Genomic DNA, 72,089 nt, shown 5'->3' with positions numbered 1-72,089 from the left:
AATGGAAGGGAGGAGGAAAAGGAAAAGGGGAGCAAGGCAAAGCATAATTAGGAGCTCACACTGATGCAGAACTGAATTTCCAAGGAGAGGCTGCTGCTGCTGAACACAAAGCAGTGATCAAAAAAGAGAAAAGAACATTTTCCAGAATGCTGGAGCCTGCAGATGAGAAGAACTCACCACGTACCAATGATAAACTATGCAGACCCCTACTGGTATTTTATGCACAAAGGTGATGAAGGACACACTTGAGTCTCTGTCAGGCTAGCCAACTGAGCAAGAAATCAACATAGAAAATTGGAAAATGTGCAAGAAACAAGAATGGCAATGTCCGCATGCACTGAAAGTATCTAATCCTAGAGATACCTCTAACTTACAGAAGCATGTGCATACAATGAAATAAAAAATGTCAGACGTTCCTAACAGGGGAATGATATACTATTAAAACATTAATAATTAAATAACTTATTGAATAACAATTACATAAAAGTAAGGCTGGGTCTAAAATTCCAGATTATATCAAGGATAGGAGGAGGTAACTCTCATATTTTTCATCTCAACCAGGAGTAATTGAAAGATTTTTTTTTTTCCCTTTTCAATGTTGACGTTACAGTGTAGAGAAAAATAAAATTTTTAAAAATGTAAAAAAAAAATGTGATCACTAAGAAAACACAAATGAGCAATATAAAGCACAAGAGAAAGAGAGAGACAGAAACAGTCCATTTGGTAAAAGACTAAAACAGAAGTAAATAGCAATGGGGAAACATGCTAGAAGGGGTACATGGTTTTAATGCCTTGTTAAGTCTCTCAAATTAGAGGGAAAATAAAATCCAGAATCAAATTATGTGGAGCATTGAAGCCATAGATTTAAAGTAGTAGGACATGGCTAAGTCAAAAATAAAATTAATGGACAATAATTTGGGGGGTGAATGTAATTAAACTAAATAGCAATGGCACCCCACACCAGTACTCTTACCTGGAGGGTCCCATGGGTGGGGGAGCCTGGTGCGCTGCAGTCTATGAGGTAGCTAAGAGTCGGACACGACTGAGCGACTTCCCTTTCACTTTTCACTTTCATGCATTGGAGAAAGAAATGGCAACCCACTCCAGTGTTCTTGCCTGGAGAATCCCAGGGACGGGGAGCCTGGTGGGCTGCCGTCTATGCGGTCACGCAGAGTCGGACACTACTTAAGCGACTTAGCAGCAGCAGCAGCGTGCACATATGGAGCTTCCCAGGTGACTCAGGGGTAAAGCATCAGCCTGCCAGTGCAAGAGATGCAGGTTTGATCCCTGGGTGGGAAAGATCGCCTGAAGTGGAAAATGGGAACCCACTCCAGGATTCTTGCCTGAAGAATCCCATGGAGAGGAGCCTGGTGGGCTGTAGTTCGTAGAGTTGCAAAGAGTTGGGCATGACTGAGCGTGTGCACACACACACACACACACACACACACTCTTGCACATATAGATACATATTAGGAAAGATACAAGCCAGGTATTATTAGTAGTTATCGCAGGGTATAGATTAATGTGAGCTTTGCTTCTGCAACGTTTCTTCTTTATATTTATTGATATTTGCTGATTTTTTCCACAGTGACTTGTTCTCTTTTATCATTCATAACAGTTATGGTTCCCTCTACTTAAAAATGAATTTAAAGAATAAGAATAAGCCAGTCTCAACATTGCCGCATTTGTAAGGCGTTACTTTCTTTAATATATGTTAAGTTTTCAAATCAATCAGAAAAAAAAAGATAAATGGTTGTTTTAAATTTGGGGTAAATGGATAGTTTTAAAGCAGAGATGCAAATGTTCAATGATTTGGCATATTACAATTTTAGTTTTTAAACACATGCATGTCATGGTGGTATAGTCACTAGGTCATGTACGACCTCTTGTGACCCCATGGACTGCAGCCCGCCAGGCTCCTCTGTCCATGGGGATTCTCCAGGTAAGAATACTGGAGTGGGTTGCCATGTCCTTCTCCAGCGGAACTTCCTATCCCAGGAATTGAACCTGGGTCTCCTACATTACAGATGGATTCTTTACCGACTGAGCTATGAGGGAACATGCATAAATATGCATTGCTAAAAGCCTTGAAAGGAATGTTTTAAGACATTCACAATGGTTCTGGTAATTAGCCTCTGTATATCTATCTGTGTTCTCTAGAAATGAGCATGTATTATCTGTATAATCATAAAATTCTGTGAAAGAAAATAATCTCTCAAAGGACAAGAAAAAAAAAATAAGAGCAATGTGTCCTGCAACTGAAAGTAAGTTTGTGGAATTTGAACAAACTTGCTTAAAGCTAGAGAAAGATTAGATCTGGGATTGCTCCCATTCCTTTAGGATGTTCATCCGCCTTTCCCATCCCAGCCAAAGCCTCCATGAATGCCAGCTGGGCAGGAGCCTGGCTCTGTCTACCAGTTGAACAATTAGCAGTAGAAGTGAGATTAGAGGCCTGATGTGCTCTGAAACTTAAACAGAATAGATCAGATCGTATTATTTGGAAGAATCTCTAGGAAGGCACACTCAATTTCTGATGCCTTCCTGAGAGGTACTCTTCTTGGAGCTTTAAAATGATCATGCATTTTGCATCTCTTTTTAAAATCTTTTAATAATGTCTTTATTCAGAGACACCCTGGAGAAGAAAGTGGCAACCCACTCCAGTATTCTTGCCTGGAGAATTCCGTAGACGGAGGAGCCTGGCAGACTACAGTCCATGGGGTCGCAAAGGGTTGGACTCGACTAAGCAACTAACACATTCAGAGACAAGATTGTCATTGGCATCTCTCCCTAGGGCTGACTGAAGTTCTCAGGTGTCCACACACCAATGAGAATGCAGTAGCAATCGAAAGGAAAATCGTTCCTATCAAATCATGGCACTGGGTCTATCTTTTAGGAGTGGCAGACCCTGCGTGACCCTTCTCTGTGTGTACATGCCTTTCACCATGGGAAGTGTCAGGCCCTATATCCAAACCCACTGCCAGGAATTCCAAGTTCAGATGAAGACATTTTTCTGTTTTTATAAATAGCTAATTGAAAGCCTCAAATCTAGAGCTGTATATTTGTCTCTCCCCCAAAAGATTCACCAGCACAGATGGCAAATAAGCCAAAGATAGATGTATGTGAGTCCTAAAGAAAGAAATGAGATTTCTCGAGCTACTTCCATTTCTGCAGCAGGCATTACTAGAACCAGTTCTGTATGCCCTGCAAGCTCCTACAGAGCCTGCAGGTAGAGGAGGACATGAGCGAAAGGCATGCACAGATTCTTTAAAATGGACACTGCTTTTTTCTAGGTCTCTGTAAAATCTTAATACACAACATGGATAATTAGGTAATCAAATTCAGACACTCTATCCTAGGCAGTTCTCAGTTTAGAGCTCAGATGTCCAGATGTGCCTCCGACCAGAACAGGAGACCAGTCGTCTGTTGGCAGCCAGACGGGACAGCCGGAAGGGACAGAAAGACAACATCCCAGGTTTCAGAGACGGTCAGGAAACATTTCCACAAAAGTGATAGCTGAGTAAAAACAGAAGCAGGCGTAACTTAGTGTTTAAGGAGCATTTTGTAATTCATAATGTTTCACAGATATATTTCAGCTCCACCAGTGCTTGTGAAGAAGGCTGAACTGGAAGTCTCCAATCCACAGATATGAAAATTTACTCAGAGAGGTTAAGTGACTTGCCCAGAGTCACACAGTTAGTAAATGTTGGAACTTCAACTTCTTTCTGTTACCTAGGAGTCATCATTCCCTTGCTAATTTTTTGTCTCTCTCCAGCTGGAAGATACTGAAATTGCTCATTAGGATTTCATCACTTTAGCTGGAGACTGCTGCTGCTGCTACTGCAGCTGCTGCTGCTGCTGCTTAAATACCTCTACAGACGCCTGTATGATTGCAGAGGGACATGATATCAAATAACAGATGAATAAGACCTTTTGGGGGCTTTAGCTTAGATATCCTACCACGATTATAAAGATTTCTTTTCAGATTTGTGTTTTGTCTTTACAGTTCTTAGTTTCTTTGCAATCTCAATTTATAAAGCCATGCTTGTTTTAAATATGAATACAAATTCATAATTAATTCAAGAAGATGTACAATATTTTATCCCAAGACTGCATACTCTGGCAGACCAAATATGCTCATAGGATTGAAGGTACCCACACATGAGAAGCTCAGGCATTGTTTTCTTGTTAAAATTCAGCTATCACTTTATGGGGACATTCACTCAGATAGAAGGAGGTTGAGATTAATACATCAGTTTCAGTAGTTATTTCTAAAGCAGACTTGGATGGGTTAAATCAGGTAGGTGTACAGACAGTTTTCTCTGGAAGACTGGAGAGAAGATGGGAGGTGGGATGGAGGATGCTAAACAGATTGGGTAACTGGACTCACGATTTTCTCTAAAGCCAACCCTGAGTACATGTCCCTGGTAAGCATGACTCAAGAGAAAAATGTGTTCAAACACCTTGATGCATGTAGAAACAACTTTACCAACAAGTTATAGAAAAATGAAAAAAATGAAATCATATCCTCAAGCATTTAAAAGAAATTATAGTATTAAAATACATAAAACCTGTGCTGTCTTCTCTGTAGTAACAGGTGTAAGAGACAGGCATATATTAATTCATAATTTATACTATAACTGTTCCCTTGACTGAAACTATTGTTGCTAGCGTATTTGAAATAATCATGACAACCAAAACAAATAAAAATCAGACTACTTAGACTTTTATCATATAAAGTATATATTTTTTAAAAATTACAGTCTCAGTATCACTTTGTTGTTATTTAGTTGCTCAGTTGTGTCCAACTCTCTGAGAACCCATGGACTGTAGCACTCCAGGCTTCCCTGTCTTTCACCATCTCCCAGAGCTTGCTCAAATTCATGTCCACTGAGCTGGTGATGCCATCCAACAATCTCATCCTCTGTCATCCCCTTCTTCTCTTGCCTTCAATCTTTCCCAGCATCAGGGTCTTGTCCAATGAGTTGGATCTTTGCATCAGGTGGCCAACGTATTGGAGCTTCAATCTCAGCATCAGTCCTTCCAATGAATATTCAGGATTGATTTCCTTTAGGATTGACTGGTTTGATCTCTGTGCAGTCCAAGGGACTCTCAAGAGTCTTCTCCAACACCACAGTTCAAAAGCACCAATTCTCAGCCTTCTTTATGGTCCAGCTCTCACATCCATACATGACTACTGGAAATACCAGAACTTTGACTAGACAGACCTTTGTTGGCAAAGCAATGTCCCTGCTTTTTAATATCCTGTCTAGGTTTGTCATAGCTTTTATTCCAAGGATTAAGCATCTTTTAATTTCATGGCTGCAGTCACCATTTGCAGTGATTTTGGAGTCCAAGAAAATAAAGTCTATCACTGTTTCTACTGTTTCCCTATCTATTTGCCATGAAGTAATGGGACCAGATGCCATGATCTTAGTTTTTTGAATGTTGAATTTTAAGTCAGCTTTTTCACTCTCTTCTTTCACTTTCATCAAGAGGCTCTTTAGCTCCTCTTCACTTTCTCCCATAAGGGTGGTATCATCTGCGTATCTGAGGTTATTGATATTTCTCCTGGCAATCTTGATTGCAGCTTGTGCTTTATCCAGCCCAGCATTTCACATGATGTACTCTGCTTAGAAGTTAAATAAGCAGTATACAGTATCACTTAGAAGCTACTGTAGTTAGCTCTGGGGTTTTCTTTTTTGTTGTTGATACCATAGGATTAGAACAATAAAACATTATTTTGTCATCATGCATGTATTTTATATTTGGGTTTTAAAAGTACTAAAAATCTCATCCTTTGGAAGGAGAACATATCCTTTTCTGACAACAGTGATCTGGGGCAAAAAAATAGCGCCACCATATTGTAACAAAATACTGCCCCTTTTACTCTTCACAAGTCATCTCCTCTCTCTCATAACTCCCCCTGACTTGGGAATCTTCAGAGCGATGATAACCCCTCAAACGCAGTGTTCTGATGACCCTCCCTAAGGCTTGTCTGGTTTGTGAAGAGTGAGACGGGACACAGACTCCACAGAGTCAGAACACAGCTGGCATCCTCCCGTGCCCTCATTTCTTACTCTCTTGGTGCCCATGACAAAAATGGCACCTGTGCCATAGATGCCAACTCAAGATCCTGTTGGGTTGTTGATTCCTGCCCAAGGTGTCCACCGTGAACCCTGAAACTGCCTTTTCTCAAGAACATTGATGCCTGACGGCAGAGGCCACTGATGGCCACCCTCAGCTACATGAATGAAGTAAAAGCAGTAACAATAATAATAACAGAGATAACTAGCATTTATAAAGCATGGGCTGTACGGGGCACTGTTATGCCCGCTTTATACTATCAACTGTTTAGTCTTTGTAATAACCCAATATTGTGGTCCACGTGTTTCTTGTTTCTCTGCCATCACTGGTTCCAATACTGCTGATAACTTTCTCCTTCATTTTGGAGGGAAATTTTGTAGCAATTGCTCGCTTGGGTTTTGTTATTTTCATTTCAGTCCCTCTGTTCTAAGGGAAGAGTTGGAAGATAATTTTCTCCCTCTTAGACTCAGAATTTTCTCTCCATTTCCCATGAATCAAAGTTGTTTGCCTGGAATTTAAGAGTGGAATATCCCCTCTGGGGTTTTTCACAGATCCTGAACCCCAGTACTCCTGCTACATAGTAATAAGGAAGGAAAATTGTAGTACTAGCTGGAGAAGGTATTGGTGCTTATTCAAGAACAAGGAACCTCCTATAATTCCCCATCTTGAGACTCATCAGACTTTTATAGTAATTACTTGCTTAGTGTATATTTTACTGTTGGACTGTAAGTACTGCCACATGAATGAAAGAATAGTAATAACATAATAACAGAGATAACTAGCATTTATACAGCATGGGTTGTACTGGATACTGTTATGCCTACTTTATATTAACAATTTGTTTTGTCTTTGTAATAACCCAATGTTGCCAATTGCAAATGAGGAAACTGAGGCACAGAGTGATTCAATTAGTAAGTGCTACAGCCAGAGCCAGAGTCTCAGTTTAATCAAATGAAAATAAGTTGTTAGCTGAAACCTTAACCTTCCCAGGGTAAAAGTCACATTATTTCTTGATTTCTTATCATTCTAAAGAACAACATTGTTAAAATGTCCACACATAGAGGTCAGTTAATTTTAAAATTGCTTAAAAAAATAGGAATTCTTTCATTCAAACCCTAGCTGATTGGGACTTTTTGTTCATTATTGTTTGATTGCATTAAATATGATATATTTAATTTTCATAAATGTATATATATGTAAATTTCTGAATCCTTCTTTGGGTAGATGCAATCCAAATCCATTGCAATTGCCCTCATGCTACTAACATCTTCCTATTATGGTCACGAAGGCAACTATTACAGATTGTCGTATACAGCATGCTTACAGAGAATGGTGTATATTTATGCTATAGAATCACTTCCACATTTTCCCAAATCAATTCAACATTCATTTGTTGAGAGTTCACTGGGCCCAAGAATTACTGTCAGGCACCTCCTTGTGCGAGGTGCATTTGTAATGCCAGGATCCATGCAGGCTGGCTGGCTGCAATTTAAGCTGAATCCTCCCAGAGTCTGCAGGCTGTGTTGCTATTGTCAGGATGCAAAAGGCAAGCTCATTCTCAAATTATTTCTTGGACCATTTGTCTCGAGTAGATAAAGGTTCAAATGTTCTTACATCTCAGTTGGAAAGCCTCTTTTTCTTTGATTTCCTCAGATGTGGAATAGTTTACTACCAGTTCCCATCTCCTGTTCCCCTGCTGGGGTTCTAAACTCGGTCAGATAATATTTGCAAAGCACTTTGTGCTCAGAAGAAAGGCCACACTTAGAATGGTAAGTATTATCCACCTGACTGCACCCAGGGCAAATGTTGTCACCGGCCAAACTTTCTTCTGCCTTCATATGCCATGTACCAAAGGCATACGTAATAATGAGAAACTCACTTTTCAAGCTCAGGCACAAATGAATAAAGCAACTGTTGTGCCCAATGGAGCCTTGGAAGGCATGTGAAATAAAGCAGAAAGCAGAGGTTAGTTTTGCAAATTGTTAGAAAAAATCATCAGAGCACAATATTCATGACAGGCAGTAAATCGCATTGGCCTTATCCAGGCTTACAGAGTATGCTTGTAACTCTCCTCCTTTCTCTGCTCTGTTGAACTGGAGATTAAAAGAATCAATAAGATAACTGTTCAACCTCTCTTTGGATTTTAATGAATGACAATCACAAGACCATCATATCGCTACATCATCAACCACTTTTGAGAGTTCAACACATTTTTATCATGAACGATATTTTTATTATCATTCATCGCATAGGTTCCTGAGATACAGACGTGAATAAAACAATGAGTGACTTCATTTATTAAATAAGTAGACATCAACTGAGCAATTTAATGACTTCAATTATTTTCACAGCCAAGCAATATTATCTGTAGCATGAGAAATGGATTTTCAATTGGCCATTAGCACAACTTTAAAACTATGTGCCGTGCTTTCTGTGCTGTCTGGCACATAGAATGTGTTCAACAAACTCTAACTTCTTTGGTTTCTTCTAAAAAACTGGAATCTTTGTCATGAGCCCCCTGAGCAGACTTTCTTCTTCTTTTTTTTTTTTAATCATTCTACTTCCAGCATTCAGCACAGTTTCTGGCAAGAGGTAGATGATCCATAATATTTTCAGACTGAGTGAGCCCGTCACAGAGTGGTAAATGGACATTCAAATGATTTCTTAGCGCAGCTTACAGTGAGAGACTAATCAATAAGGTAAAGCACAGGAAAGCAAAATATAGGAATTTCTTTTAGTTCTGAGCCATCTTGTTATTATTTTTCAGTTATTATTTTATGGCTGTGGTTGCTAATGGACATTTCATCTCTTTTTAATGTTGATGAAATAAATCTAAATTTTCTTTAAAATGAGTACCAACAAAGGCATATTGTAACAGCTTTATTGAAATATAGTTCATATTCCATACCATTTACACATTTATAGTGCACAATTCAATGTCTTTTAGTGTATTTAAAGCATTCTATAGTCATCACCACAGGCAATTGTGAAACAGTGTCATCACTCCCAAAAAGACGTCACAGGCCTCTTAGCCATCACTGCAGGCCTTCCTGCCCACCTCCCCTAGCTCTGTGCACCCATGATTCTGCTTTCTGTATCTGTAGATTTGACTCTTCTAGACATTTCACATACAGGGAATTATTCTGTGCCTGACTCCTGCTATTAATACTCAGCGTAATATTTCCAAAGCCCATCCTTATGGTAGCATGTACTAGTACCTCATTTCTTTTTATTGCTGAATAATATTCCATTGCATGAATATGCCACATCAAAAAAAAATCCATTCACCAACTGATGGGCAGTTGGATTGTTTCCACTTTATGGTTATTAGAATAGACCATGCTGCTGTGAACATTAGTGTATGAGTGTTGTGTGGACATACTTTATTTTCTCGCCCAGGAGTGGAAGGGCATACTTATAAATACAAGGAAAAGGAAACAAGTGAAACAAATGCCACATCCATTCATTTACTAGAGGAAATGGGAGAATTTTAGGCGGAGGAGAAGGTGCATTGACTAGGAGTCTGTCAGGAGCCCAGGCACTACCTCTAGAGCTCTCAGTTCCGTCACTAATGTGGCACGTGACCTGAAGGAGGGACGCCACCTCTGCTCTCTTGTGCATAAGTGGTTGGGCCCCTACCCTTATCTCAAAGGTCAGCTTGCATTGCAGGTATTCAAAAAATCTAATGTAACAGTAGCCCGGAGTCAGATTTAGTTGAAATTTAAGGCAAAATCCAAAAGTATTTGGTCAAAAAAAATGAAAAAAAAAAAAAACCTGAATATGAAGAACATAACAGATAAAAATACTCCCTCCTTGCCTTTAGGAATAAATAAAAGTTTTATCAGAAAGAAGGAAAAAAGTATATTCTGATCATCTTACTAAGGGCTACCCAAGTGGTTTAGTGCTAAAGAATTCACCTGCAATGCGGGAGACACAGGTTCAATCCTTGGGTCAGGAAGATCCTCCGGAATAGGAAATGGCAACCCGCTCCAGCGTTCTTGCCTGGGAAATCCCACAGACGTGGGAACCTGGCAGGCTACAGTCCATGGGGTCACAGAGAGCTGGGCATGACTGAGTGACAGCAGGTACGCATGCATCTTTATAAAGCAGTGACAAATGACTAAAGAGAATTAAGTAAATATTGATGCATAAAAATAAAACAGTCCTGCTTGATAAACAGCACTATAAGAAATGCAGATAAAAATTGTATTTGCAAACCTACCTTTTTTTAATCTAACAAAACTCTTTATTTAATTACAAAGAAAAAAGAACATGTTATGAAAACAATTGACTATATAATAACTATCTCTAAGAAGGGGCTATTCAAGAAGTGTCTTACTATTTTATGAGGAAATGTCAAAAATTTAAAAACATCCACGCGTAATATTTCCTTTGTTCACATTATCTAGTGATAATATCCAAGATCCCAGCAAAAGATGGCAAACAAATGGACTATCTTACCTTTCCTCTTACTCTTTCTTACTTAGCCTTTCTTACTCTTTCTTCTTAATTAAAAGCTGTCTTCACCCAGGGGTTTCCCCTCACCCTTTCTATTCTTCAATTTCACTTAATATTTTTTAACTTATTAAAATGTGGATAAGCAGAAATATAATAGAACCTGTATTTATTAGATGAGAATGTGGAAAAGTGGTTAGACAGATTTCTGTTTAAAAAAATTATGTTTAGTCAATGGCATAAATTAACATCCTCATGCCTACAGCATATGCCTTTTTCTTCCCATGTGCTCAGAAATAGGCCATCTTTGGAAGGTATGGAGGTGCTTTTCTTTCCCATATAGGTTCCAGGCATCGCCTAAGTGACTTGCCTATCACTCTAGTAAGAAGAGAATGAGATGGTCTCACTGCCATATTTATCCAAGCCTTAATGCTTCCCTGTTTTTAACACTCATACACACACACACACACACACACACACACACCCACTCTAGGTAAAGAGAAGTGGCAGACGGGGGCCATGAAAGAAGAGGGTTGAAGAGGGTAAAGGTAATTCCACCCCACTGACTGTGTGCTGTGCTCACCCCAGCTCGGCTCAGTCTTGATTTTCTCAGTTCATGAGTCTCACCTTCTTTGCTTTCACTTTTCCCTCTCGTATCACCCAGCGGCCTCCGTGGGTCATTGCCTCAAGCTGTCTGGTCACTTGAGACAGTCGAGTTAAGGTAGATGGGAAGTGGGGCTGGGAAAGCTGATCCAAATCCAGAGTGCTTTAAGCATCATTTTTGGGACTACTTTTTTTCATTTTTTAACGCCAAAACATATGGCATTAGTTTTCTGAGAAACCAGGCATTTGGAAAGAATGATTTTGATATGAGGTTTTTAGCCTATCCAGAATAAATTTCAATCTTTTTCAGGCTTTCTTTCTATTCAAAACACATATTTTTTAAAAAACTGAAAAAAGTGAAAAATATTTATGTTAATCAACAATGGGATGGATAGATAATGGTATATTTTTATAATTGATAGCTATCACAATGAAAATGTGACATTGAGTCAAAGAATTCAGACACAAAATAACATATAGTGATGATTGTACTTAAATAAAATTCAAAAAAAAAAAACTTGTAATGCATACTTAGATGGTGAAGCTATAATGAAAAACCAGGAAAGTGATTGCCATAAAACCCAGGATGATGGTTTCCTTTGCAGAGGAAAAAGTGGACAGTGATTGGAAAGTGGTATGAAGGTGCTTTCTAGGGTTTTAAAATCTTCTCTATTTTGACTTAGGAGGTAGTAACATAGGTATTTGTTGTGATAATTCCTTGAAGGTATAAGGAAGTTATAATTCCTTGGGAGTATAAGATACGAAAGAAAATAAAACATACATTCACTACTGTTTGGAATAAGGTGTGTGTGTGTGCAGCGTGTACTCACATGCTCTCACTCAGTTGTGTCGGACTCCTTGTGGCGCCATGGACTGTAGCCTGCCAGGCTCCTCTGTCCATGGGATTTTCCAGGTGAGAATACTGGAGTGGCTTGCCATTTCCTCCTCCAGGGGATCTTCACGACCCAAGAATCGAACTGCCTCTCCTGCATTGGCCAGTTAGATTCTTTTCCACTGAGCCACTTGGGAAGTTCATTTGGAGTAGAGGAAACTCAATTAAATATTCAGTCAATCTAGGCCATACCCCTCTGGCTCAGTCCTCTGAGTTGCGGCCAATGATTGCACTGGTGGTTCAAAGAAAGTTACAAAGGGTGGGAGGTCTACCAGTGTTCCAGCCTTGGAAGTTCATCTAGGTCAGAGCTAGGAAGACGGTTTTCAGAGTTTCCAAAATAGATGCTATTCAGGCTATTAAACTAGACTGGAGTACAAAGCATTCTTTGGCTGTATGTATTTTTCTTATGAATGTCATGTTTCCCAATAAAAAATCTTAACCCGTTTTGTAAACAAGTACAGGCATCATCAGGCACAGGGATGCAAGCTCCTAGTTACTTTTGCCTACATAGCACTATTCTAAAATCACTATGATTTACCATGTGGAACCTTCTAAAGTGCGTTCCTTTTGACATTCACCCCTCGGGTTTATCCAATAATCCTGAGAAAATATATTTAAAGGTTTTCTTTACTGCAGATCCTTGGGAAATGATAGAAGGCATATTTGTGAGTCTCTGTTTTGCTATATGAATTCATTTGTTTTATTTTTTAGATTCCACATTAAGTGATATCATATAGTATTTCTCTTTCTAAGAGACTTTTAGCTAAGACTGCCCTAAAGTCTACCGTGTAAGGCAGTGTGATACCATAAGAAAGAGACTTAAAGAAGAGATGCTCTCTCACAGTAAAGGACACATAGAAAAGATCTCCTGATTTTATACATTAAAAAAAAAAAAAGGAAGTTCCAGGCCAGTTAAGGAGCTTGATTAACATAGAAAGCTAGTAAATGACAGAGCTGAACCTCTGCTGAAATTTATTTCTAGTGCCCAAACAGAAAGCTTAACCAAGAAATGGTTCTCAGTGTCTGTTGATGAGATGTTCTTCTCATTGCAGTTATGCTAATTTATTAAATTATAGATTTTAAAGAGCAGAATAGCTTTAAAAAACATCTTGTCTAAAGATGTCAGTTTAAAACTAAGGAGATTAAAACCCAGATATGTGACTGAGATAAAGTCATATACTTGCTAATGGCTGGTCTAGAATTTCAATTTTTTTAACTTCTCAGCTATTAGTACTTTGCCTGTAAAATACACATGTAGAGAAGACACCAAGCAGAGTGTTACCACCAATCAGAACCAGACCTTTGAAGCAAACTGCTATTCCTGAGTTTTTATTCAAGTGATAAACACATTAAGTGCCTGTTTGGGGCAATGCTTTATGCCAAGGAGAATATGGTTCTTGGCCTGAAGAAGTCTTCATTCTTTTATTTATCAAGAATTTACTGAATATATGTGCTGTGAAAAGCACTGTGAGGGACAGAATGATAAAACAAACACAACCTTCGACCTTGAGGGCTGAAAGCATTTAGAAGCCACCATAAGACATATATAGAAAGAATTAAAATCAGTGAGGATTCGGTAAAGCAAAGAGAGTGGAGGAAAGTATTGTAGGTATTTAGAATAAAGAGAAGTTACATCACCATGTGGACACAGTGAGGTACTTTTTAAAAAACTGAAGTATATTTGCTGAACAAGATTATATAAATTGTTGCTGTTATTTAGTTGCTAAGCCTTGTCTGGTTCATCTGAGACCCCCTGGACTGTAACCCTCCAGGCTCCTCTGTCCATGGGATTTCCCAGGCAAGAATACTGGAGTGGGTTGTCATTTCCTTCTCCAGGGAATCTTCCCGATCCAGGGATCGAACCTGTGTCTCCTGCATTGCAGGCAGATTCTCTACCACTGAGCCACCAGGGTAGCCCATTTTATATGTTCAGTTCAGTTCAGTTGCTCAATTGTGTCCGACTCTTTGCGACCCCGTGAACTGCAGCATGCCAGGCCTCCCTGTCCATTACCAACTCCCAGAGTTCACGCAGACTCACGTCCATCAAGTCGGTGATGCCATCCAGCCATCTCATCCTCTGTCATCCCCTTCTCCTCCTGCCACCAATCCCTCCCAGCATCAGAGTCTTTTCCAATGAGTCAGCTCTTTGCATGAGATAGCCAAAGTATTGGAAATAGAAAGCTTTAGCATCAGTCCTTCCAAAGAACACCCAGGACTGATCTCCTTTAGAATGGACTGGTTGGATCTCCTTGCAGTCCAAGGGACTCTCAAGAGTCTTCTCCAACACCACAGTTCAAAAGCATCAATTCTTCGGTGCTCAGCTTTCTTCACAGTCCAACTTTCACATCCATACATGAGCACTGGAAAAACCATAGCCTTGACTAGACGGACCTTCATTGGCAAAGTAATGTCTCTGCTTTCGAATATACTATCTAGGTTGGTCATAACTTTCCTTCCAAGGAGTAAGCGTCTTTTAATTTCATGGCTGCAGTCACCACCTGCAGTGATTTTGGAGCCCAAAAAATAAAGTCAGCCATGGTTTCCACTGTCTCCCCATCTCTTTCCCATGAAGTGATGGGACCAGATGCCATGATCTTCATTTTCTGAATGTTGAGCTTTAAGCCAACTTTTTCACTCTCCTCTTTCACTTTCTGTTACAGGTATACAAATAATGATTCACAATTTTGAAAACGACAGAGGAGCCTGATAGGTTGCAGTCCATGGGGTCACGAAAAGTGGGACATGACTGAGAAACTTCACTTTCACTTTTCACTTTCATGCTTTGGAGAAGGAAATGGCAACCCACTCCAGTGTTCTTTCCTGGAGAATCCCAGGGATGGGGCAGCCTGGTGGGCTGCTGTCTATGGGGTCGCACAGAGTCGGACACGACTGAAGTGACTTAGCAGCAGTATACTCCATTTATTATTATTAGAAAATGTTGGCTGTATTCCCTGTGTGTGGTACAATATATCCTTATTTTATACCTAATCCTTATTTTATCCTAATCCTCATTCTATCCTTATTTTATACCTAATAGTTGGTACCCTTGAAAGAGAAGTTGAGATTGCCTTTGAAAATTGGTAGATTTTCAAAATAAGGTAATAGAGAACAAAAGAGATTTCTAGCTAATGGAATAGAATGAGGAAAGGCCTGAGATAGGAAAACTTCAGTTATATCATTGGGTCAAAGTGATAGTGCAGCTTATGTGGAACATAGGTGGAAGCAATAAGAGATAAGCGGGAAGGAAGGTTGGAAACGACTGAATACCTGTACAAAGAGTTTGGAGTTTATTTTGAGACCGAGGTTCTCACATGGCAAGGTGCATCAGAATCCCCAGTAGGGCTGTAAAAACAGATTCCTGGGCCCTAGCTCCTGAGTGTCGGTTCGGTAGGTCTGGGGTAGGTCTGAGGACCTGCATCTCTAGCAAGGTCTCAGGTAGTGTTGAGCGACTGGTCCAGGGACTGAATCCCGGGAGGACAATGGGAAGCTGGAACTAGACCCAGCGTGAGCAGATGAGGCTAAACAAGGGGATGGGGACAAACATGCAAAGGATGAAACCAACAGAAGACACTTCGTGGGGGTGAGATGAACACAAGCTAACCGAGAAAATTGATGTACAGTGTGGGATACTGCTTACAGCTCACTTTCTCTCTGGCAATTTCCTCCATCCCTTCCCTACTTCTCTCTGTGTCTCTATTTCTCTCATATTTATTGGTTAAATCATTGACACCTTTGTAAGCCCTCTAGCTGAACTACCTTATGAAAGGTCATTGCGTGTCTTTGGGCTTCAATTTTCTTGACTTTAAAATGTGGGAGTTGGATTAAACCCATGCTTTCCATTCCTTTTATTTTTTAAAAGAAACAGAATAAGTTGGACTGTTTGCTTAAATTGGCTTAGGCCCCCTCTGTATCTGTTTAAGATGTAAAGGGCTTCCAGGAGCAGAGTTTGGAAACCACCGTCTTTTTCAGGCCCCACATAAATATAATATCTGAATTATACTTATGAACTGATAGAATTCTTACCTAAAAAAAGAGACTCTGGGTGCTCAGACAAAAGCTTCAGAAAAAAACTGGCCTAGTGTATTAATTATAAAATAAACAGATTTCAGCATTTCCTAAAATAGATATTGCTTTGGTGTTATTTATACCTATGGAGAGTTAGAAAGAAAGGGAGGAATATTTAGGTCAGAGCCACACTGATAGTTAATTTCCAAATGGTTAAGTAACTGATCATCAGTTCATCTCTACTTAATCAGAAAATTAGTCTAAACTAGGTTTTATATTTTTTAAATGGAGATTTAGGTTAACTTTTAGATTTAATTTGAAAACAACTTTCTGCACCTTGACTTTAGAAATGAGAGACTTTTTTAAAGCCTTTATTTATTTTTTAACTGAAGGATAATTGCTTCACAATATTGTGTTGAGAGCCTCTTAATACTTACTTGTATGTTTTAATTAGCAATTAAATATTTGACTCTTTTTAACCAGTGTCTTGATCTTTGCTTTTTTTTCTGCCATCATAGCTTGATATAATTTAGCTTGTTGTCTTCAGAAAGAAATACTGAAAAATTAGTGTAATATTTGTTACTTTATTTTTGATCGATAGAAAGCACTGCTGTCCTGGGCACACTGACAAGAGTTATCGTATTAAATGCCCAGGAAAGCAATTACCAAACACAATTTAATTGCCTCTAACACCAAAGCTGAATTTGGGTGCCAGTTGTCTCATTTAGAACTGTAGCTCTTTTCATGATAGAAAAGTACTTTAGCAATAACAAGTTTCAACAGAAGCAGTGCATGCGTGGGAGGAAATTGATAACAGGGAGAGGCATAACATTTTATTGTGGGTGGTTTTTTCCCTTTCCCCCTACATGATGTCAGTTCTGTACGAACTTAATGGCAGCACATTACCTTTCCTTTGCGGGTTTTCATATCTTTTAAAACCCACCTGCTTGCTAATGTCAGTTCTCCTTTTTTTAAAAAAGCACACTTGTGAAGACTTTGTGATGCTTACTTGAAAACGTTCAAGTCCGCTAAGTTCATATGGGAGCAACTGAAACTTGATCCTAGACTTTAGCCAAAGAGATCATCTCAAACTGGGTACCTCTTGCATGATGAGAGAATTCTTAGAAATACAGGATTATTATCCTTTTCAAAAGAGCCCAGTGATGACAACAACTAGTAGCCGCAAAGGGGATTTGAAGGAGCAGTTCTTTACTTAAACTATTCATGTTGTAAAGAAGAAGCTGGGTGTTGAGTAACTTTCAGGGGTCACTTACAGTCACACAACTAATTAATGACAGAAGTAGAACATTAACCTTCTAACCAGTATTCTCTGTCATCATATGCCCAAATGCAGCTGAAAGATGCGGCACACTGCTGTACCCTTTTAACATGTACTCATGCTGATCAAACACAGATCACCAAGAAAAGATGGGGAAGGACTCTGTTGCGTGTGGCACAGTGTTTCATAAATATGACATTTACCCAGTTTTGTTTCTTTGTCTAAGTGTCACCCATCTTCCAGGATCTGTCTGACTTAATTGCTCTCTAATGCCTTCAGGTAGTTGCTTTTTACTTTTTGTTCAGAGTTGATAGTTACTGTCTGTGCGTGGACTAGGCTGGTAGGAGCCACCTGGCTGTTACCAGAAGCGAAAGCCTCTCGGGCCCTGAGGTTTTGCATTGTGTACATTCTTGTTACCTTTCATCCGAAACAAGATATAGAGAACTTCCGACTCCACAGAGCTTTTCTTTCTGTCAATTCAGTTCAGTTCAGTTGCTCCGCTGTGTCTGACTCTTTGTGATCCCATGGACCACAGCACGCCAGGCCTCCCTGTCCATCACCAACTCCCGGAGTTTACTCAAACTCATGTGCATTGAGTCGGTGATGCTATCTAACCATCTCTTCCTCTGTCGTCCCCTTCTCCTCCTGCCCTCAATCTTTCCCAGCATCAGGGTCTTTTCAAATGAGTCAGCTCTTCACATCAGGTGGTCAAAGTACTGGAGTTTCAGCTTCAGCATCCTTCCTTCCAAAGAACACCCAGGACTGATCTCCTTTAGGATGAACTGGTTGGATCTCTTTGCAATCCAAGGGACTCTCAAGAGTCTTCTCCAACACCACAGTTCAAAAGCATCAATTCTTCGGCACTCAGCTTTCTTTACAGTCCAACTCTCACATCCATACATGACCACTGGAAAAACCATAGCCTTGACTAGACAGACCTTTGTTGGCAATGTAATGTCTCTGTTTTTAAATATGCTGTCTAGGTTGGTCATAACTTTCCTTCCAAGGAGTAAGCGTCTTTTAAGTTCATGGCTGCAATCACCATCCACAGTGATTTTGGAGCCCAAAAAATAAAGTCTGACACTGTTTCCACTGTTTCCCCATCTATTTCCCATAATGTGATGGGACCAGATGCCATGATCTTTGTTTTCTGAATATTGAGCTTTAAGCCAACTTTTTCACTCTCCTCTTCCACTTTCATCAAGAGGCTCTTTAGTTCTTCACTTTCTGCCATAAGGATGGTGTCATCTGCATATCTGAGGTTATTGACATTTCTCCCAGCAATCTTGATTCCAGCTTGTGCTTCTTCCAGCCCAGCGTTCATGATGTACTCTGCATAGAAGTTAAATAAGCAGGGTGACAATATACAGCCTTGACGTACTCCTTTTCCTATTTGGAACCAGTCTGTTGTTCCATGTCCAGTTCTAACTGTTGCTTCCTGACCTGCATACAGGTTTCTCAAGAGGCAGGTCAGGTGGTCTGGTATTCCCATTTCTTTCAGAATTTTCCACAGTTTATTGTGATCTACACAATCAAAGGCTTTGGCGTAGTCAATAAAGCAGAGATAGATGTTTTTCTGGAACTCTCTGGCTTTTTTGATCCTTTCTGTGCAAGTTCAGCTTTCCTCTCCAGCACTATCTCATTGCTAGAGCCATTGGATAGTTATGTCTGAGTATGAATCTCTTACACATGGAGACACAGCACCTGTAGTCATTTCTGTGCAGCTTTGTTCAGTAAGACACTGAGATGTATCCAGGCTGCTGTGTGCGTCGGTAGTTCTTTCCCTTCTGTTCTGATTGCTTTTCTGTTAGATGGGTGTGCCACAATCTGTGCGTCCATCTCCTTGTTAAGGAGCACTTGGGTTGTTTTCAGTTTTTGGCTTTTATGACTAAAACTGCTATGATTATTCTTATACAAGTCAGTCTTTATCTAGGCATAGTTATCATTTCTTTTATGTAAGTACATAGGATAGGAGTTGCTGTTTTTCAAAGTACCATTTATTAAACACTCCATCAGCACTTGATGAGCGGTCCAGAGGCTCCATAGCCTTGCCAGCACCTCGTGTTATCGGAGTTTAATTTTAGCTATTCTAATGAGTGTGAAGTGAGACTCTATTGATTCTAAACTACATCTTACTGATGGCTAATGATGATGGCAATTTTTTCATGTGCTTATTGTCGACTTGTATATCTTCTTGGAAAAGATATCTATTCAAAACTTTTACCAATATTCATTGCATTTTTAAAATTAGTTATTTGTAGTCATTTAAAAATATATTTTGTGTATGTGTCCTTGGTCAGATGTGTTTTATAAGCACTTTTCCCTCAGTCTGTGGTGTCCATTTATTTTCTTAATGGAGTTTTCAAGTAATAAAATATTTTCAATTTTAATAAAAAGTTCAGTTTATCAGTTTTTTTCTTTCATGGTAATGCTTTTTAAATTCTATTTAAAATTTGCATATCTAAGATTCATTTCTAATCATACCATTGAAGATTGGTAGGCTTTAAAATATTTTTTTCCTTCCTTGAAGCTTTGAAACTTTGCATGTTGTCTTTTTAACCAGTGAAAATGTTTTTTGAGTTAAAATAGAATAGGTTTTTTGCAGATTTTTAGGGTTTGGGGTGAGACAACTGAAAAATTAAATGATGTTTATGCAGTGACTTGCATGAAAAGATATTTAATAGATGTTTGCAAAAGTAAATCAACTTATACTCCCAGTAGCAAACCTCATCCAGTGGATTTAAAATTTCTAATTTATCGCTGCACAACTATGTGTTGATATACTTAGACTAATCCAGGAGCACTGATGTGTGCAGCTCTTGTGCCAAGGGCTGCAGGGCTTAGCCCCGAATCTTACAGACACACTAACTCTGCCAAAACATATCCAGAGGTACCTCACCTTTGCTCTTGCTTAAAAGATAACAACACTTTTGCATCAATGACAATAGTGTCAAAATAAAATAGCAGTCCCTAACTTTATGTTCTTGCTGAATAATTAGCCTCTTAATAAAGTAGCCAAACAACATCCAATTAAAAGTACCTTATGGGATAAGCGGTGAAAAAAAAAAGGACCTTATAGTATAGTTAGGGAGTTTGGGATGGACATGTACACACTGCTGTATTTAAAATAAATAACCAACAAGGACCTACCGTATAGCACATGGAACTCTGCTCAATGTTATGTGGCAGCTTGGATGGGAGGGAAATTTGGGAGGGAATGGATACATATATATCTATGGCTGAGTCCCTTTGCTGTTCCCCTGAACCTACCCCAACACTGTCAGTTGGCTGTATGCCAACACAAAATGAAAAGTTTAAAGTTTGAAAAAAAAGTACCTCATGTAGATTGAATAATAGATGAAATTCTAAATGTGCCAAATTGGGATATGCCCAGTGGGTGATGCAAATTCGCATTTGCCAAGATGGCACTGTAGTTCACAAGGTTGATTTTAAGTACGATTCTTGCAGACCGACTTTGTCCCCATGAGCTCTGCTTTCTTCAGTGCCTAAACGACTCACACACACACACACACACACACACACACACACACACACACACACACACACACACGTTCTCCACCAGGGCCATTTGGAAATGTTCCTGAGGTGCGATGGGCCACAGCAGAGTCACTCTGGTTTGGGGTGGTGTCTACCTCTGCAAAGTCTCAATCACATAGTTTCCCGGCCTCGCTGTGCCAACTGGATTTGAAAGAAGCATTTTGCTCTTAAAGTATTTGATTCATCGTAATTCCCAGTCTTTTTCTACTTGTGTTTTCAGCAAAATCTTCTTCTCCTATTCTGTCTACCTTAGTGTTGTAACACTCTCAGTAATGGTTAAAGATGTAGTCTCGGTATTTCTTGCAAATTATCTCTAGATTCCCATGCAGTAATGCTAGGTATAGATTCTTATACCCATTTTACAATTAAGAAGTTCAGATTCAATATTCTATAATAACCTAAATGGGAAAAGAATTTGAAAAAAGGATGGATATATGTATTTGTATAACTGAATCACCTTGCTGTACACCTGAAACTATTAATAATACAACATTGTTAATCAGCTATGTGTATGTGTACTCATTTGCTAAATCATGTCTGACTCTTTGTGACCCCATGGACTGTAGCCTGCCAGGCTCTTCTGTCCAGGGGATTTTCCAGGCAAGAATACTGGAGTGGGTTGCATTTCCTCCTCCAGAGTAAAATAAAATTTTTAAAAAGAAATTACCAAAGCTACCCAGCTGTTAAGTGGCTGTTTGGGAACACACACTTCAGTTTGTCTGTCTGCAAAGCATGTGTCTTTCCCACTGCACACCATGCTATTTCCCTGGTTCAAGGGCAACATAACATTTACTACAGTGGAAGGAAATTCCAGAGTTTAAACTATTGTCAAGATAAGTCACTTATGTAGTCTTATATTAGTCAACTTGACAAGTTGTAAACAGCTTCATAGATACTTCCTGTTGTCTCTCTATGGTAAACTTTGACATACATTTATAATTTGTCTTTCTGGACAATACCATGTCTCTTCTCCAAGGGGAGACTTAGATACATCACTAAGTCCTTTCCAGTGAAACAATGAAGAAAGTCACTTTTAGTTTGATTTATGCAGGGTTGGATTGAACATATTGGGCAAAGGGATGGATTTTCTTTGTTTAGGCTATCTTTGGTTGAGCACGTAGGGACAGAAACTTAAAAACACACAGACACACACACACACACATAAAAACCCAGAAATGGCTAGAAGAAACAAGAATGTCTTCTAGTTTGGTTTATTTTCTCAAGTTGATTATTTGTGACTAGCAGTCTACAGATGAAGAATTTTAATGATCAGAACCTAGAAGTATGTGTTGTGTATTTTGAGCCCATTTCATTAAAATATAAGCTTGCTGGAGGTATGAAGAAGAAGTTTTTGTTGTTTAAAATAGCATACAGTATTGATCATCTCTTCAAAGGTGCTCAAAATTACCATTTAACTCGGGGAATTTTATATCCTGATACCAGAAGATATGGTGATGCTTTTCTCTTTGATTTTAATTTTTTACAGATAAAACACAATAACACACACTGTCTGTGTGTCCTTTCATTCTGCGCCATGGCAGGAAATTAGCTAACGTTCTTGGAATGTGCAGTCTTTCGCTTCTCAAGGTTTTTGTTTTCCATCCTTTTACAGAAAGGATTGTTCTTAACATCCTACCAGGGGCACATCAATAGAGTCACCAACACAACTGGTGGATATTTTCTGCTATGTTGACGGAACAGTGTGCCAAAAAAATTCTCTGGCTTCTTCATGTAATACTGTAGGTGTCGATATCTACATGTTTTAAACATGAACAGATATTTCATTATCATCAGGCTTGTTATGAATACCAGCAACTGGTAACTCAAGTTCTGCCCCAGAAAACTATATTTTGGGATGACTTTCTCACACAAAGTGTTTTTCTTTGCTTAATATTTAAATCAAAATTCTTGTTCCTGGCTTTAGTACCTCTGTAATATATATTTACATTATTGTTTATCATTTAAGTATTTAAAGAATCCACTTGCAATGCAGGAGACCCTGGTTCTATCCCTAGGTTTGGAAGATCTCCTGGAGAAGGGATAGGCTACCCACTCCAGTTTTCTTGGGCTTGCCTAGTGGCTCAGATGGTAAAGAATCTGCCTGCAATGTGGGAGACCTGGGTTCAATCCCTGGGTTGGGAAGATCCCCTGGAGAAGGGAAAGGCTACCCACTCCAGCATTCTTGCCTGGAGAATTCCATGGACAGAGGAGCTTGCCAGGTTACAGTCCATGGTGTCACAAAGAATTAGACATGACTGAGGGACTTTCACTTTTCACATCATAGGTTTAGCAAGCTATCCTTATTGAGAATGTCATCAGACACCTAGGGACACAAAAGAACCAGTAGATCAGAATAAATTCTTCATCCAAAATCCAGTCTTGCTTCAGCTAGCCCAATACTTAATGATCCTTCCCTTTCCTAGAAGCAAAACTTGGTGAGGCAGTTAAATAAAAATATTCAAAGTCATAAAAATAAACATAAATTTTATGTTTGTTCTGTTCACAGATCATCTGTGCTACATTCCAGTATTTTAAGTCTATATCCATGTAGGAAATGGGTGAGGAAGATGGGCAGTCAACTGGGAAATTTAAATTTATTTATTTATTTTTAATTTTTACTTTACAATTCTGTATTGGTTTTGGCATAGATTGACATGAATCCACCACAGGTGTACATGCGTTCCCAAACATGAACCCCCCTCCCACCCCCCTCCCCACAACATCTCTCTGGGTCATCCCCGCGCGTCAGCCCCAAGCGTGTCATATCCTGCATCAGACATAGACTGGCATTTCGATTCTTACATGTTATTATACATGTTTCAATGCCATTCTCTCAAATCCTCACACCCTCTCCCTCTCCCTCTGAGTCCAAAAGTCCGCTATACACAATCTGTGTCTTTTTTGCTGTCCTGCATACAGGGTCATCATTGCCATCTTCCTAAATTCCATATATATGTGTTAGTATACTGTATTGGTGTTTTTCTTTCTGGCTCACTTCACTCTGTATAATTGGCTCCAGTTTCATCCATCTCATCAGAACTGATTCAAATGTATTCTTTTTAATGGCTGAGTAATACTCCATTGTGTATATGTACCACAGCTTTCTTATCCATTCATCTACTGATGGACATCTAGGTTGTTTCCATGTCCTGGCTATTATAAACAGTGCTGCGATGAACATTGGGGTACATGTGTTTCTTTCAATTCTGGTTTCCTCTGTGTGTATGCCCAACAGTGGGATTGCTGGGTCATAAGGCATTTCTATTTGCAATTTTTTAAGGAATCTCCACACTGTTCTCCAGAGTGGCTGTACTAGTTTGCATTCCCACCAACAGTGTAGGAGGGTTCCCTTCTCTCCACACCCTCTCCAGCATTTATTGCTTGCAGATTTTTGGATCGCAGACATTCTGACTGGTGTGAAGTGGTACCTCATTGTGGTTTTGATTTGCATTTCTCTAATAATGAGTGATGTTGAGCATCTTTTCATGTGTTTGTTGGCCATCCGTATGTCTTCTTTGGAGAAATGTCTATTTAGTTCTTTGGCCCATTTTTTGATTGGGTCGTTTATTTTTCTGGAATTGAGCTGCAGGAGTTGCTTGTATATTTTTGAGATTAGTTGTTTGTCAGTTGCTTCATTTGCTATTATTTTCTCCCATTCGGAAGGCTGTCTTTTCAGTTTGCTTATGTTTTCCTTTGTTGTGCAGAAGCTTTTAATTTTAATTAGATCCCATTTGTTTATTTTTGCTTTTATTTCCAGGATTCTGGGAGGTGGATCGTAGAGGATCCTGCTGTGGTTTATGTCAGAGAGTGTTTTGCCTATGTTCTCCTCTAACAGTTTTATAGTTTCTGGTCTTACATTTAGATCTTTAATCCATTTTGAGTTTATCTTTGTGTGCGGTGTTAGAAAGTGATCTAGCTTCATTCTTTTACAAGTGGTTGATCAACTGGGAAATTTAATGAATAGAAATAAAACATATAACGGTAGGTTTAAAAATAATTCAGTGGTTGTTCTGCTACCAGGAGAATGATTCTGGGAGATATATTTCTTTCTTTTTTTTTTTCTTCTTTTCTTTTTTTCCCCTTCACTCTTCAGAGATAACCCCCATTACCAGATCAATCTGTATTTGAATTCTGTTTTTAGGGAAGAAGCATTCTGTTGTGTGTCTATCCTGTTGATATGAGGATGATTAAAAGCTTGGCAACTGGACACACAAGTCAAGGACAAACTGATGAGGGCAGAAGGTGTGTTGAAATGCATCCTCTTCTCGGTGGAGCCACAAGATTCTCCTTCGTCCTTTGCCTAAACCAGTGGGGCATATATTTCTTGCAGAAAATAAAGAGGAGAAGTAAATATGTGTATTTATTTCTGTGTCTGTTTATAAATGGATATGTCATGAACTGTGACAGAAGCAAGAGAGAGGGGGCTTCCCTGGTGGCTCAGTGATAAAGAATCCACCTGCCATGCAGAAGGCCACGGTGTGACCCCTGGGTTGGGAAGATCCCCTGGAGAAGGAAATGGCAACCCACTCCAGTATTCTAGCCTGGAGAATCCCATGGACAGAGAAGCCTGGTGGGCTATGGTCCATGCGGTTGCAAAGAGTCAGATATGACTGAAACGATTAAGCAGCAGCAGCAGCAGCAGGAGAGACGAAAGGGCCAGATGAGAAGGGAGAGAGGTGTTAGTATGACCAAAGCAGTGAGGCTGAATCTTTTCCTTCTCTTTCTTGTTGCCTTAGCTCACTCTTGGCTCTGAGTTGCTGAGGCCCTTGTTTTGTGAGTTCTAATATTGTGATATTTCAGTAGAGTGGGGCATATGACAAACACGTCTTGGCTGATGACTAGATGGATTGCTGAAGAGGACTTCTGACAAGGGGCTTTCCCTCATTCTGAGAAAGTCAGCACTGCCCATCAGTGTGGCCAAGGTTGGCCTCGGCTTTTGGGATCTACAGTAGAGGCTGGTGCTTCCAACCCATCCTTAGTCAGAGCAGGCAATTCTGTCCTCCCACCTTTTTTTTTTTTTTTTTTTTTTTTACTGATAATACATTCCTTCCCCTTCAAACACTTCATCTTCAGATTTTGAGAACTTCTGCCCACTTTAACTCCCATCAATCAGATGTTACATAACAGCACCGTGTTCTCTTCCCAAAATGAAATCTATTCTTCAGAACAGCTATAAGTGGATCAGGCTCAGAAAGAAAGTGGATGTTAAACGCGATTTGTCATATCCTAGGAACAACTAGACTTTCCGAAGGAATAATTGTAGCTGGATGTAAATGGGAGATTGAAGTGGAGGAAGTCTACAATTTCGTGAACAAAAGAAAGAGAAAGTGCCCTTCTTCTGGGAACTCACATTCAAAAGGATCCTTAAAAATGGAAGACCTCATGAAGAAATGCAAATCCCTCTGAAATTCTACCAGATCTTTTGTAGTTCTGTTAATTAAACTCATGTGGTAGGGCTGAGGCTATGAGAATTCTCAGAATTAACTTCAAGCTTTGAAATTCGGATGCTTGAAAATGTACAAGGTGGTTTTCTAAGTTAATTTGAAAATGGAACTGTCCCCCTCCTCCACCCATCAATTCCTATTGTGAGATATGTATTAATGAGAGTTGAATCTTAAATGATGGCATTATTGCATCATCCCAGATGGCGTTAGTGGTAAAGAACCCATCTGCCAATGCTGAAGATATAAGAGACGCAGGTTCAATCTGTGGGTTGGGAAGATCCCATGGAGGAGGAAAATTGCAACCCACTTCAGTATTCTTGCCTGGGATATCCCACGGAAGAGGAGCCTGGCGGGAGACAGTCTATGGGGACAGTCTATGGGGTCACAAAGGGTCGGACACGACTGAAGCAACTCAGCGTGCCTGTGGGAACCATTATCATGTGACCCAGGCATGCCAGTTTTTGCGAGGTGTGCCCTCTGGTAAGTAGTGTCCAGTTTGTTCTTGGGTCACCAAACTTGATTGAATAGGAAACAGTTTTTACTGGACACTAGGTGGCAGCAAACTGTTGAGCTAAACAATTAGCCAAAGGACAAAGACGCTCAAAACTCTTCATGGTTTTCAAAGGTAGGTGATGCAAATAGGTATGGATGAAACCTAATGGTATGAAAGAACAAGCTTGCTTGCAAGTTTCAAAGGCATAACTATAACTGTTGTCTCTCCCAATATTTTCTGAAGCTTCTTGAAGCTGCGTCGACTTATCTTCACACTATATGTGTGCATGCAAGTGACAGCATGTTAAGTGTTAGTCACCGAGTCGTGTCCCACTCTTTGAGACCCCATGGACTATAGCCCACAAGGCTCCTCTGTCCATGGGATTCTCCAGGCAAGAACACTGGAGTGGGCAGCCATTCCCTTCTCCAGGGGTCACACTATATAGGGCAGAATTATACACCCAAAAGACTAACCCTAATGAAGGCCACATTCAGTTTCATTATTTCTCTGGAGTCAAAATAGATATCCATGAAATTAAAAGATGCTTGTTCCTTGGAAGAAAAGCTATGACCAACCTAGACAGCATATTAAAAAGCAGAGACATTACTTTGCCAACAAAGTTCTGTCTTAAAGCTGTGGTTTTTCCAGTAGTCACGTGGATGTGAGAGTTGGACTGTAAAGAAAGTTGAGTGCCGAAAAATTGTTGCTTTTGAACTGTGGTGTTGGAGAAGACTCTTGAGAGTCCCTTGGACTGCAAGGAGATCCAACCAGTCCATCCTAAAGGAAATCAGTCCTGAATATTCATTGGAAGGACTGACGCTGAAGCTGAAGCTCCAATACTTTGGCCATATGATGCAAAGATCTAACTCATTGGACAAGACCCTGATGCTGGGAAAGATTGAAGACAGGAGGAGAAGGAGATGACAGATGATAAGATGGTTGGATTGCATCACTGACTCGATGGACATGAGTTTGAGCAAGCTTCAGGAGTTGGTGATGAACAGGGAGGCCTGAAATGCTACAGTCCATGGGGCTGCAAAGAGTTGGACATGACTGAACGACTGACCTGAACTAAACTGTAATATCTTAGCTTCTGTCTGTCATGAGGAGTTGTCTTTAAATCTGTGTCACCAGTTAATCTCTTTCAGTTGTTTTAAGTGGTAATATTTAAATAATTACTAGCAATATAGAAAAAAATATATATTTCAGCCCAATGCTTAGTACAAATGCTTAAAAAAATAAATATAACCTGTTCAACTGTGTACAAATCACCACTCAGTGATGGCTAAGAATATTAATTGTCTGTGAAAGATGATTAGATTGTCAATAGAGTTTTAAATGTAAAACAAATAAAAATTGAATCAATAAAATTTGACAATGAGAAATCAGACTCTACAGAAGTAGATAACATTCTAATTTTCAACTTCTGTTTTTAACCTATAGATCCTTTTTGTAATATTTCTTTGTAAATTGCCCCATTCTATTTTATATGCTCATAACTGGCTTCTAGTGGTCCATTCTGTACTCCAAGAATGGACATAAATTATGCTAAATAAAAACCCTAAAAAGAAACAAAATTCTCAGTGATGGAATCCAATGTTTCAGAAAATTCTAGTGACATTGTATTTCATAGTGATTCCTCTACATACTATTACCAAAGCAAGTTGTTATAAAAAGAAATTTGAAGTTTTGTGAATTGATTTTGAGGCTTTTAGATTGAATTAGGCTTGAGGAATTTCTAAATTTCTGCCAAGTATCAATAGTTCTTTGTGGTAAGGTCATTAGCTTGTCAACTAGACACCATTAAAAGTCTTCACAAGAAGAGAAACAAGAGATAATTATACTTTGCATGGGAAGCTAGATGTATTCTTTAGTTTCATATAGTCATGAAATAAAAATGATCAAAGGATGATGTTGTATCAGAGTGCTAACATTCTCTTTGGAAATCTTACTTCTTTAGACTAGACTTATATTGCCAATCTTCTACAAGATAAAATGGGATCTGACAAAATATTTTTCTGACTTGTGAACTTAGTTATATGAAAATTTATGTAAAGGCATAAAAATTATCATTTGACTTGCTTATTTAATGTCTTGCTTTCTAGAAAGCAGTAAGTTTGAGAGTCAAATTACCCAGAAAATGAATGAGATATGGCTGCTGAATTAAACAAAGCAAATCTTAAATGACTGTTTTAGACAATTTTGAAGTCTGAAATTTGCCTTAACATTGATTTTTTTTTAAAATCATAGGAGAGTATTTTTCTCTTTCAATACTGGGATCTACTCTTGGCTAGTATCTTCCAGCCCATGAGAGAGAATTCTTTTGTATCTTAAGAGATACACATGCCTTATTCTGCTTTAGTGTAAGAGGGTCTGTTTCTTCTGCTATGAGAAAAGGAAAGGTTATCTATAAAGCCAGAAAGCACCAAATGGTGGAAATTCTTTGTACTCACATCTACTTTAGTATTTTTTTTAGTACGTTTGTCCCTCTTTAAATCCCCAACCGAATAAGAAGCTCCTTGAGGGCAGGGACCTCACTGTCCTTCATCTCTCCATGTCCCTTTCTGTTTAGCACAGAGTCTGACACTCAGACCATAATGTGAGTGAATGACTCCTGTGGCTCAGTAGAAACAGACAGAAATCCAGTCGGAAGCGAGAGTGTGCTGGTATTCATAAGGGATTATTGAAATCATCAGGAGGGTAAGTTCCTATTGGGCTTCCCAGATGGCTCAGGGATAAAGGATCCACCTGAGGTGCAACAGACACGGGTCCAATATCTGGGTTGGGAAGATCCCCAGGAATAGGGAATGGCAACCTGCTCCAATATGCTTGCCTGGAGAATCCCATGAACAGAGAAGCCTGGCCGGCTACAGTCCAGGGGTCGCAAGCAGAATCGGACATGACTTGGCGATTGAACAACAACAAAGACAACGAAGTTCCCAGTAATCAATCAGTCGATTCAACTAAACTCTACACTTTTTTTCCATTTAGTCACCTTCTGAATTTTGAGTTTACAAGCAAAATAGTAAGATGGTGCTAGTAGCGGCCTTCAGTTTGTTTTTTTTTTCCCCGAATGGAAAATCTGATGCCACTAGAGGTCACTCCAGTCATTAGCAACAGATGATTATCCTGGTCTTTGTCTACGGGTAAGGCAGCTCTTGTAAAGCCCTTAGCATTTACCGTCAGCAGGAGTAGAGTAAAAATTAAACACTCACAAATGGTCGGGGCAGACATGATGATTTGTTCCGTCTCTCTTCACCATCATGGTTTACCTTCCTCTGTATCATTTCTTTTGGCCCCAGCTGGAGACTGGCTAGCCAATAATAACCAGGTTGTTTACTGTGTGCTTATTACGTGTCAGGCAATGTTTTAAGCACGCTGCAGCAGTTACTGTCACCAATTTACAGAAGGTAAGATTGGAACTGAGAGACGTCATTTATCTCACGAGGGGCAGAGCTGGGATTCAAACCCAATGCCCGTACATTTAACACTAATCTGATACCATTGGCAGCAGCAGAGTATGTCTGCCTCTCTTTTCCTCTTAAACAACAGGTTGCAATGTCAGAACAGGAGAAAAGCTTCGGAATACATATATGTGGCAGCAGAAATATATTGGCAGCATAGCAGCATATATTCTGACAATATATTCAGCATATACTCTGGCATCCCTCAAATTATTTTATAGGTCAGGCAAATAACCAGTGTGAGGAGGCATTGTGTGTGTGTGTGTGTGCACGCGCGCGTGCATGTGTGCTTGGGAGGGAAGTTGATTTAGGGGACAGTATGAGAAACAAATCTTTCAAGTTAATGGTAGGATTTGCTGTTCAACATAGTAGAAAAGGCCAGCCCAGCAGATCCATGAGTTTATCATTTCAGAGTGATTTATCAAAAAGAAAAATAGGGATTTCCCTGGCAGTCCAGTGGCTAAGTGTCCACACTCCCAATGCAGGGGTTCAATTCCTGATTGGGGGAACTAAAATACAGCATGCTGCAACTAAGATCTGATGCAGTTAAATAGGTAAATAAATAATGTTTTAAAAAGGAAAAAGAAAACAGGTTTTTTTCAACCCTGCCATTGAAGGAAATATCCCTGGTTCTGAGCTGCAGCTGGGAATGTATCAAAAGCTAAAGAAAGTACCTTTTCAGAATATCTTTGACAATTTGGAGTGAGACCTAGGACTCTGACTTATACCCTAGCCTACACAAAAGAGTGCCCTGTTGGCTAAACAAGGCATTTAATTGTCAAGAATGATGATATCTATGTGTTTATATAATACCTGTCCCCATGGCATACCCAGCTCAGTAGATGAAGACATGGAGACAGAGGGAGTTTTTACAGATACTTTCCTCAGTTCCCCAAGCAAATGAACACAGAATAAGTGTAGAATCCCCAGCCCTTGAATTTCCACTCAATTCTTGGGTTAATGGGACCCTGTTTTATGCTTGTTTGCACTGAGCTTGGAAATCTTCCTTGTTGAATTTTCTTACAGGATCCCTTTTTACCTAAGGTGACAAAGGCTTCCAGCTTACCCTAACCAGGCAGATATCTTAACCTCATAATGCAATCTTCAGGAAACCCCCCTCTGCTTTCACTCAGAGCCCCATAAAAATCAGTAATCAGGAATGCTCCTCATTTAGGCAGTCGCTGCAGTTGGCACCTGTACTGGCGTGTGCCTTTGGAATGGAAAGTCAGGATGGTTTCAAAGTTCCATATACAATAACAGGAAAAAAATTAAACAAAGGAACATTTTAAGCAGCAGTCCCCACCTCTAAGCTGTTTCTTTCCTATCTCAGCCAAAGCGCTGCATACTTAAATTCCCCTGAGAGTAGACAAGACTATAAAACCGACATTTGAGGTTTTCTTTGCCCCACAGCTGAGGAAATACAAATTGTTATAAACTTTCTCTTCTAGCATAACTTGCTGCCTTTCAAAACATTCTAGAATGGCAAGTAGAGACAGTTGAAAAGGAGGAAAAAACTGAGCTCCAATCTATTTATCTCACACCCTTTAGTATGAGAAGTGATGTTTTCTGGAAATATGTTAAAACAGCATTTGCATTTCTGGTCAGCCATCACATTTTAGCTTTAACACATAAGGGACAGTAAAAGTAGCAGGTTAAAAATGATTTCTAACTTCATGGATGGGGAGTAGGATTTAAGGAGGAAGAAGCCTGGTAATACATTGTGTCATGAAGCATTAGAAGAGCCTTTCTATAAAAAAATCACTACTCTTATTATGAAAGTACCATGACTGGAGCTTACTGTGGTCAAACAGGCACTGTTTATGATAGAAATTTCTCTGGAGAAGAAATTGTAAGAATCTGAACTTAGCTGCATGACAATTTCTCCAGGCATTGGTTTCTTCATTTGTAAAACCTAGGTAATAATACCATATTAATTGTTCCTTTCTCATAAAACATTTCATCTCACAGCTATTTTGTTACGATGAAGTGAGCTTTTTAAAGTAATATAAGATGCAATTTTTTTATTATATCCTTCAATGAAAGCCTTTAAAAATTCTCTATTTGTATATACCATTTGGAAATACATTTTCTAATGCAGAAGAAGAGATCATGTTACATTATTTGCCTTAAGTTCCCCACAAGTATCATACCAGTCGAATTATAACTGCCAGTACATTCTTCGGTTTGCCACAGCAAAAGCCACACTCTTAACTTTGATTCCTTTCTTTCTCTCACTACCCAAGTTCATGCCAATAGGAAATCCTGTGGGCACTCCTTACAAAATGTACCCAGAGTCCAACCACCGCTCACCGCCTCCATTGCTACCTGCTTAAGGCACTTCCTGCGTTATTGCACCTTTTAAACCGCAAGCCTATAGAGAAGTCACAAGTGCACGGCAAAGACTTTTGTTCCCTGGTGCTATTTGAGATTCTGTTGCTGACCTCATGCCCGACAACCCGAGAATAATTTAGTGTATCTTTTCTACAAACAAGACATTCTCCTATCTAACCACAATATAGCCATCCAAACCAGGAGATGACCCTTGGTACATTGCTGCCACCATTGGTTCTAAATGCTTCTGCATGGGCAGATTCTCTGCCAACTGATCTATGAGGGAAGCCCCTCTACAGGGGCATGCCCTCAAAAATCTATCCTCAACAACAGCCAGAGGAATACCTTTAAGATGGCAGTCTGAACACGTTCCTTTTCTGCTTGAAGTTCCCCAGTCCCTCCCCATCACCCTCAAAGAAACAGATCTTTTCAATGGGTTGGTTACAAGGCTCTGTGCATCTGGCTCCCTGCTAACTCCACGACCTTCTGCCCGCTGGCCTCCCTGGCCTTTTGCTGTTCTTTGAATGCAAGTTGGGCTCCCACCTCATGTCCTGCACAACCTGAGCCCTCTGCCTGGATGTTGTTCCTCCAAGCATCCTCATGTTCACACCTCATCGCTTCCACCTTCTCAAGTGTTTTTCCAAATGCCACTCCCTCCATGAGGTCTTCTCTGACTATCATCTTCGAAATAGGAATCCACCTCTAACCTGACTTTCTTCCCTGTTGTATTTATTTTCACTACTACCATACTGCATTCTCATCTTCTAATATACCCTTTACTTCTTTGTTTTGTTTGCTTGCTTTTCTCTCCCTGCCATCAAATGTCAGCTCTTAAAAGGAAGAAATTTTTTTCTTTGTGCTCTCTGCCCATCCTCATACTTGGAATAGTGCTCCCCTCATAGTAGGTATTCAATCACTGTTTGCTGAATGAATGAATAACACAGTAGCGGTGCAAATACCTTGACCTCATAGTGGTGTGGCTTCTCCTAAGAACTAAAGCAACTACTGTTTCACTTACCACACTTAATCCACAGTCTCTTTGTGAGGCAGATGTTTTTTACCCTGCATTACTGGAGAACATGAAGCACCAGGTGGCTGTCTTCCTCTAAGTCACATAAGCAGTTAGAGAGGAACTCTGATGAGAGACCTAAGCTCCTTCCAACTTTTTCACATCCTTCAGTCCACCTTCTCCCCACAAGGACAGGGTAATTTTTCAAGTTGAGCTGGTACCTTTCTTTGTGCATCACATTCTTTTCCCATGAAAGCTACAGCTTCCATACTATACTGTAAAACAAGTGCTTAAAGGAATTTTATCCAGAATTTATCCAGGAAATCTAAATTCATTATAAACAGTGTTCTTTGCACAAGCACGTGTCTTACTATATTTTTCTTAACTGATACATAGTAAATGCTCAGTTGGGTTTTCCAATGCCTGCAATTAGAGTGAAATAGATCTCCCTGGGTTTGTAGCTATATCTTCATTTCAATTTCCATTTTAGGAAGGAGAAAGTTCTTTAGATCTCAAAAGAACCTTCATATTTGGATTGATCTTCAGAAAAATCTTTTGATTGAACAAGTCCATGAAGCACAATAAATTCATTATTATTCTGTTGGCCACAATAAATCACCTCTCGGGAAGCCAAGCACTCAGGTAACTGTGGCCCTTTTTAAAATGTTTCAGTTTATGGGACAGCCCTAAAGATATTCTGTTTATCCAGCTTTGAGAATGATAGTAAGACTGAACAGTGTGAAGATGTCTCCTTCAGGCATGGTGCCTAGCGTGCGGTAAAAGAGATGCTGTTTTTTTCCTGCTGCAATTCCCAGGGCAGCTTTTAGAAAACAAAGGCATCAGCTGTGTGGATTCTGTGGCGAAGCAATGGTGAAAGAATTTATTCACAGAGTGGTGGTGGGACAGACAGAGACTTTCAGAGTTTATCAGATTTCTTTCTTTCCCTTCCTACAGGAGGATGACAGTTCTTACTATGTGGTATGGAAGACGGCTCACTGGCTCTAAGTGTTCTAGGTCATGGTTTTTCCAGCTGCGACATGAACTATGCATGCCGTGCAGGGTTAGGACCTTAATTTCCCAGGAGGAACACAGCTATCATATGACCATGGAACAATCTGGTAAGGGCTGTAGGTAGTGGAATGAGTTAAGTATTGCAGAGAAGGAACTGTAATTAACTTGTCTGGAGCTGAGTTTTTATAGGGTGAGAATCCGGAGGAATATCAGGAAATGTTTTAGAGAGGATGTATTTTTTTTTTTGTATTTTGCAAAGCAAGTATAATTTTTCCAGGTTGAGAAATTCAAGACAGATATTCTAGGTTCAAATTTAAGCAGAAGCAAAGACATGAGGTGTGAAAATCATGGCATGGTTGAAAAACTTCACCAAATTTTTGGAAGATAAAGAAGGGGAAGAGACATTAGAAAAATAGATTGGACAGATCTCAAAAGATTTTCTGTGTGACAAGGAGAACTTTCAAGGGGAACAAAATAAGATTTATCACTTAGAAAGATCACTCTGGCAAAGTGTGGAAGAAGACTTAGAGGGTCGTCAGGATAGAGACAAAGAGATGCATTAAGAGGTTTTCATTCTAACTCAGGTGAGAAACAAGGCTGGCTTACACTGAAGAGTGACAATAAGTTGGATGTTGAGAGTTTAGAATTGATAAATACCAGGAAGGAAGATCTAATAGGGACTTCGCTGGTGGTCCAGGGCATAACATTCTCTTCCAAGGCAGGGGACAAGGATTTGATCCCTGGTCAGGGAGCTAAGATTCCACATGCCTCCGGGCCAAAAAATCAAAACATGAAACAGAAGCAATATTGTAACAAATTCAATAAAAACTGAAAAAGAAAGATCTAACAACTTTCTGTTGCTTGAGCATGGGAATTCAGAGACAGTAAACCCTAAAAGTAAATAAAATTACTTGGAAAGCTAATGGAATTAGAAACAAATCAAGAGCTGAACTCTGGAGTCTACAAACTTTTAAAGGGGCAAAGAATGATCATAAATCTAGAAGGAATATTTCGATGGAGAAGAGAACTGGTAAGGAATTAACATTTTAGAAGAGAGAGCATTGCAAGAGGGAAGAGATGATTGCATTTTAAGAAGAGTTCACTAACTCAGCAGTGAGGAGATTAATAAGACAGTTTAAGAACAAGTAGAGGCTGCTGTCCATGGGGTCGCAAAGAGTCGGACACGACTGAGCGGCTGAACTAAACTGAGAGGAACAACAGACTGGAATTGCTTTTAAAATGTGTGTGTGTGTGTGTGTTTGCTTTCTAAGAGGGAGAAGAGCTAAACTTTTTTCATGCTAAACTAGGCTGAGGGAGGAAGATGCAGATACAGGAGAAAATAATATCTGTCATATGTTCCAGATGAGGTATGAAGGGTCCAAGTCTCAGTGATTTACAGAAAGCTCTGGAGAGATTAATACATTTTTATATAAGACAACATGACAGGGTAGAAGTGGGAAGGAATTGATTAGTAATAGACAGAAACTGAGGAATTTCCTGAATGACGGCCTTTATTTCTTCAGAAAAAGCAGACTAGGTCATGTCCTGACCATCAGTAGCTATGGTGCGGTGTGGAAGGCTCCAGGAGACCAAAAGCAAGGAGCTACTCTGAGGAAGAGTGAAAGAACTACAAGCAGTACTTGAGCATCTATTGGACTGGACTGACCACAAATAACCATATCTGGCTACACACTAATGGCACCCCACTCCAGTCCTCTTGCCTGGAAAATCCCATGGACGGCGGAGCCTGGTAGGCTGCAGTCCACGGGGTCGCTAAGAGTGGGAAACGACTGAGTGACTTCCCGTTCATTTTTCACTATCATGCACTGGAGAAGGCAATGGCAACCCACTCCAGTGTTCTTGCCTGGAGAATCCCAGGGATGGGGGAGCCTGGTGGGCTTACATCTATGGGGTCGCACAGAGTCGGACACGACTGAAGCGACGCAGCAGCAACAGCAACTGCTGCTCTTGTGAATTCTTATTCATTCCTCAAAGCTCAATTTGGATGTAATTTCCTCTGGGATATCATTTGTGTTAAAGGCCATCCATATGTCCTGTTCGATTTTGAATCCCTAGATTTCAGTTCAGTGCTTAGAACATAATAGGTGTTTAATACACATTTGCCAGGTAAATGGGCATTGTGTGGCCTTGCATGAGCTCATGCCTAGAATGGCCACAGCCAGTTCAGATCAAAGTTATTTATATTTTTTAAAATTAGTGCTTACTGGCGCACAATTGCTTTACAATGTTGTGTTGGTTTCTACTGTACAGCAAAGCGAATTGGTTGGGTGTATACCTATATCCCCTCTTTTTTGGATTCCCTTCCCATTTAGGTCACCACAGAAGGCTGGACAGGGTTCCTTGAGCTGTACAATAGGTTCTGATTAATTATCTATTTTATACATAGTATTAATAGGTCAGATATCAGATCAAAGTTTCCGATCAGTGAAATTAATCTTCATGTTCTCCTCTTCCCGCTTCTCTACTATCATTTTCTGTCTCCTGACGTCCTTGCCATCTCTCTTCCTCCTTTACCTCTCACACTCATCAGTAGCTGTCTACTCTTCTGAAAAAGTCACCCTTGCTCTCAGGTGACTATATACTCATTTCTACCAAGACACCACTTCAAAATTAATCCAGATGTCAACAACACTTAAAATGAAGGGTCCTCCCAAGTGCATTTGCTTTAAAAAGGGGAAACAGTGACTGTTGTCTAGAGAAGCAAATAAGTTTGCATATTAAAGAGAAAACCCAGTCCCAACACGTGGAAGCCTTCTCTCTGGGTGACTCCCCTTTGGCCTCTCTGCTAATAGGCTCAGCTAGTTTCTTCAGAGGAAAGTCACCATCACCACCGTTTCCATTCTGGGAATGAGCCAACCTCACCCATCATTTGGAAAAGGAATGGAAGCACACTGCCTTAATAAAGATTGAACAAGTATGTGTATGGTGGCCATCCATGCTGTAAAACACAGTGTACACCTCTCTTCCCTGATCCAGGTTAAACTCTGTCCTTACCTTTTACCTTACTGAAAAGTTTCTACTTCCCAAGTTATTAATAATTACTATGACATTTATTGGAGTCTGTGTGACAGGGAGAAATTTTTGTAGGTTACCCTGTTTTCCTCCTTGATGTTCATAAGTTTGAATACTGGTAAATATTCTTTTTGTCATGAAATAGCCAGGGGTAGCCTAATATGTGACTTCATGACTCCCTTCTCTTTCTGAGCTGGGGTTAAAAGGAAGAACTGAATTCCCTATGAAGAAAAATGACAGCCTTAAAACCAACAAAAATGAAGACATCATTGATAATGTTTAGAGAGCCATTAGAGTTGGCAAGAATTTGCTTAAACTTGGGTGGTATGAGTCTTTTTGCTGCCAAAGATGTTTCTTGGATATAAAAGCAGAATTTTAGAATATTTGAGTGATCCTCCTATGCCCAGAGTTTCAAATACCTGGAGCCAGTAAATAAATTCTCCCTTTTATAGCCAAACCATAATTTCATTGCAGTTATTCATTTTGACACCCATGAATAAATTAGCAGTTACCTTTTTTTTTTTTTTCTTGCCTAGGACTGGTCTGATTCCAAAGTTGGGAAACTGGGCATTTCTTCCTGTTTATTATCTTGAGTGCAGTTAGATTGCTCCTCTCCTAGTGACTCCCCCATTCATGCTTCTCCTAAGAAGCTGAGATATACCCAAGGTTGCGTTTGCCTGAGCAACACTGAAACCAGATCATTTGAATCCCATTTTTTCCCCCAAGCGTTTCCTACCTGGCCCCATTCCTTACCTCCTCATCCACAAACCCACAAAGACACTGCACCTGCAGGTCCCAGTCAGATCTTACCCATACCAATTCAAACACTGTTTGGAAAGGAAAAATGCAAGAAGAAAAATGAAACAACCACCTCATAACTTGTAGTTTTCCAGTTTCTGTGTTAACCTTCTTCCTCTGTTTTATCTCTCTGTCCTTTCCCTATTTTTCTATAAGCTATTATTTACTACAGGGTTATATGCAAATTGAAATTTTTGAAAGAAAAAGATAAACAAAAGCTTTGTCACTTGGTCCTCTTAGGACAAGGTTTGCAAAACAATGACTTAAGAGCTGAGACCGCATAGGAGAAAGAGCCTCTAGGGACCACTTTGCAGAATTGCAACATGGTGGGGATGGTTTGGGTTTCACCTTCTGTGGTCATCACACCTAAAAATAGTTTTCTTTTGTTAATAAAATTGGAGAATGTTGATAAATTCAGTTGAAAGTGTCAAAAGAGGAAGGCTCATGAATTATAGCATTCCATTAACTACCAAAGCCACAAGAATGTGTGTTGGGAAATAGCAAGAACTAAGGTCTGTGATGAGAAATAGTAAGCCCTAAGGTCTGTGATGAGAAAGGAAGCTTCCAACCTCCTCTCCACAGATAAGACAGAGGGCTCAACATGGACCCCTCTTAATGTCCAAATCAACCCTGTAATCCAGTTCCCAGGTCTCTTTCTTTTACTCATATAGGATGAAAAGGGAACTGATGTGAAAGAAATCCCAGGTACATGTTTTAGGAGCTCAGAACAGAAGAAAAATCGGTCGAGGAAATAATTGCTACCCACATTATATTTCTTTTTTGATCGAAACAAACACACAAATCATTCTCCTCCTCCTTTTTCACTTCTCCTCCTTCCCATTCTTCCTTCCTTCTTCTCCTCCTTCCTTCCTTCTCCCCCTCCTCCTTCGTCTGTTTCTGTCTGTCTCTCTCTGATGGTTTAACTTTTCCCTCCATTCTAAGCCCCAGAGTTTTCCATCTCACAGTGTCTTTCTGGATGAGCCCTCCAACTCTCACAGCACCATGAGGTCTCTTCCTTTATGCATAGAGTGACCATATATTTTATTGTCAAATTGGGACACTTCTGGGAGTAAAAGCGGGTGCCACGACTAGTTATTCTGGAACAGAAGACATGGCTGAAGCTCTAGCAGGCCCAGCAGGGTGCAGCCACCCTACTTTCAGGGGTCTGTTTAGGTGATGTGCTGTTTTACATTTGCTGACAGGCTGCTTTTGGAATCTTTCTCAAGTTGCTTCTTGTGGGCCAATTGGTAGCAAACTCGGTGGCTCCTCTTCTGCTAGGATTCCTGTCCCTTCTCACCGAACTCATAGCATCACAGCCAAGGCATGTTAATTGTCCAGGTCAGGGGAAAGCATTGAAAACATCTCTCCTGAAAGATGAGTATGCAGAAAGGCCGAAATCTGGGGGAAAAAAAAAAAAAAAAAAACAGGATAGGTGTACAGAAAAAGAAATATCTCACACACTGGCCTGCTTGATTCTGGAACCTGCTTTCTTGGCGGGGAGGGGCCTCTGAAATTGGAGGATTCTCTCTGCTTTTCTGTGTATCTAGATAGAACTTCAGGTAACGTAAATCGATTGAAGCTGCATTGTGGTGGCGCTAGTGGAAAAGAATCCACCTGCTCATGCTAATGCAGGAGACACAGGAGATGCAGCTACGATCCCTGGGTCGGGGAGATCCCTGGGAGGAGGCAATGGCAGCCCACTCCAGCATTCTTGCCTGGAGAATTCCATAGACAGCGGACTCAGTCCATGGGGTTGCAGTTAGTCAGACATGACTGAACACATGTGAAATATATGACATGTATGAAAGGGGTACAAAAGCTTTAGGTACAGTTTAAAGAATAACAAAAGGAGTGGCGATGTACCTATCAACTATAGCATGAAATAAAATACCACCAGTATTTGAAAACTACGCCCTTCACCCAGGATATCTCAGTGATCGTCTTCCCCCATCCCCTTGTCAGAGACAACTGTGCTCTTCGCTTTCTTGTTAATTATTTCCAGCTTCGTTTTATAGTTGTACAAATATGTATGCATCCCTAAACAAAATCTCGCTTGTTTGGTGTCAGAAGGTACTTTAGTGTCATAAGGAAAGAAAACACTGTCATTCTTCCTAGTATGGGAACAAACTGTATTTTTTAGGGGGGAAAACTGAAATATGATGTGCTTTCCAAATACTTAACTGAGGAGAACGTCAACACATGTGGAAGGGAAGACGTTCAGGGAGAAACCCCAGCACTTGCCTTCCCCTTCCCAGGCTGCCTTTGTGTTCCATTTCCTTCTATTTTGTAATTAAAATCCAGCCTTCCATTATTCAGAATTTATATGAACAACTAATGTCACCAGGGAAGTGGTGACTGTTGTGGAATTTCCAACCCATGGCAATTTGGCAGGCAGGGACAGGACTTGGAGAAATCACCCACAAAGTGAAGCATGTCGACAGTGGTGCCCACTATATTTCTGTCCTCTTACCCCCAAGACATCCCTGGGCAGCCAATGGCCTCTGTTAGTCTGTATCATCTCATCATAACAAAACTTAAAACTCATTATTTGCATTGATTAACTTTAAGACAGGGCTTTTAACCATTTCCTACCAAAATGGTCCAGTGGCTAAGAATAAGGTATCTGGGGAGTCTTTGGACATGAACAAGGTGAAGTAAACCATAGATTTACTTACTTTTGTTGTGAAGAGTATCTCATATACACAGAAGTGTCTCAAATACATCTTTATGATAGAGGATATCAATAAAATGAATTTCTGCCTACATACCACTCAGCTTTAAAAACAGAACATAACCTATAGCTTAAATCTTTCTACAGAGACCTCAGCAATTGCTTCTGTAACATTTTATCCTAAATCTGCTGCTTCTTTTCACAGTCTTGCCTGCCTGTGTGTAGTCGCTAGTTGTATCTGATTCTCTGCAACCCCCTGGATTATAGCCCACCAGGCTCCTCTGTCCATTGGATTTCCCAGGCAAGAATACTAGAATGGGTTGCCATTTCTTTTAACAGAGAATCTTCCCAACCAGGGATCAAACCTGTGTCTCCTGCATTGGCAGATGGATTCTTCACCCCTGTACCATTCATAAGCAAACTATAGCTTGATTTTACTTTGGGGGGAGCTTATATAAATTAGCTATTATATTTTCTTAGAATTTAATCCTTTTGCTCAAAATTATGTTTTAAGAATTCATCCACAATAACGTTGTGTCTGTAGCTCATGATTTTTGCTCTTTGCAGTGTTTCATTACATAGATTTATTTACTCTGCTTTTGACAGACAATAGAATTTATCCATTCTGCTTTATTCATTCTAATTTTGATCAACACAGTTTTTTTTTTTTTTTCTAGTTTGGGACTACTGCAAAGAGTACTGATATGATTATGGGAACGTGTCTTCTGGTGTACGTGTGCATGAGTCTCTGAACTAGAATTCCACCTAGAAATGTGACTGCAGAGTCATAAACCATGAATATTCAAATTTCTAGGCAATTCCAAAGTGTTTCCCAAAGTAGTGGTACACATTTAAATCCCGACCGGATGTGGATGAGAGTTCTCATTGCTCAACATCCTCTTCCAACATGCTATTTCACCATTTCCCCCCCAATCTGATGCATTGTGATCTTATCTTCTTATTTCAGTAATTACTGAAGAAACTGAGCATCCTCTCATTTATTATTATAAGCTTTATGTGTTTCCTTTTCTTTGTAATTTCTTTTTGGGTCTTTTGTCTATTTTTCTATTGGGCTGTTTCTCTTTTTTTTTATTGATTGATTGATTGAGTGAGTGAAGTCTCTCAGTCGTGTCTGACTCTTTGCGACCCCATGGACTGTAGCCTACCAGGTTCCTCTGTCCATGGGATTTTCCAGGCAATATACTGGAGTGGATTGCCATTTCCTTCTCCAGGGGATCTTCCCAACCCAGGGATTGAACCCGGGTCTCCCGCATTGTAGATAGACTCTTTACCATCTGAGCCACCAGAGAAGTCCTTTTTTTTTTTTTTTTAATTGATTGGAGCTCTTAAATATCAAAGTTGGTATAGTGATAAGCAATAATTTTAGCAATTAATATGTACAGTTTATTTTTATACATTATATGAAAGGTAATTATCTCTGCTCAGTCCATATCTAAGTATTTCACTCTTTTTGGTGGGCTTATTTGACAAAGAACAGTTCTTAATTTTAAAGTCACTAAATTCTTCAACCATTTTCTTTAGAGTTCCTGCATTTTGAGATTTGTTTCTAGATAACTCCTACAGTCTCTTCTTGGAACTGTATAGTTCTGACTCCCACATTCATTTACTTATTCCTTTTTCAATTTGAGTTTTGTATATAGTGTAAAGAGGGGGGGTGAATTTCAATTTATAAAATTTGAATGTAGCAGATATTGAACAGTTCATCTTTTCCTCATTTCTTTCAAATACAATCTCAGTAATAAATCAAATGTCCAAATCCAAGTGACTGTATTTCTAAATTCTCTGTTCTACCCTTTTGTCTATTTATCAATTAATGTTCAGTATCACATTAATCACATGATTAGTATCATGTCAATTATTATAGTAAAATAAGTCTTGATATCTAATAAGACAAGTTCCTTCTTCTCACTTTGTTTCCTTCGGAGTATATTGGCTATCCATTATCTTTTTATTCTTTTGTATGAATTTTGAAATCAGCTTGCCAAATTTCATGAATAACATTTTGAAATTGGTATTCTATTTACCGCTTAGATCTATGTGAGTAGAATTGACAACTTTATGATCTGACTCTCCTTATTCAAGAACATAGTGTATTTTTCCATTAGTCGAGTTCTTTAATGAACTTAAAAAGCTTTCTAATTATGCATGCCTTGTATAACTTTTGTTAGATTTATTCCCATGTGTTTATGTACTTTCTACACTTTGTTGCTTTTGCAAGAGACATTTTAAATTATATTTTGTATCAGAACTTTTTCAATATCTAGAAATGTAGTGGATTTTGTTTGCCGATTGATTTGTTGCTAATTTTTAGAATAAATGTAAATAATGCCTCTTTTGATATTTTGGGTTTCTCTGTAGATAATTCATCTGTAAATAATGGGAGATTGGCTCCTGTCTTTGAAATTCTTGAAATATTTATTTGTTTTCATTTTACTCTGATGATTGGGACTTCCACCACGATGTGGAAAAAATGTGACAACAGTGTTCATTCTTGTTCATGATTTTAAAAAAATAGTTTCAAGCTTATACTGTTTTGAATGATGTTTGCTCTAGAGGTTGACAGGTCTTTTTTTATCAAGTTGAAAACATTCTATTCTTACTTTGCCAAAAGTTTTATCATGAATGGTTATTGAATTTTACTGGATATCATTTTGCTATCATGGGTATAATTATGTGGTTTATCTCCTTTCACTTGGTAAGGTAGTGAATTACAACAGTTCTGACCTGTAATTTTCCTATTTTATTTTGCCCTTAGCTAAATTTTATATCGAGGCTGTGTTGTCTTGTGAAATATTTTGGGAATTATTCCATCTTTTTCTATTCCCTAGAAAAGTTTGTGTGAGAAATTTTTGGTAGAATTCACAGGTAAAATAATCTTGCATGTTATTTCTTTTGTACTACAGATTTGATTTCATTTTTTAATTTGTAGGGAATTTCTATTTCATCTTGAGTCATTTTTATACTTATTTTTCTTAAAAATTTATGTATTTCATCAATTTATAAACTTATTGGCCTAAAGTTGTTTGTAATATTTTCTTATTTCTTTTTACATGTCTGTGGGAAAAGTATTTATTTCCCCCTTTTAATGCTATCTGTTTGCATATTCTCTTCTTATGTTTCTTAATAAATCTGTCTTTTTAAACAACTTTTATCTTTTTGAATATTTATATGAAATTTTACCTTCTGTTCTGTTTCTATACTTATTTTTATCTGTTTTTCTCCTTTCTTTGGGTTTATTCTGTTTCTTTTCTAATTTCTAAGAATGGATAGTGAACTCATTTAATTTTAAGCCACCTTCTTTTAAAAAAAAAAAAATCCTTTTCCTCCTTTCTAATGTAAGAATTGTAGACTATATTTTTCCTTGTAAAAACTTTTTTGCACTCCACATATTTTGTATTAGTTTATATAATGCACAGTGTTTTTGTTAACTGCATAAATACTGAATAAATAGAGCAATTACCTGACATTTTATTTACATAATCTGACAATGTGTTGAGAGCATTTAGGGCACAAAACATGGCTTTTATAATTTCTGATGTATGTGTTTGTCTTAACCAAGATAAATAAGATAACCAACCCCCAATAAATCACTCCATAATTTCCTTCCTCTTTTAAGTATGCATATCTTAACAGGGTAAAAAATAAAATTACACAGTTAAAAGCAGAAAATGTGTCTACAAAGGGCCAGTGATCTTTTGCATTTTTGCCATCTAAAACAGAGAAACCTGAAGGTTTTCTTCCCCATTAGGCACCACTACCCTTGCCTTCAGGCTCTTCAAGGAGTCATATTCTTAGAGCCCAAGAGCTTGATCTGTTATTTTGTCCGGTTAAAATTTGTTTTAATACTGAAGCCTCCATTGCTCTGTACCTTCAGCAAGCCTCAGTTTCCTTATTTGTGAAATAAACATCATATCAGTCCCGGTCTTTTTCTGAGGATTTAATGAATGAAGAAGCACATTTTAAAAAGTGCTGAGCAAGTGCAAGTCACTATTTCTCTTCCTACTGCAGGATGAATCTTCAAATTTTTATCCCTCAGTCCTTTTCTCATCTGTGCCTTTTTCTACTTCTCTAGGAAGCCTTCAAGCTCTCTCTTTATAGAATCTTCTGTTCTAGAAGCCACATGTTACAGAGCTTATCTTTAAAGATGTGAAATCCCTTAGAGGCCATATATTCAAAGCTCCTCCATTTGCAGATGAAAGAACAAAGGTTTTTTAGTCCAGGGAATGCTTATCCCAGTGTCTATAAACAGCAGAGGTGAAATTCCCTAGTGATTCGTGCCAGAACCAAAACCAGAATGAAGATCTCAAGACTTCTGGTCTTGTGTTTCCTATTATGTTCTTACCTGATGAGTGCCACTTCTCATTTGTATTTAGTTTTGAGTGTTTCCACTGGTAATTAGCCACCACTTATGAGGCAGTTATGCTCTCCCCACTACATCTGATCAAAAGACTTAAAGATAGCTGTGTGATTTTTGCCCAAAGCATACTCATTTATTTAAAGATGAATCTCAAGATGCCTATTTAAAAATAAAGTGAAATTTATTCAACAAAGTACAACTCGCCATTGGGAAACCAGATATCTAAAACGAGTATCGCCATCCATAACATGGGGCTGGATGAGAAGTGTCTCAGTGCGGTCCATTTATTTTCCTGCCCTGGATGAAACAAGTCCTGCGGCAAGTCACTTAACGTACACACTTTGAGGCCTCATAAACTAGCTTCCCAGGTGGCTTGCGGGTAATGAACCCTCCTGCCAAAGCAAGAGATGCGGGACATGCAGGTTCGGATCCCTGGGTCTGGAAGATCCTTGGAAGAAGAAATGTCAGCCCCCTCCAGTATTCTAGCCTGGAAAATCCCATAGACAGAGGAGCCTGGTGGGCTACGGTCCATGGGGGTTGCAGAGACGGACAAAACTTGGTGACTTAGCAAACACTCAGGCTTCATGGTGTCTGTACTGATTGACTTGACAGAGACAATCACCCACCGAGGTTCACTCAATCCTTGTGTGTAAGAACACGGGTGCTCTCTCGTTTCCCCTTAAGGTGCCATGACATCGGTGCACAGCATGTGACTCGCTCCAGAAAGTTCGTTGAGCCTGGAGAGCAGTGGGTGCTCCTAGCTGAAAAGATGCAGTCCAGACAATGTGATGGCTCCAGCGTCCTTAACAACAGGAGCTATGGGTTATCACGTGTTCAAGGGCTTCAGCATCCTTCACCAAGAAGGAGCTAGAGGCCGTCTGGTCAGTCCTGTCTAGTTGGGCGGCTGCAGTGAGATGTGGCGGGGTTGCAGAGTGAGGGCCATCAGCCACAGGGCTGCCTCTGCACTGGGCGTCCTGAGCAGCTTGGGCATCCTCTGTCCCCTCCTGCAGCCCTGAGCCTAGCGGCACCAGGAATCTCTATTCGCTGCAGAGAAATCAAAGAATTCCAGAGCGAGGCCCTGGAATGCCTGGCTGCCTCCCAGCTCTCTCACGAAGAAGTAAATCCCATTGTTGTCTCCCTCTCCTTTCCGCACTCTGGGAATCGGCACTAGCGTAGCCCCACACCTTTCTCCCTCCAAGGAGACGGCTCCGCTGTGTCAGGAAGCACAGCAAATCTTATAACATCAACTCAGAGCGCTGCCCACATTTATCTTCCACCCTCGCACCCGTCTCTCTCATCGGGGGGCCGGGGGCTTCGTGACTTTCTCCACGCGCTGGCCTGTCGCGTGGTGCCTGCTGTCGGGGACTCTTTGAACTGAGCCCACGCCCGTGTCCGAGAAGGGCTTGTGATGGATCCCCGGTGCCGTCCTGAGCAGACAGGGATATCGCACCTCTAACTGGAGGGCCTGGTAAACAATACAGCGTGTACTCAGCTTCATAAACATTCGGCGTTGTTACAAAGGGCCTTGCAAACGCTGTGTGATAGGACTTGACCTTAAAAGCTATAGACAATCTCGCGGAGCACAGACGGTTTCATAAAGTACAATCACTTCCTGGAATTCTTGGGCCAGTGCAGTCGGAGCCGTGCAAATCCTGTTTTGCTTGCGTTGTTTCCTGCATGTGAATATCATCAGTCTAGCAGGACCGTAACCATGGCACTTGTAAATAGCCGAGGGGCGACTTCTGATAACGCTGTACAGTTTTAAGAAGTTTTTTTTTTTTTTTTTTTTAAGACAAGCCTGAATCGTACCTCACAAATGCCATATGGCAACAACAAAGTCGACAAATTGCCATTTCAAAAATGTATGTGTTCAGACCTAGATATGTGTTTAAATCACCAAAGGAAGCAAACTAGATTCCCATAGTATTGACAGTAGCATGGGTTGCTTTCATTTGTTATAATGTGTGCTAAATCACTTCAGTTGTGTCCGACTCTCTGTGACCCTGTGGACCGTAGCCAGCAGGCTCCTCTGTCCATGGGATTCTCCAGGCAAAAATACCAGAGTGGGTTGCCATTTCCTCCTCCAGGGCATCTTCCCTACCCAGGGACTGAACTCATGCCTTTTAACGTCTCTTGCATTGGCGGGTGTGTTCTTTACCACTAGCTCCAGCTGGGAAGCCCTTTGTTACAATGTAAATTTATATAAATCCTTACAGGGTGAGCAGAGATGGACACTGACCAGAATCATAACTGATCCTTTCCACAGTATGGTTCCTTTTTCTAGTGAACAGGTTTGTAAATTTTAACTGTTTGGCTCTTCAGTTCAGTTCAGTTCACTTCAGTCGCTCAGTCGTGTCCGACTCTGCAACCCCATGAATCGCAGCACGCCAGGCCTCCCTATCCATCACCATCTCCCAGAGTCCCTTAGACTGCAAGGAGATCCAACCAGTCCATTCTAAAGGAGATCAGCCCTGGGTGTTCTTTGGAAGGAATGATGCTAAAGCTGAAACTCCAGTACTTTGGCCACCTCATGTGAAGAGTTGACTCATTGGAAAAGACTCTGATGCTGGGATTAGGGGCAGGAGGAAAAGTGGACGACAGAGGATGAGATGGCTGGATGGCATCACCGGCTCGATGGACGTTAGTTTGAGTGAACTCTGGGAGATGGTGATGGACAAGGCGGCCTGGCTCTTAGTTTCTCAGATCAGTACTAAGAAGGAAAAACATTAATGCTACCCCTTGAAATACTCATTTTGAAACTCTGACTCTTCAGAAATTTGACGCCACTGCTGGGCAGTTCTGCTCCGACTTTGTCTGGTATCGACGTGTGTGTGTGTGTGTGTGCACATGCACACTCATGCTCAGCCGTGTCTGACTCTTTGTGACCCCATAGGCTGTAGCCCGCCAGTCTCCTCTGTCCGTGGGATTTTCCAGGGAAGAATACTGGAGTGGGGTGCCATTTCGTTTTCCAGGGGATCTTTCCCACCCAGGGACAGAACCCGCGACTCTTGTGACTTCTGCATTGGCAGGCGGATTTTCTGCCATTGCACCACTTGTGAAGCCCACTGTTACACCATCTCAATCCACGGAGATGGTATAAAAGTAGAGAGAGACCAAAGCAGGCTACTTTAACCTGCACAGAAAATCCAAAGTTATGTCTTCCAGATTTGCTATAAATGCCTCAGTATTTAAAATGGGGACCTGCTGAACCAATCTTGATTTCTTTAGCCTTTGTTACATGAGTGAAATGTTTATTGAGCTAACATTGTAAGTTAAATTTTTAACAGATACAAAACATGATGGGTATTGGACAAATGTTGACAAAAGTGTTTAAGTTTCCAACAAAGATTTCCTTAGAGAGAAATAAAGAGAAGAAGAGCTTGTAAGACTCTCAGTTATGTTTTCATAGATGCTTATGTTTGATTTTTTTAATACCTAAAATTCTAAATTATTTCTAAAATAAGTCATGGATGTAATGTACAACATGGGGACTATAGTTGAGAATATGGTGTTGTACAATACAGTTGAAAGTTGCTAAGAGAGCAGATCTTAAAAGGTTTCATCACAAGAAAAAAAAAGCTTAGGAAGGATGTGTAGTGATGGATGTTAATCAAATTTACCATGGGGATGATTTCATAAAATATATAAATATCATTACGTTGTGCACTTGAAACTAATGTAATGCTGTATGTCGATTAACCTCATAGAGGAGCAACAAAAATTTTAATTATTTCTATTTCTAAATTTCAAATTAAAATCAGTGATATCTGACCAATATTTTCACATAAGTATTAAGGATCATTTGAAGTCTTTAGATAAAAATAAAATCTTTATTTTTTTATGCTTTATGCTAAAAATCTTAGGATGGTAATTAACAAAATACTTCCATTTTAATCCTTCATCTTAAAAAAAAAAATTAGCACCAGTATTTTCAATGTGTTGATTTCCTCAAAATATATCTTAGAATAATGATCTGCTTTCATACCCTCAGGTTCTCTGAAGTTATTCTGGATTTCTGGTGCTATCTTATAAAATCTTTCATAAATTGCTTCTACAAAGTAAACAAGACTCAGAAAGCTCTTGTCTAAAGCCACACAGCTCACAAGCAGCAGAGTCAGGATTTGAGTCCAGGTGTTCATGGCTTCAAAACAATTTTATTTAACCCAACAATGCAACTGCACTGACGACAGTCACCAGACAAAAATATTCTGAAGAATTCTAGAGAAATAGGAAAGTCAGACAAAACTGATGCACGTGAGAGGAAGAGGCTGTGAGTTAGGAACAGGAAATACATGGAATGCTTTCGTCATGAAGCAAAATACAATTTCAGCTTGACTTTCCTTTTTCATTGTCCTTTCTCATTGTCTAGCTTATAATGTGGTCGTGGTCATGTTTATGTCCAGTGGCTACATTCCTGAAGATGTATTTGGTTTCCTCATGGGAGGCAAGTCATTCCTGACTGATTTAGATGGAGAAATAAATGCCAAACATTCTCTAAACGTCAGTACCGTGGAGGCAAGAACCCATTTTTATTCATTTATTTCTTAAACTTTTTATTTTGGAGCATAGCCAATTAACAATGTTGTGATACTTAAGAAAAAGGTGTTAGTTTCAGGTGATATATTGTGATATATTACAATAACTATATTGTAATAGTTTTAGGTAGACAGCAAAGGGACTCAGCTGTACATAAACATCTATCCATTCTCCCCCAAACTCCCCTCCCATCCAGGCTGCCACATAATATCGAGCAGAGTTACCTGTGCTATATAGTAGGACCTCATTGGTTATCCATTTTAAATATAGCAGGGTGTACATGTCAATCCCAAACTCCCCTAAACTATCCTTTGCCCTCTTCTCCCCGCCCCTAAGTTCATTCTCTAAGCTTGTGAGTCTGTTTCAGAGCATTTTAAAATTGATGTATCTAACGGTGTCACCTACATGAGCTGGTGATCTGAGGCTAGTTCTCAAAAAATCTGACTTCTCTTTATGCTGGTAGAAGCTCCCCCTGCCTTACGGGCCAGGTAAAGAACACCTTCCCAGCAGCCAGTAGGCTGGGACACCGTGTCTTGGTACATCCTGTTGGTAAAGGCCACTGAATGGAGTCTTGTTACCATATTGGCTGCCACCTAATAATGGCACACCAAATTTGGTCCTCTGATAAGCATGAGTAACTTCCTCTATGGCCAAAGGGAGGTACATCACATGACTTGGGAGCCAGGCTGGGCTTTATATATTGTATTTACTTTGCAGAATTCATTTACGGGCATAGGCAGGGAGACAAAACACCTCCTTTTCATGAGGGTCCCAGAGGGAGAGCAGGCGCACAATGTCTCTCATACCACGCAAACAATACGGCACAGAAGACTCCTTCTAGCATAATAAACAACCCACAGTCTACAGTCTCCGTGGTTTTGGTATTGACAATGCTTTTTAAAGTTAGAAAGTTAGATCAAAAAGGTACTTGGGCTTTTTTTTTTTAAACTTGGTGTCTGTCTGAACAGGGTAAAAATTCTGCTCAATTATTGGATGCAACAGACCTGAAAAATGTGATGATCAAAAGGAATTGTGCTTCCAGCATTTTTAGGGCAATTCTCCTTGAGAGCTATGAGGTAGAAAGAAATTTTAGGTTTTCATTATATCCATTGGGTTATATGACATCACTTTTCTTTTGGCAATTTCACTATTCTTGGTAAGAATAGAGACCAATTCAACAAAGAAATGAAAGTTTTCAGAGTATCCCTGGAGAGATCTCAGATTTGCAGTCTCAATTAACTATTAACTCATAATACTTTTAATAGGATTTTCAAGATTTTTTTTTGAAAGATGAGAAGTGATTGGCTCTTCTCTTTGAAAAGAAAACAAGCATCAAGAGGAAATGAAAGCCAGATATGAGAGAAATATCAAAATGTTTTAAAAAGTCAGCCTGTCTCACTTTTTTTGTCTGTCCCTCTTTATGAAATTTTTTGAAAACCTATTATAGAAAAATTTCCCTAAAATTTAAATATCACTGAATTCAGAAACAGTAACAAGGGCATTCCTAGTCCTAAGGGTTCATCTACAATTGTCAATGTGTAGACATGTGTCTTTCTATTTAGAAAAAAGAAAAAGAAACATTCTTAAAACAGAATCTATTTATACTTATTAAAAATTCACTTACCAAAAGTATGTGCTATTACTCCTGAAGAGTAGTAATGAGTACGGGAAAGTAATTTAGGTCTGTGTACAGTCAACGTGGAGATCACTGTCTGGAAAAAAAAAAGTTAGAGCATAAGCACATGCGTGACCTGGACTCAAATCCAAAGAGATAAATTCCAAATGACATACATGAAGTGCTAAGGGAGGCCCCATTTGAATATTAATAGACTTAAATGATGGAGAAGGCCATGGCACCCCACTCCAGTACTCTTGCCTGGAAAATCCCATGGGTGGAAGAGCCTGGTGGGCTGCAGTCCATGGGGTCGCTAAGAGACAGACACGACTGAGTGACTTCACTTTCACTTTTCACTTTCATGCATTGGAGAAGGAAATGGCAACCCACTCCAGTGTTATTGCCTGGAGAATCCCAGGGATGCGGGAGCCTGGTGGGCTGCCGTCTGTGGGGTCACACAGAGTCAGACACGACTGCAGCGACTTAGCAGCAGCAGCAGCAACAGACTTAAATGAGGCTACCAACACAGTTTCCTCAGATGTCAAAGTGTTTCAATCCATCAGGATCTCTTGCACAGAATTCCCAAGATACTTGCTTTAGTAAGTTCAGTTCAGTCACTCAGTCATGTCCGACTCTTTGCGACCCCATGGACTGCAGCACGCCAGGCCTCCCTCTCCATCACCAACTCCTGGAGTTTATTCAAACTCATGTCCATTGAGTCAGTGATGCCATCCAACCATCTCATCCTCTGTCATCCCTTTCTCCTCCTGCTTTCAATCTTTCCCTGCATCAGGGTCTTTTCAAATGAGTCAGATCTTTGCATCAGGTGGCCAAAGTATTGGAGTTTCAGCTTCAACACCAGTCCTTCCAATGAATATTCAGGACTGATTTCCTTTAGGAAGGACTGGTTGGATCTCCTCGCAGTCCGGACTCTCAAGAGTCTTCTCCAACACCACAGTTCAAAAGCATCAATTCTTTGGTACTCAGCTTTCTTCATAGTCCAACTCTCACATCCTGCTTGCAAAAACAACCAAGATTCATTTTAAGTGTGGCTTCTTTCCTTATTCATAATTGGCAATGAGGAGCTTTTTACATAGACTTCTTCTGAGAAATCCATTTTGCCCCAATTCAAGGAAGATAGAGTCCATGTTGTAGGCAAATTGTGTCTGGATAAGCTTGATGAGTTTTCATGCAAATACATTGCTCCAAAAAGGCTCATAATAGGAAATCTCTTGTTTCAGCCATCAGAAATACTTCACTGATGTCATAGTTGTTAAAGAACCATTTGGACAGCTGTGATCCTGACACATAAAGTGAATAATATCCAAGTACCTTGCAAGAGTTGTTCCCAACCACCCTTATGATCAGCCAGAGCATCATCACAGTTCCCTGAGATGGTGACTGAAGTTCAGAGCAGACCCAGGCCCACTGAGAAAAGCTAACCTCAGCAGCGTGTTTCTCCTAAGGTAGGTGGAGAAGAAGCATCACCTGGTTTTCCCACAACATTGATCAACTCAACCCACACAAAAACAGAGACTTTCCACTGTTTACAAGCTGTGGCATATTTTATCAATGTGTCTGCCTTCAGTAATTCTTTCCAAGGGGTAGGGAAAAAACACAAAGAGAGTTTCTTTCTTCCTTCTTTCCTTCTTCCCTCCCTCCTTCCCCTCTCTCTTTCTTCCTTTAAAAATTTTTCTGACGGCAAAGGCAAACGTTCTTTGAAAATCATAGGTGGGCCTTATTAACATCATTTCACTGCAGAAATAGAGACTGTGTTACCTTCCAAGGTGAGGAGCAGTCAGCACAAAGAAGCTGCTCCACTACCTGTCTTCTAAGAGGTTTCATCCCTTGGGGGCAAGGTCTTTCTTGGAAAGTCAAAGCGTGAGATGGCAATCTCTAGTTGGGCCTCAAAACATATGTGTAAGTTTTAATTCTGAGATTTTGAAGAAGAAAGGGAATGTTTCCACATTTTCAACATTTATTGCTCCCCAAATGGTAATTATAGAATAAGTGATGATTTATCAGTGCTAAGATTAGAGTCACCCCAAGCAAGTGCAAAAAATTAAATGGAGATTCATAAGACAGATGTTCTTTGAGATAATTCCTGCCAATGACCACAGATTTGGGCTTAAGCCAAAAGGCAGTCATAAACAGACTCGGAATTAGATAACTGAAACTGGGGACAATGGAAGGATTATGAATATTCTGGCGTATCATCTTTTATCTGAAAGGCTTTAGATATTACTAATTTTTTCTTTAAGAACAATAGATAATAATGGTGACTCACTTGATTCTCCACTTCAAATAAATGTAGCAGTCAAAAATAGCTCTTGTAATTTCATGGTGACCAAGTCTATTCTATATGGCTTCATTAATGCAATTGCTATTTGCAGGCTAACCAATTGTACCCAGCTCCCCTGGGTTTGTTTTTCTTTGAACAACATTCAGAACAAGAAAAAACAAATACCACTGTCAAATGATGGACTGGATTTAGTCTTGGCTGATTCAGGCCTGGGCGACGGCTCTAAAATTCTTGCCTATGAGTCTGAACTTGTGAGTCACTGAAAATCAGCATTGCTAGGGTGCTATATGCTGGCATAGTGCAAACTCAAAGCCATTCTAGGACCCAGGGCAAGAAAATATTATGCTCTAGGTTGCCTGGGAAACGAGTACACTTCAAAATGCCTAGACGTGTACCTAAAAATGGGAGGGGTCTTCAAGCTTCTTAATACTGCCAACTCTTCTGCTGCTATTTTTAAACATTTAATGGAAGTTGTGTTTTATATTTTCAACTTTTTATTTTGCACTGGAGTATAGTCAAATAACATTGTTTGATAGTTTTAGGTGGACAGCGAAGGGACCTAGCCATATGAATACATGTATCCATTCTCTCCCAAACTCCCCTCCTATCCAGGCTGCCACACTGAGCAGAGTTTCCTGTGCTCTACAATTGGTCCAAATTGGTTATCCATTTAAAATATAGAAGTGTGTGTATTTACTGCTGGTAAGAAATGAAAACTGATGGATGGATATTTCTGTTTTTTGTTTTTTTTTAAAATCAAATTGACAGCTGATTTGCTGGCTCTTAATTTAATAGCAGTAGAGTGAGAATTGCCATGAAGATAAAATATTGGAGTCAAAGTATAGTTTAGGTAATTAAATTCTCTTGACTTCATTTTTTAAAATCTGAGGTAATTTTGTCGTTTTTACTTAATAGACATCTTAGAAGTTTGTGGTATATGGTATAAGTTATACTTGAATAACCTTACCTACACCATCAAAATTTTGCGTGTACATATTTCAGAAATATTCAAGAGTTTGGTTTCAACTCTGTGTTTTTTGTTTGTTTGTTTGTTTAGCAGCATTTCTTACCAAGAAACATATCAAACATGAAATTTACTTCTAAAAAATTCAATTCCTTGTTCAGTCAATGATTTATTAGATTAAGTCACCTATATGAGGCAAATATGCTCAGAAATGACTTACTCCGCAGGGTCCTGGAGAAGGAAGCATAACATAGGTTTGCCTTGAAAAAAGGATGCACCTCAATTTGTCAGCCTAGAATCCTGCACAAATTTTACACTGAATGAATATGCACATAGATAAGGTTTCATTCTTTCTCTGTTGAATCAGCTTCTCCTGTACTGTGCTTAGTCGCTCAGCTCTGTCTGAGCCTGCCAGGCTCCTCTGTCCACGGGGATTCTCCAGGCAAGAATACTGGAGTGGATTGTCATGCCCTCCTCCAGGGGACCTTCCCAAGCCAGGGATTGAACCCACGTCTCCCACGTTGCAGGCAGATTCTATACCATCTGAGCCACCAGGGAAGCCCAGCAGTAAAAACCAACCCTGAATAACCAGGAGGACCTAACAGCCGATGTTACTCAGTGCCACCTCTCATTATAGAGTATACAGTGTTTTGTGACCTTAGGGAGATTACAGAGCTAAGGTTTTTGTCCTCCTTCCCCTCTTCTTCCTTCCTTTAGTTTTTTGGGGGGCGGTGGGGGCAGTTAACCGAATGGTGATATAACGATGGGGCAATTTTAAGACATTTTCAGATCCTTTTTCTCTTAGTATCTGAGGCAAAGAAGCAGCCCTGTTTATGTCTAAAGAGTGTAGGTTAACATCTCCAACCTGCCCCCGGGCAAGGAGTGAAGGACGAGAGACTGGCAGCTGCAGAGAGCACTTGGACTCACTCAGGAGGGGCAAACTGCTCCTGTGAATTCCTTCAGATCGCTGAAGCTGCCTGTCGGGTTGAATCTGAGTGTTCTGGCTCATCAATCAGAGCCTCGGGGCAGCCCCTGTTGCCAGAGTTCTGCGCCACCCAGAGCCACCGCGCCAGGGAGGCCGGACCCCCAACTGTGAAGAGTTTCAGTGGGTCTCAGTCCCCAAAAGTCGAGCATGCCCTGCGGTGGACAGCCCCCTGGAAGGGGAGACTCTGGGAGGGAATGGGCATTAGATGAAGAGAAAGGAAAGAAGCAGCAGAGAAAGGAGGAAGAGAGGGGTGTGAGCAGAGGAGATGAGAAAAAATAGCTGGGACATTTTGTCTTAGGAATGAAACCCATTCTCATGCCAGTCCTCTAAGATTTTTTTTCCCAAGCTTTAAACTTTTTATTTTGTATTGGGGTGGAGAAGGAAATGGCAACCCACTCCAGTATTCCTGCCTGGAGAATCCCATGGACAGAGGAACCTGGTGGGCTACAGTCCATGGGGTCACAGAGTCAGACATGGCTTAGCAACTAAACAGCTGCATAGCTGATCAACAATGTTGTGGTAGTTTCCGGTGAACAGCGAAAGGACTCAGCCACACGTATACATGCATCCATTCTCCTCCAAAGCCCAGCCCCAACCAGGCTGGCACATAACACTGAGCAAAGTTCCATGTGCTATGCGATAGGTCCTTGTTGGTTATCTGTTTTACATACAGCAGGGTGTACATGACCTTCCCAAACTCTCTGACTGTCCCTTTCCCCCGGCAACCATAAGTTTGTTTTCTAAGTCTGTGCGTCTCTTTCTGTTTTATAAGTAAGTTCATTTGTATCCTTTCTTTTTAGATTCCACATATAAGGGATGTCATGTGACATTTCTCCTTCTCTGTCTGGCCAGTCTCCTAAGATTCACTCATCTAAGCATCACGGTACTTCTGCCGCCAAAGCAGAGCTTCTGCAAACAGTTATATAATGTATGTCTTGATCTGGGGGTATGCATTGGAGGGCAGGGGATGTATTACCGAGAATAATTCTCCCCATGACTGCCCATGAAGGTGCTTGTTCTTAAAAGTTGCATCTTGAGCAAGTGCTCATGAGGATTAAAGAACTACTTTTATGTCTCCTAAGGACTGGGTCAACAAAGGTCAAGGCTATGGTTTTTCCAGTGGTCATGTATGGATGTGAGAGTTGGACTGTGAAGAAAGCTGAGCCCACAAGAATTGATGCTTTGGAACTGTGGTGTTGGAGAAGACTCTTGAGAGTCCCTTGGACTACAAGGAGATCCAACCAGTCCATTCTAAAGGAGATCAGTCCTGGGTGTTCACTGGAAGGACTGATGCTGAAGCTGAAACTCCAATACTTTGGCCACCTCATGCGAAGAGTTGACTCATTGGAAAAGACCTTGATGCTGGGAGGGATTCCGGGCAGGAGGAGAAAGGGACAACAGAGGATGAGATGGTTAGATGGCATCACTGACTCAATGGACATGAGTTTGGGTAAACTCTGGGAGTTGGTGATGGACAGAGAGGCCTGGCGTGCTGTGGTTCATCGGGTTGCAAAGAGTCGGACATAACTGAACGACTGAACTGAACTGAGGACTGGGATGGCCATTCCCATGGGAAAGGAGAGAAGCACACACAAGCTTGTTTTTAAAAAGAACTTAATAATTTTAAGGGCTTCCTTGGAGGTCTAGTGGTTAAGAATCCGCCTTGCAATCCAGGGGATGCAGGTTCTATCCCTGGTTGGGGAACTAGGATCCCACATGTGGTAATGTAACAATTAGAGGAGCATCACGAAGACCCAGCACAGCTAAATGAATAATTAAAGTTCATTTGTTTAAAGGAAAATACAGTATTTATAACAGAAAATAATGAGTGATATTTATTTTTAAAAATAGAATTTAATAATTTTAAAAAGGGTCAAGATCTCAGTCAAGGTTAGTCATCTAAATAGTGAGTCATCTAAATAGGGAGCCTGAAACCAACACCAACAACATAATGTTGATAATGATTTATCAGCATAATGTTGATAACAATCCACACTTATATCTACACATTCATGTAGTATACATATGAACACATATACATATACACATGTAGTATATATGGATATACTACGTACATATATATTGTATCCACATCTACCTATACACATACAAACATATATATACGCATACATATATAATACACATAACTCTACTTACTTAACCAGAATCATGACATTTTTCTTCTCATTAAAATCTTTGAGATAGATGAAAAATTGAGTAATATATTATTATTTTAAGAGTTCCATGTCTAGTAACTTCTTGAAACTAGTGTGTAAAAATATGTAATCAGGCATGTTTTTTCAATCACACATGCCTTCTATCCCCATGTAATAGTAAAAATAAATCAGGACTAAATTCTATTAGCAAATCATGGTTATTTATTTTCATTTGTGTGTTACATGTACTAGTCAGAAGAATAATAAGATTTCAGGAGATTTGGGAGAATATTCTTCAAACTTTTTGAAATCACCAATTCAGTTAGAGAATTCCACAAGCATGAGTTCTTACATGAATTTGAAAGTACAAAGATTAATGACCTAAGCATTTCAGTTTTAGCTTTAAGTCTAAAAGTGGAAAGAGACCCACCCATAATTAATGAAGTAATGGTGACTTAGAGAAAAGAACTACATCAGTTTTAAAAACATAACTCAAGATTCACCTATTCAAGAAAACTTGGTATATGAAATCCAAATGTTAAAAAAACAAAAGAAAACATCAGAGCTTGATGTTTCGCCAATCAGATTCCTTAACTTTATAAATAGTTTCAACATGGGATTAAAATAAATATTAACTCATCTCACTCATTTACTTAGAAAATGATTCAATTTTCAGAAGTGATCTACTCTCAAACCTGAGGAATATCTCAACTCTATGGTATAAGTTCTATCCAGAAATGCTGAAAATTCAGTTTTCCAAAAGATGCAATATAATCAGTCTTTGAAGTTATCCTAGAATAGAAGATAGCAAAACTTTCAAAATTTAAAGATGGAAGCCAGTTTCTAACCCCTTTTATGTAACAAATATAGAATTAGGGCAGGGAAGAATTTTTTTATAGAAGAGGCAAGAGGGAATAATTTGAATCTTATTTTACTTCTGTGCCATCTATGTGCTGATGCCCCCCATTTAAATATTTTTGACCATTTTTTTTTCTGAGTTTGACCTTGCATATGCAAAGACCAACTTTCATTTATCTCCACTTGGATGTCTCATAGGAATTTCACATTTAATATCCCCAAATTATTGAATTCTTACTTATCCAGAATGCTGCAAGAGCTTCCTAAAAAGTATTCTTATTTTTAATTTGACTCTTTCATTTCTGTTTTCCACGTAGCAACCAGAGAGATCTCAAAAATCCTTGAATAACTTCCTATTTTACTTGACGTAAAGCCTTATCACCTTCCGTGCTCATTCCTTTCAGCCATGTCTGACTCTTTGTGACCCTCTGGACTATAGCCAGCTATGCTCTTCTGTCTATGGGATTCTCCAGACAAGAATAATAGAATGGGTTGTCATGCCCTCTTCCAGGGGATCTTCCTAACCCAGGGATTGAAACTGTGTTCCCTGTGTCTCCCCATTGCAGGCAAATTCTTTACCCACTGAGACATCTAGGTAACCCTTATCACCTTAAAATGACTTAAATATAGGGTGACCATCTGTCTTGGTTTGCCAAACACAATTCTGTTCATATCAGTTGACTATGTTTTTGTAAAGACCATTCACTTTCATTGCAAAGTGTCCCTGTTTGGATGATAAGTTTTGATGACTTTACTTATAAGGTCCTGCATGATTTGGCATCTGCCCCCTCTTCAAGTCAGACCATCTGGCCCTTGCTCATGCTACTCCAGTCACACGAATCATCATCTTTCAGCTCCTCAAATATGGCAAGTTCCTCACTAACTCAAGGGCTTCCCAGGTGGTGCTAGTGGTAAAGAAGAAACATAGGAGATGTGAGTTCGATCTCTGAGTTGGGAAGATCCTCTGGAGAAGGAAATGGCAACCCACTCCAATATTCTTGCCTGGAGAGTCCCATGGACAGAGGAGTCTGTTGGGCTACAGTCCATGGGGTCACAAGAGTCGGACAAGACTGAAGCGATTTAGCATGTTTTTACTAACTCAAGGTCTACACACTTCACTCTTTCTTTTCATTTTTTTAGTTTCAGCTTAAATACCATACTTGAAGGGACACCTTCCCTGATTATCCAACCTATCAAAAGGAGATTGTCCCCGCCTAAACACCTCTGACCTCTGTTCTTTTCCCCTAGTAACACACATGAATATTTACAAGTATACATTCATCTGCATATCTTTTCAGTCTTTTTCAGTACAACAGAGTTTTCTTTATAGAAAAGTTTCTCCAAATGGGAAGAGAACATGCCTGTTTTCTTTCATCTTTGAAAATTGTATCTAGTCCAATGCCTGAGACACAGTGAGCTCTCGGTATTTGTTTTAATGGATGATTGGGTGAATAAGTACATGAAATGGATGATCTGCGATCATCACTTAGGAGAAGTTAAGACTGATTCAACTTTGGGGGCAATGGGGAGAAAACCAGACACATAAAATGAAAGCTTCTTAAAAATCAGTCATAGACTTACCTTTGATTTGTGAACAGTTACCAATTATCTTGAGGCATTGAGGTAGGGACGGAGGTTACAGAAGTGAACAAAATACAGTATCTTCTTCAGGAGTTGACAAGGCTTTTGAAGAGATAAATAGAACAAGTTAGTTCAGCACCATTTGGAGCTCAGAAAAGAAATAACCTAATACTGACTAGAATTTGAGGAATCCTTTCTCAAGGAGGTGGCTCCAGAGTTGATTGGGTCAGATGTAGATCAAATGTAACATTATTATTTTTAAAATAAATCATGAATGAATAAATGCATTAAATAGGTGCATGAACATCTGTGTAGTAAGGAGATAGCATTATAACCTTTAGATGGAAAGTTTACAAAGTTTCTAATCTCAGGACCACTTTACATTGTTAAACCTGATTGTGGATCCCAAAGAACTTTAGATTATAAAGGGTACTTCAGTCTGTAGCTTCTACTAGAAATTATAGCTCAGGCATCTAAAATATTCACCCATTCACTTAAGAAAAACAATAAATATTATATGTCAACACAGATAACCTATTTTTATGAAAAACAGCTGTATGTTTCAAAACAAGAATCAAATTCGCTAAGAATGTGGCATTGCTTGACGTTTTTGCAGGTCTTTTCTCTGGCTTAAGAGAAGACAGCTGGGTTCTCATAGATATTTCTGCATTCCATCTGCTGGATTATGTTGATTTTTTGAAGTTTATGAAGACATTCCAGCCTCACAGAGATAAATCTTTGAAAAAGTGAGGACTTCACAAACCACCTGAAAGAGAACTGGTTCTGAGACTATAGCCTCCCTTTGGATTTTGGCTGGTAAGTGTGATGCAAAGAAATGACTTGACCTGATTTGTGTTTTAGATAAATTAGTTTAGAGGCTGTGTGGCCAATAAACTGGAATGAGTGAGGCCAGGTATTTGGAGACTAGTCCATGGAGAAATGTAATGGAGATGAAAGAGTCAAGTCACTCTCAGCTGTTGTGAGGGAAAGAAGAGGCTGAGTGCATGGGGCTGGAGCGCAGATTTCTTTGGGGAATGACAGAGATTGTAACGTTGCCACCAGCTGACTAAAGATGAAGTTTGCAAGATTAAATCTTTGTGAGGTGGAGGAAGGAGGGAAAGGGGGGTAGGAGGAAGAGGGAGACAGGGATTGACACATATTCATTGACTGATCCTATGGATAAAATAGATAACTATGAAAACATATGGTATAGCACAGGAAAGTCTACTTGATACCCTGTGGAGGCCTGAGTGGGAAGGTAGTCCAAAAGGGAGCAGGTGTAGGTGCAAGAAACCGATTCATTTCATTGTAAGCAGAAACGAACACAACATTGTGAGGCAACTATGCTCCAATAAATACTAATTTACAAAAGTACTTTGTGAATGTGCTGAGTGTAAGGTCGTGTGGAGCATCCACATAAAGGTGTTGGGAAGACATTGTATCATGTGAGTCTGAGATACAGGTGAAATGCTCCTGGTGGAGATAGGCAACTGCAAATGGTCAGTTAATAAGTGGAGGCTAAGTATTAGAGAATGGAGTGATTTTTCTAGGAAAAAAAAAAACAGATTGGGAGGAGTGAGCAAGAACGGACCCCAGGAAATTAGCAAGGTTAGGGTTGGTTGGGCATAGAGAATCTCACAAAGTGTCCAAGAATGAGAATCACCAAGCAGGTGTAGTGTAACTAAAACTGTGAGAGTGGACAGTTCATGAAAGCCCCGACAATAGGTCAACTACAGTGGGAAGACTGAGATAGTAACAGAGACAGGGTTATTGCTGTTCTGAGGACAGAGTTAGTGGAGTGGGTTGGAGAACAATGTCATTTTAGATCTCAGCTATTTGAAGAGCAAATTGAGGTGCAAGCAGAAAGAGCTTACATACATAAGAATGTAACCTTTCTTAAGACTTTGGTTGAGAATAAAATGAAGAACAATGCTATCAAACAGAGAGCCAAGAGAGTCCATCTGATTAGTATAGAAGAGATTGTATTTGCTTATGGGGTGAGGCAATGAAGCTAGTTGAGGCAAAATATTGCAGACATGTGCCATTAATCATTATAGAATATTCAGGAGGATAAAGGAAAATATATTATTAAGAGAGCAAGGAGAATATCTTTCCATTGCTCGCTTTCCCTAACACATCGCAGAATACGGATGTTTCAGAAAAAATACAAAGTCGTGAGGACTAAGAAATTCAGCAACAAGTTATCTGTGTAGTTACCAATGGTTAAGAACTTTTCTACATTTACTAACATGGGATGAGAAACAAGAAACATATACTCCACCCCAAAAAGGATAGACAAGACCAGAGAATAGAATAAAGAAGAAAAGATAAAGATAGGATAGATTAGAAACTCTTTCCATGCCCCACTGATTATAAGGCCCTTCTTAGAAAGGAGAGCTTAGCCATGATGCAAGGTGATGCTAGTGGTAAAGAATCTGCCTGCCAATTCAGAAGATGCAAGAGATGCAGGTTCAATCCCTGGGTTGGGAAGATCCCCTGGAGGAGGAAATGGTAACCCACTCCAATATTCTTGCCTGGGAAATTCCACTGACAGGAGCCTGGCAGCCTGCAGCCCATGGAGCCACAAAGAGGTGGACATGACTGAACACAAAATGGCACAGCTGTAATACAATGTGCCTATGTAGAGTCAGCTGCATACAGTTCTCATGACAAACCAAGTATGACTTGTCTCAGTGAATCCTTTCAGTGTTCTCAAAAATAACTGAGTTAAAAAAAAAAAACCTTTTTAGGGAATTTTTCTATATTGTGTTCCTTGGAACATTAGTATTGTTTGAAATGTTAATAAATCATTAAAAATAAAAGAGGGTGGTGGTCTTCAGGCAAATCCATTTGGAAAACTTCTAGTTAAAGCCAAGCAGATTTCTTAACAGAAAGACTTCTCAGAATCATTACTATAGTTACATGCATTGGCATTGGGAGTTATTCAAGTGAGTGATACAGTAGACACCATTTCCCAAATGTAATAATTGTTTTCATTGAACTATTGTTTTCATTGAACACTTACTGACTTCTTGCCAGAAACTGGTGCATTTGGGAAACACTGCTCTAAGGTATTGTTAAACTCAGTAGTGTCTACCTGATTATTTGGGGTCATGATTCTTGTGTCTAGAATAGTTAAATTGATAAGATACCCTTTTTAAACTTTTTATTTTATATTCAAGCATAGCCAGTTAACAATGTGATAATTTCAGATGGACAGCAGAGGGACTTAGCCATACAAGGATTTGGAGAAGGAAATGGCAACCCATTCCAGTATTTTTGCCTAGAGGATCCCATGGACAGAGGAGCCTGGCAGGCCATGGTCCATGAAGTCGCAGAGAGTCGGACACGACTGAAAGGAGTAAGCATGCATGCATACACGTACACACTGCTGTATTTAAAACAGATCACTGACAAGGATCTACTGTATGGCACAGGGAACTCTGCTCAGTGTTATGTAGAATGGATACCCCTTTTTTAAAAAGTCATTAACACACCTCTGTGATTTCTAGATTTGGTGTTATTGATGTTCTGGTTTTGATTTTATAACACCTACCGGCTTCTGAAAAATAGTCCATGGACAGAGTGGACTCCCAAAAACAATGTTTTGATTGATGGCTTTCTATTTTAGAGTTTTAAAGTAACTTTGCTTTTGACATCCAATAGGAAGAGAAAACCAGAAGAAGGCATCACCAGTGTTTGTGCCCCAGGAATAAATGTGCGTCCAGGAAGATCCAAAGACAGACCAACAACTGCATTTCTCATCCAATAAGTGTTTTGTCACTCAATTCCAATAAAAACCAGACGAACTTGTGGAAAATGCTGTATCTTGATTTTTCTTAAGTTCCTAATAGCCCTTTATAAGAAGAATAGCACATGGGCTTTTGTTCATTCAGAATGTTTTTGAATTCCAGTTCAATCTAGATGCTGTGGAAATTACCAAGTAAAAGGCATGGTCCTGGCTTGCATAAGGTTACAGCTGGCTTCAGTAGATGAGAGAATAAATGAAAAAGGTAAAGTAATATAAAAATTAAAATGTGTTGTACTTTAAATATAAAGACTCATAGGATAGCATATGATTAGTTGAAATCAAAAGATAGTAGACAAGGAGACAAGGTAGTATGTAAATGCATATATGGGCATGAATTGAATTATCACCCACACATATATGTCTTCCTAGGCACATGTGATACCCAGTATGACAGTCAGCTTCTACTGTTCTAGGATGCTAAAGAGAGAGTTGAAACACATCTTCTTCTTCCACAAGTCAAGTAACAGCTGAGAGCACAGCAGTACACGTGCGTCTCTGGAACACTCCAACCTCCACCTCCATTGACTTGGATCTCAAAACGTTTAAGTTCAGGTCTGGACTACTAAAGGATAGGCTCCATCCTGCAACCTGGATCTCAATAATCTGATCTGACACCCAACCAAACATCTGGTAAGAGCCAGGCATTCCTGACATGATTGCTTGATGAATCATTTTCAGAACTCTCAGATTTGTGAAGGGCATTGCTTTATTTTCATTCTCATTTTTTTTCCAGCTAGAAAAGCTTCCTGGCATTGCTCTTCCTGTAAAAACATGATTAATATTCAGACCTAGATTAGATCCGAATTTCTATAGAGGGCGATGAACAGGTTGTTTTGTTCTTTCTCTCCAGCTGAGAACTCAGGGAATAAACGTCACTTAATGATTCTTAGTGGCTTTGTCCACTGTGTTACAGACTTCACAGGGATGTGCCCTATGCTTTCAATGCAAACTTGCACTCTAAATCCCTTATGAAATGAGCCAGTAAGAATATATATTAAAGAAATTTTGGGCTAGTGAGAGTTGAAAGATTGTAGTTTTCAACCAGCGGCTCAGTTTGATAGCTCTTCACCCTACACAAGAGCTGCTAGCCTTTGTTAAAAGTGTAAAAATTTGGGATGGAGAGTTGCTAATTGGGCTAAAATTCCTAGATATATTAGAATTAGATATGCAGGGTATTGAGGCATATTCAGGACATGATGGGTCTAGACAAAAGTGAAAAACTAAAAGGAACTGATATACGAAAGAATACTGTTCACTGATGTGTATTTCAGGCATCTACTTTCAATAAAATATTATCTATTGTGATTTTAGTAGCAAATATCATTCCCTCCTGAGAAATCTGTATACAGGTCAAGAAACAACAGTTAGAACTGGACATGGAACAACAGGCTGGCTCCAAATCAGGAAAGAAGTACGTCAAGGCTGTATATTCTCACCCTGCTTATTTAATTTATATGCAGAGTACATCATGAGAAGTACTGGACTGGATGAATCACAAGCTGGAATCAAGATTGCCGGGAGAAATATCAATAACCTCAGATACGCAAATGACACCACCCGGATGGCAGAAAGTGAAGAACTAAAAAGCCTCTTGATGAAAGTGAAAGAGGAGAGTGAAATAGGTGGCTTAAAACTCAACATTCAGAAAACTAAGATCATGGTATCCAGTCTCATCACTTCATGGCAAATAGATGGAGAAAAAATGGAAAGAGTGAGAGATTTTATTTTGGGGGGCTCCAAAATCACTACAGATGGTGACTGCAGCCATGAAATTAAAAGAGCCTTGCTTCTTGGAAGAAAAGCTATGACCAACCTAGAGAGCATATTAAAAAGTGGAGATATTACTTAGCCAACAAAGATCTGTCTACTCAAAGCTATGGTTTTTCCAGTAATCGTGTATGGATGTGAGAGTTGGACTATAAAGAAAGCTGAGAGCTGAAGAATTGATGCTTTGGAACTGTGGTGTTGGAGAAGACTCTTGAGAGTCCCTTGGACTGCAAGGAGATCCAACCAGTCCATCCTAAAGGAATATTCACTGGAAGGACTGATGCTGAAGCTGAAACTCCAATACTTTGGTCACCTGATGAGAACTGAATTCTTGGAAAAGACCCTGACGCTGGGAAAGATTGAAGGCAGGAGGAGAAGGGAGATGGTTGGATCACTGACTCTATGGACATGAGTTTGAGTAATCTCTGGGAGTTGGTGATGGACAGGGAGACCTGGCATGCTGAAGTCCATGGGGTCACAAAGGGTTGGACACGACTGAGCGACTGAACTGAACTGAACTGATCACTCCCTGACCACAGTGAAGCTATATCCTATAGATATATAGCACTTTATTGTGATTCATATTTTATTTCCTGGGTTTATTTTCATGTACTCTTGCCTGGAAAATTCCGTGGACAGAGGGGGCTGGTGGGCTAGAGTCCATGAGGTGGCAAAGAGTCAGACATGACTGAGCCTATGAGCACACACAGTCAGGATAGATTGCCCACCAGCTGCACAGCTGCCTTCTTAATTATCAGCTTGTCAAAAGCCAGATCCACTTTACCATTACTGGAAGGAAGATGGTATGGGACTGGGGGTTAGGAAAATTCAATTGCAGAACATTCTTAGCTGCTTCTAATATTAAGTACCTTGCTTTAAACAATGTAATCAAACAATGATTTCTTGACTTTTAAGGTTGTCCATTAGTTATTGACAATTTTTTTCTCTGGAAATAAAGATTTAACATTTTTACATGCTTCTCTACCTTTTTATTTTATTTTGCCAACAAAGTTCTGCATAATCAAAGCTATGGGTTTTCCAGTAGTCATGTACAGATGTTGGACCATAAAGAAGGCTGAGAGCTGAAGAACTGATGCTTTTGAACTGTGGTGTTGGAGAAGGAAATCAGTCCTGAATATTCATTGGAAGGACTGATGCTGAAGCTGAAGCTCCAATACTTTGGCCACCTGGTGTGAAGAGCCGACTCATTAGAAAGCAACCTGATGTTGAGAAAAATTGAAGGCAGGAGGAGAAGGGGATGATAGAGGACAAGATGGTTGGGTGGCATCACCAACTCAACGGACATGAGTTTGAGCGAGCTCCTGGAGATGGTGATGGACAGGGAGGTCTGGTGTGCTGCAGTCCATGGGGTCCCAAAGAGTTGGACACAACTGAGCAACTGAACAACAACCACCCTTTTAATATGTTGTCTAGGTTTGTCATAGCTTTTCTTCCACAGCATATTAATTCCTGCCCTCTTCCTACTTATCAGTAACTGAACTATATAGAGTATTATGATTGTACTTCTGGTTTTGGTATATCTGATCATTTTTCCTGGAGTTCATTATTGTTTTACTTTTTGGTTATCTATGCAGGTAATACAAATTTATCCCCAAACACATCCAATAAAAGAGTAAAACCCCTTTTCATGTACTCAGATATGTCAGTTGAGCCTCTCAGTTCCATCTTTTTCTTGGAGTCAGTTCTTTTGAAACCTTCTTGCTTCATTCTGGACAGATTGCCCTCCAGGTCTGCTGCAAAACTGTGTTCTTGGAATATTCTTCCTCTGTGATGGGACTATCTTTGATTTCTCTTATACGTTGGAATCCCTGTTTCCTAGACCCCACATCTTCCTCCTTCCTTGGATACCTGCTTCTTTAGTAATTCCTCTAATGAGTTTCTGTGAATCACTGTAGAAAGTTCAGCCTAGAATAGAACCTGGCATACTACAGCCTGTAGACCAAATTCATGGCCTGTTTTGTATAATCCATGAGCTAAAAATGTTTTTTTGCATATAGAAAATGTGGCTAAAAATTAAAACAAAAAACCAACAAAGAATAGTACATGGCAGAGATGACACATGAGCCATAGAGTCTAAAATATTTACTATCTTATCCTTTTGGGCATCATTTGATTCACTGATGGCCCGGATGTATCAATGATGCAGAGAAAGGGTGAATTTGCTCTCTCTGTTGGAGCAGAGACCTCCATCTTCTTTTGCCCTTGGACACAAACATGCCTTAGTTTTCAAGCCTTAAGACTCAAACTGAGACTTATGCCATCAGCTCCTTTGGCTTCCAGGACTTTGGACTTGGACTGAATGATGTCACCAACTCTTCTGGTTCTCCAGTTTGCAGACAGCAGTTTGGAAACTTCTCATCTTTCATAATTGTGTAAGCCAATTCCCATAATAAATATCCTATTGGGTCTGTTTCTCAAGAACCCTGACAGATATGTAAGGTTACTCACTGCCTTTGCCCTGTTACCTAACATTATAGAACCTTGTCCTCTGTAATCCCAAACTACCCCTCCTTGCTTATATACCATTTACCCTCATTACATTATATTTTTGTTCTTTCTTGTGTATTTTAACAAAGTTAGAAATTATTATTGTTATTTCATGCAAGATCACTGCTTGTGTAAGTTGCTCATATGCTTTATCAATTTCTTTACTCATCCTTTCTCTCTTCCATATATGATTGCTTACTCTTGCCTAGAACTTTCTCAATATTTTATAAATATTATTAATGGAAAATGCTCTCAGTTTAGTTTTGCCTAAAAATATCATTACTAGATAGTTTTTCTGGGTATACAGTTTTAGATCAATAATTGTTTTTGCACAGCCCTTCGATACCATTCAAGCTGTTTAGGCTTCTATCATTGCCAATGAGATATCAATTAATCAAATTGTTTATTTGTCAATATTGTGTTTTCTCTTAGACAAAATTTCAGATTATTACTTAGCCTTCAGTGTTTGTCAGTTTCACTATGGTGAGTATAATTGCAGATGTTTTTATTTATCTTACATAGCATTCTTTGGACTAAGCTGGAAGCACAAAATTGGGTAGCAAAGATACATATGTGCCAGAATGTGGTTATGAATTCTTCAGGGAGATTTTTTTCCCTTCTGTCCAATGCCAAGTTCAGAACAGACACATTTCCTCCATGTGTCCGTTTATGTGGGAATGAATATGCCTTGATACGCCAGGTTCCAGCACTTGTTCGCTGACTATTGGCTACTTCACTTATGTATAAAAGTCATCTTTTTCTTAAATGTTGGTACGTGTACTCCAGTACCAGAAATGGTTGTTTTGTTGTTAGTAACAAGCTCCTTGAAAATTAGAGCACAAAACCTTTGAAAGCTGATCTGAGGCACATTGTAGCTCAGGAAAGTATTAGCTTTGCCGGACGACATTCAGTCACATCCTTCCCCATGGAAATGACCTTCCTTTTTTTCGTTGGATGTTTTATGAAACATGAAACAACCGGGTCACAAGGACAGTTCTAGAGAGCATTGTCATCAGTTTGAGCTATCACTATTGAAACAGCTTCCAACCACCAACATCTCTGAGGTGAGACGTGTGAGGGACAGTGGGCCAGGCTTTCCTTTTTTCCTGCTGGTATTTGTTTTTGCCTCTGACGGTATTCCCTGCTCAGTAATATATGCTTTGACTTTATGACCTGTCTTCCTGCAATAATTCTTTGGTGGAAAAATCCAATAATACAGCCAAGAGTTAGTTCTTCCTCTGGCCCCACGTGCCTGGCCCAGAGAACAGTTTTTTGGGTTAACAGACACAGATGTCTAGCTGGGTTACTGTGTTAGTCATTCAGGACGTTTTTCCCCAATGCTGGGTTGGTGGGGCATCATTCTGTTTCCATGTTCAAGATTTTGGTTAATTTATGGATAGTGGAGGATGAATATAACCTGACATGAATAACAACCAAAGAGCTGGTATACCAACTTCTACCTTTTTGCAGTCCAAGGCAAGGTAGGGGTGCTATGCAAAAGCAAAAGCAGAACTGAAGAACCCAAGAAGATTTATCCTTTCAAGGGGTAGAGAAATCTTTTGGCGAAAATTATCACAGAGACTCTAACGGAGATCATCAAACATTGCGAAGACAAAAAATCGCTCTTGCTTGTTTGCTTTCCTTGGGACTTTTGATGTAGTATATAGAATGATATAAGGCATTCGATCGTGTCAAGATCCATGGGCATGTTTTGTATTATCTATGAGTCTTCAGCATATGTCTTGGTTCCTGCATATATAATACTATCAATTTTAGAGTATTTAAGAATTAAGTTTGACCTTCATGCACTGACACCTTTATGGGAATCTAAAATGTACAGTGGTGCAACCATTATTAAAACCAACATAGTAGTTCTTTAAAAATGAAAAATAAAGCTGCCACATGATCCAGTACTCTTCCTTCTGGTTGTGCATCCAGAATAATTGAAAGCAAGGTCTTGAAGAGATAGATGTATACCCATGTTACAGTATCACTATTCACAATAGCTCAGAATGGAAGTAACCCAGCACTTACCAATGACTGAACAGAATGACACCAGTGAGGGACTTCCCACAGTATTAGTCATGTGTCAGCCAAGCTTAGGCAGGACCAGGACATTCGACATTCCAGCAGAGGTTAAAATGTTCTTTCTTGTTTCCAGTTCATCTTCCATCTTAGGATTTAGCTAGATGTGGAGCAAGTTTTCAGTATGAAAGTTCTTAAGTTTTCCCTAACCTCCAGAGGTTGAAAGAGAGCACATGCTTTAGAAGACTTTGGGAACTCTGGCTCCTAACTCACTGCTCTTAGTAACTCCTAAAACATCCCATAGCAGTTGGCTGCTACGCCTATCCCATGGTTGTCCCAGAAACGTTGACTCTTGCACAATAGACATATTCCTGAAAAGTTGCATGTAATCTAAACCACATTTACACGCTAGACCAAAATTTAAAGGAATCTTATGGTGAATCTGTCATTACTGCAAAGAGTTGGCCTCTCCTGCAATGTTTTTATTTTGAAAACAGATTTTCTGATATCAAAGTTTACATATGGTGAGATTTATCTGCCTATGGCTTATGGTACTCTAAGCTTCCTTTTACTAAATGATAAGGTAAAAGAGTTACCTCAGTCTGGGGAATGACAATACTTTCTATAAATAGTAAAGGGAGGGCTTCCCAGGTGGTACTAGTGGTAAAGAATCTGCCTGCCAGTGTAGGGGATGCAGGAAACTGGTGTTCCATCTCTGAGTCGGGAAAATTCCCTGAAGGAAGAAAGGGCAGCCCACACCAGTATTCTTGCCTGAGAAGTTCCATGGACAGAGATCCTGGCCTTCCCAGTCCATGGAGTTGCAAAGAGTTGGACATGACTGAGCACTCGAAACCTAAGAATCAAAACACCAAAAATTTAGGAAGATGATGCTTTTTCATTAACAAAAGGCTGAATCTGGTGATCACAATAGAGCATCTGTGAAGGGCTCATTCAGCCATACTTTTTTTGTGTGTGAAAACAGAATTAAGTCAAACCACATCACTGCATACTAGAAATTTTTGAAAACACAGTGGAACATTCCAAGATAAAATATTAGGTCATTTCAGGGCTTGAGGTGGGGTGCAGTGAGCTACATTGGTCCTCAGATTATAATTTTTTTTGAGAGCTAAAATATGTGTTTGAGTGGGAAGAACATGAGAAATTGTATCAGAAATCCATAGATCGATCATTCAATAAGTATCATGTGCCTACTGTATGCTTGGCACTGTGTTAAATCTGGAGATAATGGTAGAAAGGAACAGACAAATGTCCTGCCTGAATGGAGCCCACAATCTTGACTGTAAACCTTGCTCTGATCTACTAAGAGAAGTGAAGTGAAAGTCACTCAGTGGTGTCCAACCGTTTGCAACCCCATGAACTATAGAGTCCATGGAATTCTCCAGGCCACAGTACTGGAGTGGGTAGCCTTTCCCTTCTCCAGGGGATCTTCCCAACCCAGGGATCGAACCCAGG

This window comes from Oryx dammah, unplaced genomic scaffold, assembly GCF_014754425.2.
Source record: "Oryx dammah isolate SB20612 unplaced genomic scaffold, SCBI_Odam_1.1 HiC_scaffold_11, whole genome shotgun sequence".
Taxonomy (NCBI): Eukaryota; Metazoa; Chordata; class Mammalia; order Artiodactyla; family Bovidae; genus Oryx; species Oryx dammah.
Note: the sequence above shows the minus strand (reverse complement) of the source record.